A 72,089-nucleotide genomic window follows, 5' to 3' on the forward strand; every position below is an offset into this window, starting at 1 on the left:
ACAACCACTATAAGTGATCTGATATTAGAAGAGCGAGCAGACCTGGCTTGTATAACAGAAACCTGGTTGGACGAGTCGGGTGGGCCTAACCTCACTCAGCTCTGTCCTCCAGGTTACTCTGTTCAGCACCAGCCAAGATCCGGAGGGAGGGGAGGTGGGGTTGCAATAATCTATAGGGATTCTATCCCCGTGACCAGATGCCTCATCCCGCAATCTACCTCATTTGAAAGCGTCCACCTGCGGGTAGGAGACCGGGACAGTATAGGGATATTTGTAGTGTACCGTCCACCCCGCAACACTACAAACTCCCTGACTGAGCTAGCCAGGGTGATCTCGAGCTTGGTGTTGGAGTCTCAGCGGCTTCTTGTGCTGGGAGACTTCAACATACACGCAGAGACCACCCTGTCGGGAGCGGCTCAGGTTTTCATGGATACCATGGCAACCATGGGACTGTCCCAAGTGATTTCTGGCCCTACCCACTGGACTTGGTATTTTGCCAGGGATGGGAGAATGGTGGTGGTGTGGAAGAGCTCTCGTTAGTCATGGACTGACCACCACTTGGTCAAGTTTAGAATTACTGCAACCCCTAACCTCCGCGGGGGTGGTGGACCCATTAAGATGGTCCGCCCCAGGAGGCTTATGGATCCAAATGGATTCCTGATGGCTCTTGGGGATGTTCCCGCCTCCTCGGTAGGTGATTCTGTTGATGCTCTGGTCACTCTCTACAATGGGGAGATGGCCAGGGCAATAGACACGATCACTCCAGAGCGGCCCCTCGCAATGCGCAGAGCTAAACTAGCGCCCTGGTACTCCGGGGAGTTGGCAGCGATGAAGCGCGAGACGAGGCGTCTAGAGCGTGTGTGGCGAAAGTGACGGAGCGAATCAAATTTAGAACGGGTTAAAGCCCAAAGGAAAACATATTGCAAAGCAATGGCTGCTGTAAAAAAAACCTATTATAGTTCTAGAATTGAGGCAGCCAAAAACCGTCCTGCCGAGCTTTTTAGAACTGTCAGAGGGCTGCTTAACAACACCCCTCAAACTGCGCCCACAGATGATGTGGCAGAGAAATGTGAAGCTTTTTCCCAGTTCTTTTCAAAGAAAATCGCTTTGATTCGTTCCGAGCTTGACGCCACAGTTGATGCAATCTCCGAAGATGTAGCAAGAGCACCTGCTTGTCCTATTTTGATGGATTCATTTCAATCTGTGCAACCCGAGGATGTGGACAAGGTCCTTGGAGAAGCGAGAGCGACCACATGCATCCTAGACCCCTGCCCATCCTGGCTGGTTAAAGAAGCCAGAGGGGGGTTGGTCGAGTGGGTAAGAGTGGTGGTGAACGCCTCCCTCCGGGAAGGCAGACTTCCAGCCGGCCTCAAACAAGCCGTAATAAAACCGCTGTTGAAGCCATCACTTGACCCCACTAATTGGAATAACTTTCGGCCTGTTTCCAATCTCCCCTTTTTGGGCAAGGTCGTGGAACGTGTGGTTGCCTCGCAACTCCAGGGATTCTTGGAAGCAACTGATTATCTGGATCCGGCACAGTCTGGCTTCAGACCGGGGCATGGAACTGAGACGGCCTTGGTCTCCTTGGTGGATGATCTCCGCAGAGAGCTCGACAGGGGGAGTGTGTCCCTGCTGGTTCTCCTGGATCTCTCAGCAGCCTTCGATACCGTAGACCACGGTATCCTTCTGGGTCGCCTCGTGGGAATGGGCCTTGGGGGTACTGCATTGCAGTGGCTCCAGTCCTTCCTTGAGGACCGTACCCAGAAGGTGTTGATAGGGGACAGCTGTTCGGCTCCACAACCGTTGTCTTGTGGAGTCCCACAGGGTTCAGTACTGTCCCCTTTGTTGTTTAACATCTACATGAAGCCGCTGGGTGAGATCATCCGGAGTTTTGGAGTTCGGTGTCATCTGTACGCAGATGATGTCCAACTCTATCACTCCTTTTCTCCAGCTTCCAAGGAGGCCGTCCAGATCCTGAACCGGTGCCTGGCTGCTGTGTCGGACTGGATGAGGGAGAACAAATTGAAGTTGAATCCAGACAAGACAGAGGCCCTCCTGGTCAGTCGTAAGGCCGAACAGGGTATAGGGTTACAGCCTGTGCTGGATGGGGTCGCACTCCCCCTGAAGGCGCAGGTTCGCAGTTTGGGTGTCCTCCTGGACTCATCGCTGAGCCTGGAACCCCAGGTTTCGGCGGTGGCCAGGGGGGCCTTCGCACAACTCAAACTTGTGCGCCAACTGCGCCCATACCTTGGGAAGCCTGACATGGCCACGGTGGTCCACGCTCTGGTTACATCTCGTTTGGACTATTGCAATGCGCTCTACGTGGGGTTGCCTTCAAAGACTGTTCGGAAGCTGGAACTAGTCCAACGTTCTGCAGCCAGGTTATTAACTGGAGCGCCGTACAGGGAGCATACAACTCCTCTGTTGAAGCAGCTCCACTGGCTGCCTGTTAGCTTCCGGGCACAATTTAAAGTGCTGGCTTTGGCCTACAAAACCTTAAACGGCTCTGGTCCAACTTACCTCTCCGAACGTATCTCCCCCTATGAGCCGCCCCGCAGATTAAGATCTTCCAGTGAGGCCCTGCTCTCGGTCCCGTCGCCATCACAGGTGCATTTGGCTGGAACGAGGGACAGGGCTTTTTCGGTGGTGGCTGTGGAACTCCTTGCCAAGGGAGATTAGGGAAGCCCCCTCACTCATGTCTTTTAGGAAGCAGCTGAAGACCTGGATGTGGGACCAAGCTTTTGGCCCATCCTAAGATACGGTCGATATAATCTGATGTATTCGCTGGATTAATGTGTAATTGAATACAGACTGGCTCTGACTTTTGGCCCAATGCTACTGGCCCTGTTGTAATGGTCACACAGTGCTTTACTGTTTTAAATGGGGTATAATATTGGTTTTTAAGTGTGTTTTTACGATCGTTTGTTTTACTATATTTTGTATTATATGGGGCATTAATCTTGCCATTATGTAAGACCGCTCTGGGTCCCCCTGGGGGAGAAGAGCGGTATATAAATTAAATAAATAAATAAATAAATAAATAAAGGACTAAAGCAGAATTCAGGTGGAACGTGCAAAATATATTAAAAACAATCTCTGAATAGTTCAAGATGAATGCTTTTCTGCAAAATAGTACCTTAGCAACATGGTTTTGACAACTGCCTCCTGCCTAAAATATGTTTACTCAAGTCAAAAGGATTACATTTCTTATTGTGGTGAGAGTTTAGATAGTGTGGTTTACCATTTATGGGAAGAGTAAAAAAAATGATGCTGTGCTAAAGACAACATAAAAAGAGGTTTTCTTCTTTTAAGGCATTTATCATCTGTGTTTACAGTGATTAAACTGCAAGGATTAATAATCAACAACACACAAAAATTGCCAGAAGGCAACACCTGAGTTAGATGTTTGTGTTTAACAGCCGTAAAAACTTCTTAGGTTACTCCTCTTTCTCTCATCTGTGGAAGAGGCTTAGTTCACTGTGTCCTTTTCATCTGGTGTTCCTCTGAAATGGAAGATTTCCTCACCTGTAGCATGGGAACCCTTTTGGACTTTGTTCTATTGTTTATATATCAGTTCTTTGATAATGGGTTACGGTATACTGTGAGTTTTTAAAGGCATGGTTAGCTGCTTCTTTTATACCCATAGCTATGCCAGCATTTTCAGTAAAAAGACCTTTCTATGGCTAACTTTAGAACAGGAACCAGGGTAAAATTTTCACTTCTTCTGTTCTTGAAAGATGAAAACAAACATATAACATTTTTGGTATTCTGTTCAAAACTTTTAAGACTGCTGCTAATAATAGAAGACAGCACTAACTGTCTTGCTCTTCTCAGGGGTGAAAACGTTGTGGCACTCAACATTTCCAATTCCCAAATTATTATCCACTTCTCTACTTCCCTTTTGCAGAGCTATCCAGAAATCTATGTGTCGAACCTGCCCCAATGCTGCCAGACTACATAACCCTGCAATAGGTATTTTTACAAAGTGCTATTCTAACATTTGTCCAGGACATTGCTTATATATGTTTGATCACTCAACAATGTCAGTCAACAGGAATATCATAAGCCATATGGGACTGTGACTCAGAATAGAAAGGAGCTGTGTTCTGACGTATCCGAAACTTGTAAGGGCTGATCCTGTTGAAAAACAGATCATTTTTGGCTGGCTTACAGACTTTTTCAGTGGCATGTAAACCTTGCAGAAGTAATAAATGATTTATTGAAATTTTGTTAATAACTATTTCAATCAGAGTAAAGAATATGGCAACTTTGGACATTCCACCTAACTGCACCCACAGGAAAAAAACCAACTGTATATTGATAAACAGCAGTTCCATCTACCTCTTGATGGGATCAATATGATTGAAGAGATAAGATGATACCTGACACGTAAGACTACTATTAAGGGTGTTAGACTAGGATGAATGTTCAAGCATTGCCTATAGGTAGAACACTAAGCTTTAGCAGAAATGTAAAAACATGGGTGCAAATATGAATATTATATGGAAAGTACAGTAGTCCAAGAATCTAGCCTAGCTCTTTTGTGTAACACAGAGGTAGGCAAAGCCTGAGGCTAAACAAATCCACCCATACTGTTTCTGTGACTGCCACATTCCCTTGGACTCCCTCTTATTGGCAAAAGAAAAAAAAAAGGTGGAATGACTCTCTTGGGAGTTTTCAGTAGGAGGACACTTTCTTGTATTGTTTAACATGAAAACAACCAGTTTTTCAGACAAAAATGGACATCCAGTTGCTTCTGTTTCATTTATTTTCTATTGTACCCTCTTAGAATCAGCCAAATTTGTAAGTCAGTTTCTGCACTATTCTGGAGATACTACAACAGCTGTGAAACTTCCAAGTATATGTGACTCGATTGTTCTAAAGTTGAAGACACCTGGAAGGTGTGTGTGTGTGTGTGTGTGTGTGTGTGTGTGTGTGTGTGTGTGTATATATATATATATATATATATATATATATATAAATATCCGTGTAGTCCCTGTAGAGAAAACATTTTTTTAAAAATAAAACTTTTGCATCCTAACAGACCGTCATCACGTATCATGGCTGGCTGGTGCCTGATCAGTCCAGGCTGGGAGCCTTTTATGATCTCTACCTATTGATTAAATTATTGAACATGTAGGGTTTGTGAATACACATTGGTTACAAATGTGTAACTCTAGATTGCATATTTGTAACTACAATCATGAATCCCAACCTATATTTATTTCCAAATTTCAACAGGGTTCATTATGGCCGCTGAGGAAGGCTGAATGAATAAATGTAGCACTTCCAAAATATAAAAGTAAGGTGGATATCATGATTGTGTATCATGGAAGGACTTCATGAGAACCATCACTCCTCTTGATGTTCCCCCAGCAACAGCAAGGGTGTCCCTCTGGGCAGCTAAACCAGGCAATCCATGAGGGTCTTCTTCCAGGGGCAAACCAAGAATGGGCAACTTGGAAGTCCCTGAACAGACTCAGAAGCAGAGTGGGCAGATCAAAAGACAACTTGTCAAGGTGGCACTACCTGGAGGAACCCTCCACCTTGTGTGACTGTGGAGCAGAACAAACAACTCTGCATATGTCTGCTTGCCCACAATGCCCTGCCTCATGCACGGAGGAGGAGTTGTTCAAAGCCACGGACAATGCGGTCACTGTTGCCCACTTTTGGTCTAAAACTATTTAGCTGCTTGTGATTTCCTTTATCACTTTTAAACTTATTTATTATGCAATGCTTTTGACATGAAATATAAAGAAAATAATGATTGTGTATGTATATATAGAAAGTAAATATTTTTGTATTCCAGTGGGTTACTTAGCAATTCTCTGCTAATCATAAGCCCATCCCATTTGATTGTCAATAGATATTCCACAAATCCTGGAAAAAGGAATTGGAAACTAAGAAAAGAATTTTAATGAACAAGAATATATAGTATTAGACAAAAGTTCTTCATCACTGATTTGGGAGGTAGTCTTGTTGAACTAAATTGGATATGCTTGTAAGCAGACCTAAAATGGATTTGTCAACACTTTATCTGAGGATCTCATCAGATGGTCCTTTGTAAAACGGGGACAGCGAAGGAAATCGTGGGGCAGTGTAGGAAACCGTCTCATTGTGTTTCCTACCACCAGGGTCCATGTCATCCCTTTCCACAACATTTTTCTGCTTTCCTTCATTCATCTTTGGCTCCTGCCACTTTTTTCTATGAGGAGTTGGGTGTATACCTGTCTCCTCTGGGCTCTGCTGCTACAACACTGCTGGCACGAAGTTCCATGGAGCCCTGCTGGAAGTAGCTCTGCATTATGTGATGGGCTCCAGGGGGCTCTGTACTGGCAAAGGAGGGAAGCAATTATAAGATGCTTCTCTCCCTGCATGTGATGAAGTGGTGTGTGTATTGTATTCAGGCCTGTAGCCGGGGGGGGGGGAGGTTTAGGGGTTCAACCCCCCCCCCCCCAAATTTCAAGTTTTAAAAAAACTTGGTTTACTCGTGAATTTTAACTGGTTAACCAAATCCCCATGCTAAGTCTATGAGACACAAAAAATTAAGAGTCCCTCCAGGCACTATCTCAAGCAGATATTGACAGTCCTGAATCCAGGGGGCGGGTGGGTCAGGGGATCAACCCCCCCCCCCAAATTTTCAAAACCCCTCCCGAAATTTTTTTCTGGCTACGGTCCTGATTGTATTACAAAACTATCATACAGCCAAATGTAGACATTTGCCTTTTGGATATATATTGCACAAATCCTTCTTGAACTTCTGCTGAAAGTTCAAGAAAATTAAAAAAAACTGAATCTATGTAATGTTAAGTTCAATTGAAATCAAGCCCCTGAATTTTGCTCTCCCAATCATAAAAATGCAATTTTCATTTACTTCACTTTGTTATTGTTCTTATGGAAGTTTCTTTCATCCCTTCTCTGCCCCACTCCACAATATAAATAAGGGTCTGGGAGTAACGGGTGAATTCCATAAGTTATAGGCAGGCACAATGTCTGCTTCTTTTCCACCTTCTGAATATTTTGACCTCCAGATAATAATAAAAAAAGCCTTTTCAATTACTTCTGTTTCACAACTGTCATCAGGTTGTAGCTTTCCTTCCTGCCAAATGAGTGGGCAAGGTGAAATTACAGAGCTGCCATTTTGAAAAATTACATGTTTGGCTTTTACAGAGTAAGGGATGCATGTAACAATTCTTTCAAACATCCCTCTTTTACCATACTCTCTCATCTGCCCTGGGCCCATTCCAGCTTGTTCACAAATCAAAAGAAACTGACAGAAAACAATGGGGAATTGCATAAATCACCTACTAATGGGAAAGGAAAGGGAATGGGGGAGAAGATGTGTTATACACCGCAGAAAATAATCCAGAAGCACCTCATCGGTGCATGAACTGAAAGTCAGGAGAGAGCTTTCACTACTTTGTACCGATAAAACATACAATAATTCACACAATATTATTTTACACCATTCATGCATTGACTTCATTTTCATGTTTTCCGGGGATATAATTATTTCGCAGTGCACTAGGCTTGGTTCTTCATAATTTCAGTTAGTTATGAAATGTTGGGTTGATTGCTCTGTCAAATATCAGTGTGCATAATGTCCATCCACAGCACAGAAATAGAAAAGCAGGTGCACTAATAATCAGACTTGACTTCATTAACTGTATTTACTGCTAGAAGAAAAATTCTCCTCGAAAATGTCATAAAAATTATATTTTGTGGACTGTAATATCAAGTTTTTTTTTGGAGGTATTTCTGCTGTAGAGGAGAATGCAGAAGCAAGATGTATTCTTGATTGTACATTGTTATTAAATGTTAGCTATGAGGATGTTTTGATATATAATAAACATTAACTAGGTTTGATACACATGATACTTGTTTTTGATATGTGATTTTTAAGAAGTAATAAGACACTGACAGTACTGGTAGATGATGTAAAACGTGTTGCTGTTGACCTAATTGACCTTTAAAGCAGTTCTCCAGTATCTTGACTTCAGATCTCATTATACATGAATTTATGAAGACAACAACTAGTGGTGTAACAGATCTTTCTTCCATTTGTTTACTTTTTATTTATTTACTTTTCATTCTGACATATGGAAAGTATTGACATATAAAAAGTAGTGTGCTTTTGTATGGAATTGCTGCTCATTTTGTGGAGTTACATTCATTTTGTCTCATTTTTGTATTTGTTCCCGCTGACGAAAATGGGGCGCCTATACAAACAGAATTTTTGTCTGGCTTATGAAAAAAACGTAAATTTATGGACCATTGACTACAATGGGAGGGCTTCCGAGGCTCACCTACCCGCTCAGTTTTTGGGATACAGGGGTGAAAATCACCACACACAGAGGGCATTTTTACTCTTTAAAGTTCACCAACTTTTAAAAACATTTGGGTCTTTCCCAGAGTACTATTGTTATTATTAATATTATTATTATTAACACCCATTGGCACATATCGGAAATAATGGGAAAGCATCCCTCTGTCAGTACCTGCTTATTGTTACGGGGCCGAAAAGAAAGGAAAATGAAAGCAAGCACGATGACTGTGCAGCTTCCAATGAAAATGTCGTCATTCGTTTTGTGTAGATCAACGGTCCAAATGAAATGACAGCACGAAGGAAATGAAGAATTTTTTTTTTACTCACATCTTTAATAGAAAGTACCTATTATATCTGCCATGGAAGTCATGACACATTATAGTGATAATAGAACTATGTGCCCATTCTATTGTACACTCTTAGTTTAAACAGAATAGTATTGGGTTTTACTGTCACTCTGTTTGGTTCACATTCTTCTATGGTTATGCACTGGGGAGGATGTTCCTATTAGGGAGGATGTTCCCTAATAGTGGAGAAACATAGGTATCACTTTTTCTAGAATACTTGAAAAAAAAATCATGAAAAGGTGTCTTGATAAGACATCTAACTAGAGAAATTGTCCATCATTATGAAATTGTTCATCTTGGTGTAACAGCAAAACAATAAGAGCCTTTTAATCAGCAGCAACTATATGAAAAACCATTTATATCATAGTTTTCAACCCCTAAATAATTTCTTTTTGGCAAAAAAGAAGGTTTGTACCCAAAATTAGTTTTTGTACACATGGTACAAAATATTTTTTTAGGGGGAAAGCTCCTCAAATACAATGAATCATCCAAAATTCTTCAAAAACTCTCACAATCTTGCAAGGATAAAATAAGAAAATATGGACATCTCTGTTAATCTCACTGAAATTCCACAGGCCATTTTTGAAATAGCCTAGAGCAGAATAGTTATAATGGTGGGTAATGTAGCGCAGAGGATACCTTAACTGTAGTATACTGCTATATTACATTTGGCAGTATTTATTTATTTATTATTTATTTACATCACTTTTACCCCACCTTTCTTCCCGAGCAGACTCAAGGCGGCTTACAATAAATGGGCAAAAGTTCAATGCCTAAATACTGAGGTAAGGCATATAATGATGGAATAATAATGATGGAAGCATAAAGGAGTAGTCTCAAAACAGCCCCATGAGAACTGAGCCACTAGCTGTGGAATGCAGACTGACCCAGAAAACTGGGTGGACCCTCTTAAAGAAAGGATGGCTGACCATCTGGAACAATGAAAAAGAACAAACAGGTTTCATTGCAGATCATGAATAGAACTATGCAAGATACATTCACTGAGATTTTATTAAATGCATGCTATCGAGAATTCCCTTATTTTCCCATTCCAAACTTGAGGAATATGCAGCATTTAAAAGCTTTTACTCACAGCAGAGTTAGCTCAATCTTAATGTGTTGCACTTTATCCCAAGGAGAGAGTTCTGAGAGCCTGTTGATGTTATTTCCTCTTATCAGTCGTTTCCTCTTCTCCACATTTCATATTGAGCAGTGATTCATCAGTGATATGTAATACCACCAAGGGCTTTCTTTTCGGTCAGCCTGACTTCTACTACATTTTCTGTCTTGCAAGAATCTTGGCAGGTTTACACATGACACTCCATTGCCCTGGAAAGTGGAAAGTCTGTAATTAGACACTATGTAATCAGCTGCCTTGCACTGGCAACCAGTCTGCCTTAAATCTGCCATCACAATTAATCAAGAAATCCCCTCCAGGGAAGTCCCTGCCTCCACAAACCACTAACCTGTCAATTATGGGATTTACTTTAACACTTGCAGCTACCAGCTCTATAAAAATAACATTTGCTGACATGTAAGTGGCCAGAAGAATATCAGCCATCTAAGATGCGGATTTTAGGTACTACCTGGCAAACTACTAATAATGGCCCCTTGTTTTTTTTTAACATTTCATCTATAAATGGTTACGTACATTATGATTTCTAAATCTAATCATTTTGTAGCAAAACTGACATACACAAAATTAAAATCTAAGACTCAAATCTAATAAATTAGTCAAGACTGATTATAAACCTCCACTCCTATTGCTGATACGTTTATCAGCTTACATTTTAATATTTATTTCTTTGCTCCCAGGAGCCCTCAGTGGCGCAGCGGGTTAAACCACTGAGCTGCTGAACTTGCTGACTGAAAGGTTTGCAGTTGGAATCTGGGGAGGGGAGTGAGCTCCTGCTATTAGCACCAGCTTCTGCCAACCCAGCAGTTCGAAAACATGCAAATGTGGGTAGATCAATAGTTACTGCTTCTGTGGGAAGGTAATGGCGCTCCATGCAGTCACGCCGGCCACGTGACCTTGGAGGTGTCTACAGACAACGCTGGCTCTTTGGCTTAGAAATGGAGATGACCACCAACTCCCAGAGTCTGACACAACTAGACTTAATGTCAGGGGAAACCTTTACCTTCTTCACTCCCAATACAGCTGCCTACTGGTTTAGGAGCTATAAATCTGTATGCTTTGGGTCCATACTATCTTGAAGACTGCATTGTTCTCTGTATAAGTGGTCTGGCTTTGAGATTTGCAGGGGAGACCCATCTCCTAATTCCATAACTTTCAGAGGCACATCTGGTTGAGACTCAAGGCTTTTTGATGGCTTTTTGCCAGAAGATGAAACACGTTCCAAAGGAGGTTAGGTTAACCTTTCACCAGTCGGTAAAAGCCCTATTATTGAGGCACACCACCTGTAACTAACTGTTAAGCCCAGAAGCATGATGATAAAAATGGTTTTCGTCGTTTTCATTATTTGGTGAATAGGTTTCATTACTTTCATTTGTATTTCAATACAAATTTACTGTGTTGTAATTGGAAGTTTTAATTGCCCTGAAAGCCACCTTGTAGACCAAGCCTGGAGATGATAATGATTGAGGATGATGTATTTGTATATTGCTTCCCACCTCCCACCCCTTGGAGACCCAAGGCAGCTCATAACAGTTAAAGCAAACATAGTTAAAATCCACCGCACACAAAAGTCAAAGATGTAGTTGAACTATCAAAAAGCAAGATAAAACTATACATCATGAAAATAAAACAACAAATAGACAACCCAGAACATTTTTGATAGGAAAATATGGGAAATTTTGGTAATGTATTACGTTATGGGAAATAAAATGAACGAATAACTTTATATAGAGCCAATAAACTCCATTCATAACATTATAGACAGTAAAATAGCTATTTGAAAGATCACATTTATCAATAGAACAGAACTGCCTGGGCTTTGTAATTTGCAAGAGTCACTCTACTCCTGGTCCTGACATGAGGATAAAAGAAAGGATCTTCTCGATGGCTGTTTTCATACCCTGGAAGTCCTGAAACTGCCTCACACAAGCATTCCACGATGCTTCAGAGTTTCCATAATCATTTTATGTCTGGATGAGGGAGTGGGTTACTAGACATTTCTTTGATCCTACCTGATCATTTTGAAGCATGGGATGCCTGTTGGAGGTGACTTTGGGGTTTTAAAGTAGGTCAAATCCAATCAAGGAATACAAATAGTCAATGGCACCTGGCAACTCTACTTCAGTGGAGCAGTAAATCCAGTCTAAGTTTTGCTTGAACTATGGCCCCTTCCACACAGCTGTATAAAATCCACATTGAACTGGATTATATGGCAATGTGAACTCATATAACCCAGTTCAAACAGATATTGTGAATAATAATAATAATAATAATAATAATAATAATAATAATAATAATACACTTTATTTATATTCCACTTTATCTTCCTGGAGGGACTTGGAGCGGATTACAGTACACACATATAAAGAAAACATTCAATGCCTGAGGGACCGCCTCACCCCCTACAAACCCCAGAGATCCCTCCGTTCTGAGGACCAAGACCTATTGGAAATTCCCAGTTTTAAAACCTTGTGTCTAACAACAACTAGATGCAGAGCCTTTTCAGCAGTGGTGCCATCTCTCTGGAACACTCTGCCACCTGAAGTTCGTGCCTTAGGGGACTTATCAGCCTTCCGCAGGGCATGTAAGACACACCTGTTTCGGCAGGCTTTTGATTTCTGTTACTGATGTTTTTAAAAGATGTTTTAAAGATGTTTTTAAATTGTTAGATTTTAGCCTGTTCTTGTAAACCACCCTGAGCCCTAGGGGAGTGGCGGCAAATAAGTTTGAACAATAAATAAATAATAAATAAATACACAGTGAACAACAACAATATACAATACATAGACAAAGGTATAGGCCTTCCCTTTTTCATCCCTGACATCTGGAAGAGACTCAACTTTGGCCATGAAAAGGTGCTCTTGTTCTATTTTTCTATGCCGAGGAGCCTGTTATCCCTAGACATCGCTGATCATGTTGCTGGCATGTCTGCATGTTTGCATGGGGCACTCTTTTACCTTCCCGCTGAGGTGGTCTCTATTGAGCTACTCACAATGCATGCTTTTGAACTGTTAGGTTGGCAGAAGCTAGGGCTATGAGTTGGGAACTCACCCTGACTCACGGCTTTGAACTACCAACCCTTTGGTCAGCAGATTTCCTGTCTTGATTATCTGCCTTGATATTCTGGGTTATATGGCTGTGTAGAAGGGCCCTATAAAGGGACTATCAAAGATGCTGAATATACCTGGTGAATAGGCTATTGTTATGGTGAAGGCAGGTGGGAAACTCCAGAAACTCCTTTGTCATTTAGAGGCAGAAACATATGTGATATGAGTGGATGTCCCATTTTTACTGTAAGCTTTTGCTCCCCCTCCCCTTTTAAATAACTACCGCGTTTCCCCAAAAAGAAGACAGTGTCTTATATTAATTTTTGCTCCCAAAGATGCGCTAGGTCTTATTTTCAGGGGATGTCTTATTTTTCCATGAAGAAGAATTCATATTTATTGTTGAACAAAAATGAACATTTATTATATACTGTACAGTAGTTGTCATCACAAACCAACATAACCAGACAAACTGTGAATCCTATCAAGAATGTCTTGTTACTACCATTATTTCCATGTACAACAATCTATGGTACGTACATTTACCAATCCTGCATGCTCTGGTGTTCTATTCAGCAAGCATGCTTCCAAACAAAAACTTTGCTAGGTCTTACTTTCAGGGGAGGCCAAATATTTAGCAATTCAGCAAAATGTCTACTATGTCTTATTTTCAGGGAAACAGGGTAAGTGAAATTTCAGTTTTGACGGGAAGAGATAAGGTGGTGGTATCCCAAATGTCGCTGATAGCAGGTGAGGGATTTTAAGCTATGGAAATGATGTGGCAAAGCACTAAAACACTACTGCATGCTTTGCAAGTGTTCTTCTCTATAAGAATGAATTATGATATTTTTCAAAGCAAGAAACTATGACTGAAATGTTTCTGGGGAGTTGTGTCTTCATGGGTGGATAGGTACGTGAGAATTTGACTTGGGCAGTTCTGTAACATCCACATCCAGCAGAGGACTGCTGTTATGTTACTACATGGCAGAGCCAGCAAAGTCACCACTGCACAATGGGAATGGTGCACAGTGAGACTGATGCAGAATGGATAGTACCAGTCCTGATGTGTGTTGCATCAGTCTTCATGTGCATTGTGTGTCAATGAACATCAAGCATTCATATAGGTATCCTGATATGCATCTTCACAATTCACCAACAGAGCTTCTTGGCATCTCTGCTGTATTGTATGCTGCTGTATTGTATGTTACATAGTATGCATTCTTTAAAGCGGGCACGGGCAAACTTCAACCCTCCGGATGTTTTGGAGTCAACTCCCAGAAATTCGAGGCAGTTTACCAGCTGTTAGGAATTGTGTGAGTTGAAGTCCAAAACACCCGGAAGGCTGAAGTTTGCCCATGCATGCTTTAAACAAAGGGCTTCTGTAAAACTGGGTAGAAACATCAACCTGAACCTACCTACCTTCAGTGGTTTGATAGGCTTGATTTGTTGTATGTCTCAGAAAAGATGAGCCTATGTGCCTTCAAGTTACAGGTTGATTTTATGAATTTCATAGCTTTTTCTTGGTTTTTGGCTAATGGCTAAATATAATTGCTAAAGCCTACAACCCCTCTGGAAATGCTAAAAACAGTACTTCTCTGCCATCTAGTGGAGTAATGATTCTAAGGTATCACTGTTTTGAATATTTTCTTCTTTCATAATTGCAACTACAATTATATGAACTCCATTTCTAAAAAAATATTGATCTGGGCTTCAGAGAAACAGTTTGATTGCCAAATTCAACAACTTTTTCCAGATTTATGATTTTATTTCCAATAAATTAACAAAGGAATCTTTACATAAGGTAGATGAGAATCCCTTCACACAATTAGCAATTGCTTGAACAGCTTTTGAAAAGGAAAGGGCAGAGAGAATTCCCTACCCAGACCCAGGATGAATAATGAACATGTTCCAGTTAGGATCTAAAGACACTGAGGGTGCAAATGGGAACTTTGGATAGTGGTTTCCTTCATCTGCAATCTGCCTTGCCCACAGCAGACCTTCCCTGACTACTTCCCCACATCTAAAAGTAACTGAATTATTTTGTCCACAAAAGTTTGTTTTTATTAGGGGGAGGCATGGATGTCCCTTAAGCCTTGAAGGAGGCATGTGGCTGAAAAACCACATTTTCCCCATTACTGCTCTATGCCTTCCTCATCAACTTAGCTTGATATGATTTTCTGCAATTCTGTTCCATTTTTTGTTTTGAGGCCCAGGTTTGGACCACTGACTGAATCGTATGTCATATCTTCTCTCTTTAATAATTTGATTTTTATTTGTTGTACTTTTTTTACCTCAATCTTTTATAATAGTGTACCTTGCATTTAAACATCTCCCTCTCTTGTTTGCTCCTTCCGTGTGTGTGTGTGTGTGTGTGTATGTGTGTGTGTGTGTGTGTGAGAGAGAGAGAGAATTTCAAGCCATAAATATTTCAGGGCAATAATGCAGGTGAAACCAAAGTTGTTATTCAGCAGGTTTCAACTTGTTGCGTTAACCTCTGACATAAATGTGGATTTCTATTCATGTGTACTCCAAGACCTTCCACAAGTTCCAGTGTTTGCATGTGCATATATAGGAACAATATGCAAAGACATCTTATAACAAACAAGGATCCAGATAGTCTGAAAGGTGCTTCAAGATTCATTTGCATACTGATCCACACTCACTTGCCTATGCCTTTGAATATCTTGGAGCAGAAACTGTACAGCTATAAACAGAGAGAAGAGAAGGATATGAAATAATTGGCATAAACTAAATATTTAGACTTTATTTGTAAGGTAATTTTTGAATATTTGACATTTATGTGCAGCTTTCAATTGCCTTCAGCAATTGACTTCTCGCAAAAAGAAGGAAGTTTTCTACCACTAGATGGCACTTATGTTTCCCTTTTCACAACACAGTATGAAACTTGTCTTTTCTCCACAATGCCCTGCCTGCAATTTTCATTCACTGTTTAAACAATTAGGCTTCCCTTTTTCTTTTATGGGTTTCCTCTTTACTATCCAAATAAGCAGTAACTAGAAACGAGTGGCAAGGAGGTTTGTATACAGTCTACTCACCCATACAACCTCACTTTTCTTACTTCATTGTTGCTAATTGTTGTCAAGCTGATTTTGATTTATGGTGACCCTTTGAATGTAAATCTCCAAGTGACCTTATCATCAAGTTCTGCTGAGGTTTTTCAGAGTTAGAGCCATGGCTTCCATGACTGAGGCTGGATCAGAGCCGGTCCAACAATGAGGCAAATTAAGTTGTCGCTTCGGGCGCAAAACATATGGGAGCGCAGTCGAGACTGCTTTTTCTGTTGATTTGTTGTAAAACATGTTTTGGTGCTTCATTTGTAAACTATTAATGTAATTTGATGTTTAATAGGCTTTTCCTTAATCCCTCCTTATTATCCAACATTTTCGCTTATCCAACGCTTTTATTTTTCAGTGATTGGTTTGGGGGAGGGGCACCAAAATTCTGTTCACCTACACTTGAAAAATACCTAGGGCCGGCTCTGGGCTGGATCTATGATCCCAGATTGTATGATTACCTCAGATTATCTGGCAATGTAGACTCATATAATCCAGTTCAAAGCAGATAATCTGGAATCAGTTCCTGGGATATGGGGCAGTGTAGATCCAGCCTATCCATAATGTGATTTTTCTCTTTTCCCATTGTCTCCTACCTTACAAAACATTATCTTTTCTGGGGAACATCTACACTGACTACTCAATGTGCAGGGCACCTAAAACAGCTCCATGGTGGCCAAATGCCATATGATACTGATCTGGAATAAAGAGGGGCATCTTTGGGCTGTAGTAATAATAATAATAATAATAATAATAATAATAATAATAATAATAATAAAGCTGATAAGGAGAAGACCTGGCTATGGCTCATGAATGGGACACTGAAGGAGGAGACAGAAGGCCTGATCCTTGCAGCCCAGGAGCAAGCCATCAGAACAAATGCAATTAAGGCCAAGATCGAAAAATCAGCTGATGACCCAAAATGCAGACTGTGCAAGGAAACCATTGATCATATCCTCAGCTGCTGTAAGAAAATCGCACAGACAGACTACAAACAGAGGCACAACTATGTGGCCCAAATGATTTATTGGAACTTATGCCTCAAGTACCACCTCCCAGCAGCAAAGAACTGGTGGGATCACAAACCTGCAAAAGTATTGGAAAATGAGCATGCAAAGATACTGTGGGACTTCCGAATCCGGACTGACAAAGTTCTGGAACACAACACACCAGACATCACAGTTGTGGAAAGGAAAAAGGTTTGGATCATTGATGTCGCCATCCCAGGTGACAGTCGCATTGACGAAAAACAACAGGAAAACTCAGCTGCTATCAGGACCTCAAGATTGAACTTCAAAGACTCTGGCAGAAACCAGTGCAGGTGGTCCCGGTGGTGACTGGCACATTGGGTGCCGTGCCAAAAGATCTCAGCCGGCATTTGGAAACAATAGGCATTGACAAAATTATGATCTGCTAACTGCAAAAGGCCACCCTACTGGGATCTGCGCGCATCATCCGAAAATAGATCACAGAGTCCTAGACACTTGGGAAGTGTTCGACTTGTGATTTTGTGATATGAAATCCAGCATATCTATTTTGTTTGCTGTGTCATATAATAATCTTTATTTATATCCCATTTTACCTCCCTGAGGGGACGCAGGTACATATATGGCAAAAATTCAATGTCATTATACAATGGACACATACAGACAGTACATTAAACAGAGGCAAGGTTTCCCTCTTTTCATCTCAAGCATCCAGCTGTGCTTGACTCGGCCATGGGGAGGTTCTGTTGTTTCATTTTCCATGCCGAGGAGCCTGTTGTCCATGGATGCCTTTCCTGGTTGGATTTTTGTTGGCATGTTTTTCAGGGTGCCTTTTACCTTCCTGCCAAAGTGGTACCTATTTATCTACTCACATTGTTGTTTTCAAACTGCTAGTTGAGCAGAAGCTGGGCTGATGGTGGGAGCTCACCCTGCCCCAGTCCTGAACTGTCAACCTTTCAGTCGGCAGGATGTTCTATAGCTGATGGTTTAACCCGCTGTGCTATAACCCGGAACTTTGAATTCTGGAATAGAATTTGGAGCAACCCACAACTTTGGGTCCATGTACCAGCTGCAACTGTTTACACTGCCATTCCATGTTTCCTAAGTTCAGCTAACCCAGGAATACAGGATGACACTTATCATCCTTTCCATGTTCTCCATATTGCAGTGATATCCAGTAGGCTTGATCGATCCATGAAAAATTTGATTCTAAACTCGTTTCAAAACTAGAGGGGGCATTTTTTCGTTTTTGTTGCTAATAACGAATTTGGCCCCCAAAATTTTTCAAAATTAACGAAAATTCGTTATTTTCGAAATTAATTCGTTAATGGCGGACGCGCATGCGCGGTGGCCCAAAAACAGCCCGAAGGGGGGGGGACTTAGGGGGCTCTCCCGCCCTCATTTTTTGAGTGATCTTCTTCAAACTTGGTACAGTGGTAGAACACATTTAACACTGATAGCTCACCAAAATGTGGAACGTTTCCCTTATCCTCTGATTTTTGGCAAATTTTCATAGCTTTTATAATAAACCATTTTTTAATAATTGCAGAAATCTGTTCCTGGTTTGAAAGTCTTATTTCCTGTTAAATTGGGTTGTCTTTACTGTGAAAGTCATTGCTCTACTTCAGAAACTTTGTTTTTGTGGCTGAAACTTTGTTAAATTGGTGTAGTCCCCGGCTGAGACACAAGCAGCCCCGCTTGTGTTTGAGAGCGGTGAAGGGACAAAGGCACCCCCTTCTTTCCCCAAAAGGAGTTGTATTTTGTACAGGGAAGTATGGGATATGCAACTCTTTCCCAAACTTGGCTTAGGATTATCAGGAAGCGTCCCTGGCTCGGATCCCTTGTTTCCAAAAACACTTTTGCGTGGAAAAAAGAAAGGAGAAAGCCCACCCCGCCCGCAAGGAAAAAAACACCCACAGGACAGCCCTTTGCAAAAACAAAAGAAAAAGAAAGACCCAACTAACACACACCACCCAAACTCAGCCAGCCACCCCACCTTTTCTCCCGGTCTTCACACAGCCATGCTGTGACGCAGCAATCTTTCCTGCCTGCCAGTGCCTGCACCAAAATCTCCCTTCCACCCTCTCCAAAATTCCCAGTGCGACTGAGCCACGAGGCGTGTGCACGCTCAGGACGTCCTACCAGCCCCTCCCCCTGGTTAAACGTGCTCTCTGATTGGCTACAAGGTGCAAACAACATGCTAGATTGCCCCAGTGGACTTAAACAAGTTTGGATGATTTGCCAAAGCATTTTTTAAAAACGAAAAAAAGGCGCCATAACGGAAAACGGCCAATCGCGGTTCGAAACCGCGATATCCAGGCGTGTGGACAACCAAGGTTCGATATTGCTTCAAAACAAACGAAAATAACGAATCAATAACGGTAAACGGGGAAAACGAATTATTTGAGCAAGCCTAATATCCAGCTATGGCATGGGTCCTGCCAGTTAGTAGGGCAACAGAGTCACCAGAGAAGGGAGGGGAAGAGAAGGGGGCAATTGCTAATCTCCTCTCCTCTCCCCCTCCCCTCATTGCACCATCTTCTTGGGTTTGGTGCCACTGGAAGGTCAGGGCTGGATAGCAGTTGTGTAAACCATCCTGATCAATAGGCTAGGCTAGGCTAGGCTGGGATGGGTCAGTGAATCATGTCTTATCATAATATGCCCAATATATGGAAACCTCAAATAGTCATCTTGGCTTCTAGGAGCAGTTCAGGCTTGATTTGCTATAGGACACATTTATTGGTCTTTTTAGCAGCCAGGGTGAACTCTTCTCCAGCACATTTTTTTTGGTCATTTGCTGTTTCTCTGCATTGATTAATATAGCAGTTCACCTTGTTCCTTTTTTTCCTTGATATTGCTTGTTGCAATATGGGGAATTTATATTTTCACCACTAACTGGGCGGTAGTTGCTTAACTACTACTGAAAAGCTCACTGAGAGATAGTGTCAGAACTCTGACACAGCACAAATTTTAGGGTTTCATTTAGAATTTGGTCCACTATCTATCAACATATTTTGTAGTTATGTTATGGCAGACAGTGAAGCACTCCTTCTTCTTGATTTTAGAGTCAATTCTGCTATGCATGCTTCCTTTGCTAAGAACCAAGGGGAAGCGGCACATTTAACAATATAAGGTTTCAATTACTCCCTGAATTAGACACACATTTCTCTGACTTTCTGGAGAGCCAGTCATGTATCTGCCAAGATCAGAAACAGCCATTAGGGGAAATGTACTGTAGTGAGAGACCAGCTACCATCCTTTGTAAACAACAATGAACCAGAATAATTGTATTTCTCATCGATTTCACTCAAAGTCATGACTTGGTTTGGGATTAAATTAGTTTTCATTCCAGAATTTATGAAATTCCGACCAAAGTGAGTTTCACACAGTTTCATATGTGGCTCCAATTAACTCCTACAGTTCTAGTTATATAAGGAAGGGCAAGCCACATGTTGCAATGAAATGTTTCATGATTTTTCAAAGCAATAAGCATATTACTTAAAAATGGAATTACAGTAAAGTTCACTCTTTGAAAAGAACTCTAAAACCCTTGCCAATGTTTATGTAATGCTCCAAGGCAATTCCTTCCAGTGCATATAAACAAGCACGTGGAACAGCTGCAGTTCCACATGTTTATTTATTGAACATGCAGAAAGTTAGGAACTGCCTATTAATTTTTATCCTGAAAGTTTGTATTAACTAATTTCCCTGGGATTAAAGCCACATTTCAACCACAGATGAAAATGTTTGAATTGTAACTGCTGTGAAATGAAAATGTATATGTTTAATGTGTTTATTTTGAAGCAATCACATTGATTTCATTCAGGATACTCTAGGGGACAATGCTGAAACAGAATTTTTAAAATGGCATAAATCAGCTGTGAATAGCATTATGTGGCCTATTGATAGCAAGAGAAAAGTGAAGTCAGGTTCTTAAAGTAATAGCCAATCTGAATAGTTTCCAAGCCACAACTTTCTCATCTGCTATCTCAAAATAAGAAGAAGCCATCTTCTTCAGATATATACCAGTACATCCATCCACTCTTAAACTCACCTTCCATATATCACCAGAGCTCAGAGCAGCATATTAAAAGAATAAATGAAAAACAGTTGAAATATAAAACAATGATGATATCGAGCCACTGTAACCCCTCCAATTATTTATAGTTTACCAAGGACTAACAAATAAATATATGATTTTTCCTTTTATTAAAAACCTTTTCCAGGGGTCTGGAGTTGTGCGAGTTCAAGGCTTCAGAAGATTGAGAACAGACCCAGCAGCAGTTGTACCCCCACAAACTATGTGGTATCTAACCCTTCAATAAATTGTATCCACTTTATTATTTCTGTGTAACTTATATTTTTCAGCTGTGTAGTATTTCTTATATAAAATGTATCTAAACTACTTTAGGGAAATGTCTCAAAATGTAGTCCACTTCTCTGTGACCCTGCTGAAATAATCCCCTGAGAATAGGAAGCTTGGGCAAATCCTTCTGGCTATTTCCCAAGACAGATAACCATCAGGTTCATTGTGTATATGTACGGATAAGTGATTTCCCTTGTCAGCCAGATAAGCAAAATGTTTATATAATTCACCTGAGGCTGAGAGTCTGATGCTCCCTTGTGGAAACATGAGCTTATGTGCATTTGTTAACTCTTTTATTGACAGCCAAGCCCTTGATTGCCCAGGATTGGCACCTTTGTCCTCTGAGTCTCACATCTTTCTTTAGCATGCACCTGGACACCACTTAAATAAAAACCTGTGCAACAAGGTCTCACACACAAGACTTGCACAATATCTTTCCTCAGTAGACTGATCCAATGCAGTGTGGGAAGAAGTACTAATGTGCAAATCATTTCAATAGATTGCCATGTCTACAGTCATTCTATACAAAGGAATAGTATCACAAATCATCTTGCAATGAGCATAGAAGGTGGCATTTAGAAGGCTGTATCCACACCACAGAATTATAGGAGCTTGGCACCACATGTCATGGTTCAAGGTTACAGGATACTGGGCTTTGTGATATATTTACATTTTTCTGTCAGAGAGCTCTGGTGAAACACCAAACGACAAGCCTAGGATTCCATAGGATGGAGCTATAAAAGTCAAGGGATGCTATAATTCTGCAGTGTGGATGGGAGGCCAGCCACTACTACTTCTCTAGTTGCACAGTGAGAGTTGGATGCCTCCCATGTTCAGATCTGCTCCAGCCACTAATTGGCTGCCAGCTGCATCTAGGAACTCAGACTCTCTTGCTTCTATTGGACAACTGGAGAAGTAGCAGCAGTAGCCTTCATCCCATGAATAAAGACAAAAGCTGAGCCTTCTCTTTTGATTGCATTGCCATAGTCAAGGAATATCCACATGAAGAACCTTAGCCTGGAGCTATTCGACTGCCATTGTGCAACCAGAACAAAAACACTGCATAAGGAGGTACTGGATATCTCTTTGCGCCACACCCCAAAATGTGATTATATTGATATAACAGGAGATCATGTTAGTATAATTTATCAACAGAATGCTTGCTCTCGGACTTCATTTTATACCTTTCTAACGTCTCCAACTGCCTTTTATACCACCTAACTTGAAGAGTTCTGGAAAACCTGGACCTGAGAACACCATCTTTTCTAATATTTAGACTGGTCTTAATAGATTGGGTTTGTTAGTTGCTTTAGGTTGGTGTTTTATATTAAGAAAAATGTGTTTATTTTATTTTTGTAATGGATATGATCCTTTTGTTTTGTGAAATCTGCCTTTCTGTATATGTCTTTGTTTGTTTGTAGATTTGAAGAAAAAGGTTATAAAAATAAATAAATAACTATCCCAGTTGTTTATCCTATACCACAGGATATCACTGTGCAGGATATCACTGATGTCAGCACAGTTAGTATCTCTTGCCTGAACCTTCCTTTTTTGCCTGTTCTTTTTCCTACAACCAATATTTATTCTTTCCAACAGGAAGAAACATTTTTTCTAACAAAAAATATAAAGCAACGGTATGCTGTACACAATACAGCATACCGTGAAGATTTTCCAAGATCTCATTGCTGCTTATGTATGAAATAAACACTGCACTCTGTTCAATTATTTGAAATTATTTGCAATGATTTGTACATTAAAGAACAGCTTCAAATCCTCAGAGGTTTCATGCGAGCATCTGCTATGAATTTTGGATGTCATATCTTCCTTGCCTTTTGTAAGACCTTAGTTCTGGATATTCCCTGTACTCGCAACCACATCCCAAAGTAAATAAACATTCACCAGCTTCTTGTAAGAAATTCAATTCATTATTTCACTTCAGCCTGATCAAGAACAGATTGGTCCATATAGTATCCAGTGAACTGGTATCTGCAGTTCCATTTATGCAAATCTAACAAAATATTTCCTCTTTGGGCATTTTCTAGGTCTTCCATCACAATTCCATTGTATTATTGGGCTAGAAATTCTTCATTTCAATAGAATTGACTATTACCTGTGGTTTTGCATGTCCACACAAAGCCTAGGAATGTACTATCCACAGACATGGGAATTGTGTTATATAGAAGGGGGAAACAGCTGTTGGCGTTCATATGCTTTGTACTTCAGTAACCATATTCTTTCAATACTGGAAATGCTTACTAGGATTGCTCAGAGTTGTGGGCTCCATAGATCTGCAGATGATTGCATTGATTAAAAAGTGTGACCGAGGTGTTTCGGGCTATATTTCTCTATAGCCCATATGATATAACAACCCACCTGGAAATAAGTGCTATATGTATACAAATGGCTCACCATATCCATGGAGTCAACCATTCATGGCTTGACAATATATTAAAAAATTAAAAAGCAATATTTGATGCTTCCATTTTATATAAGGGACAGCATATTACTGGGCCACTGTATATAATGGAACTTCAGCATCCATGGATGTTGGTATCCAAGGGGTGGAAGCTGATTCTCCCACCTAATACCTTTTGCTGGTCCAGAACTAGAATCAATAAGTGGAAATGATTAAAGGAAGGCACATCATAGTTAAATACTAGAATAAGCCTGTTCAACAGTAGAAGACATTGCTCTGACACATTATGGGTGCTTTCTCATAAAAAGTAATTAAGCAGATACTGAATATTAGTATCTTGTGAGAAATGTAATTGCATCATTCATTGCAGATCTTGCATTGATCAGGGATGATTACTTAGACTGGTAGATCATAGTCTGTGGTCCTCCAGATGTTTTGGTTGTGAGTTCCATGAAGTCCCACCCAGGATGGTCACTAGTTAAGAGATTCTTGCTGTTAAAGTCCAAAATATCTGGAAGGCCCAATATTGATAGCCACTAGAGTGAATGGACTAGATTTTCTTCTTCAGCTTCATGATTTGATAATATCAATGGCTTCAATAAAAATTAATAAAATTAAATCAAAATAATTGTTCTGTTCAGTAGGCTGTCAGTAGGTAACAGCTATATAGCAATATAAGTTTTGCACTTTCAAAGAAATGGCACTTAAATTATATGAGCTCTGGATTTATTTCATTCTGATTAAGTGTTAAATATACTCTCCTGGCTCCAATTTAAACCTCATTTGATCAAATTGGCTCGTTTCCTAGTGCTTGATAGAGAAAGCTGTAATACGATTATGCTGATTGGGCTTAAATTGAGATAAATGAAGAATGTTTTAAAAATTGCGTAGAATTTGATAAGGCCAGAAATAGCATCTGCCAAAACAGAAAGTACCAAGAATACCCTGGACATTAAATATGTATGAAACTGTATTATTTTTCCCTGCTCAAAAATCCGTATCTTGTCAGAATGTTCAACAAAGCATTTAGGGGAACAAATATATTCATCATATCAGAGCAAATAATGTCAGTAATAACAAGATTTGTAAAATCCTATTTTTATTATTTCATTAATATTTAATGTTTTATTATATGGCCTAATAATACCATATTTCAGCCCATTTAAAGGTAATAAAAATAAGATTTTTGAATGTTTATCAGGCAAAAACAACACAGTTTTGCAGTACCTTAAAGACTAACACATCTTATTTGGTATAGGTCTCCATGGACTATGGCATGCTTAATGCTTGTCTTAACTAATGTCAATATAAAAACTATTTCTCTAGGAGAGAAATATCCTGAATATCCTGATGCCAGGAAATGTATGCCTTTAAATTATTAAAACCAATATTATGAATCATATCTCAAAAATAAGTGAAACTAATAAGTACCTTTGTCACAGATGGTTCTCCATCACCGATGACACATTTAGTAGGGTTTTAAAAATGCATATATTTAGATTGTAAGACATTTGTTCTGTATTATTTGTATTGTGTAATGTTTGTTGTTAGTCACCTCAAGGCCTGATATCAGGAGAAAGGTGGGATAATCAGCATCAAAATGCATGGTTTAGAATGTTGGGAGTTGCAGTCAAAAACATTAGGAAATTAATGTATAAGCTAGCAACCTAATGTAAGAAGTTGTAACACTAGATTGTATATAATCACAGGCTGAATGTCGTGTTATCTATAGGTTTCGATCTAGACAGCCCACAAAAATGACCAGCAATTTCATAGATTGGTCCTGCGCGATTTGTCCTTACTGAATGCTAGAATTTCAGTTTATAAAAATAGCTGTATCCTAGTTTCTATTTTAGTTCAAATGACACAAGTTTTAAAAAATCTTTAAAGTTTAACTATACCTATTAACTCTCAATCAGAACTAGCTTCACTTGCAAGATAATTTAGAGGCTGCTGAGGTGGCAGGAATGAGAATGTCTTTAGCGGTCACCTCCATACAAAATGTATTTGGAGTGCTAGACAGAGGAGAGGGGAGTGGGAAATCATTCAAATCTGAAAATAAAGTGGACTTTTTCTTGAAAACAATGGAAAGCCCTGCTGGTTGAGCAATGTCTGTGATGATTTAGGACAGAGGGTGACAACTTTGATGGGCCAACCCCACACAAGATCTGCAGGTACTCCAATATTTTTTTTAATTTAAAAAAGGGGACATTTGTTTCAACTAACAATAACTTCCCCACTACCTTAAGGCTGTATTTCATCTGAGGGCACTTCCAAACGGTAGAAAATGATCAGGAAACTGGAGTTTAAACCTCCAATTCCCTGTACATTTGGTGCCTCCACAGGGAGCCAAAACCTCACCTTTTCGAGGAGAAGGTGGCGACATTCCCACCCATGACGATTTGCCACCATAATGGGGAGTTGCAGGTGGGTATGGCCACCAGCCCTTTGCAGTCCCTTGCCCCCTTTTAGCCTTAAAAGATTTAAAAATAGTCTCATTTGCTCTGTAGCACCTGTAAATGATGACACTGAGATTTTGAGTGGGGAGGAGAGAATTCCTCCTTGAAAGCTCTGTGCATCTTTTACAGGCACAAAGGAAACCCTCCACCCTCTGTAGGGAGGTTATTTTTAAACTCTTTAAGCCCGTAAGGTAAGGATAGCATTGCCATCCCTCCTCTATGGGTGCTTGAGTCTGCAGAAGCAGAATCACTATGTGGACTGCTCCTAGGATTACAGATGATGATCCTGTGGGCAGCATCCACACACCACACACCTGGAAAGATCTGGACCTTACTGAAAGGTATGGATCTTTGCAGGGTTTTTTTTTAAACTGGAATAAACATGAACAGATTTATTCCTGGTTAATGTACATTATCATGTAGCATCATTTGGATGCCTCATGATAATGTGGTAACTACACTGCATTAGTGTAGATGGTGCCTTAGAGGAGCACCTCACTATGAAGATTGTGTGTTGATCAGCTGTGCACTGACCTCCACACATTAAAAAAAACTCTCACACAGGCATCTTACAAGAAAAATAAAACCAAACCAAAAAGTCCCACGGCAATCAGCGAGTGGCAACGGGGGCAGGACTGTGAAATCTGGAAGCCCCTAGTCACAGACTGGTACGTGGGTGGTGGATATGGATTCAATCATTCTATCTCCAAGGTGGTTGAATAGTCTGGCAGCTGTATCCATGACTGAGCAGCCCTTTTTATGATCCACTTTGCTCAACCCACATGGGGAAGGGGCTAGAAAAGGTGCCTTAAACATAGTCTGCCTCTCTTATCCATGGCTGGACTGCCACATCCAGACAGGTCACCATCCTGCAGCCAAAAAAGAAAAATGAACTTTGGAACATGGAACGTACAGTCAGTCTTGGACAACTCAGACAATGGACACCTTGAACACAGGACTGCTATGATTGCAAGGGAGCTGGGAAGCTTTAACATTGACATAGGAGCACCTCAGGAGACCCGGAGAGGAGAAATTGCTGATTTTGGAGACTTTTTAAGATTGCCAGTTCTGTTAAACAATTTTTTTCTTTTTTCTGGAAGCTTTCAGTTGCCTGATCCACCGATAGTTAGGGGAAGATTATAGTTGGCGTACTGCAGCAATCTGAGTTCTCGACTAGGATGTTGGGAAACCAGGTTTGGCCATGGAAACTCACTGGGTAATCCTCTGCATGTCACACTAGCTGAGCTTCAGAGGAAGGCAAGGGCAAATTTTCCTACCAGATCTTACCAAGAAAAACCTGTGATAAGTTTGTTTTACTGTCACCATAAGTTGGAAAAGACTTGTGGCACACAACAACAGCAAGACTGTGAGAATGTCTGTAAGTATTTGGGGACCAAAACACACTGCAAAGAATGCTTTGTATAGCACAATGAATAACTTGTATCTTTATTCAAAAGTTATAATGACAGGGTGAAGCTTCAATGAGTGCTCCCATCTATCCCAAAGCAGTTGCCTCATTGTTCTTTTTGCCAACCAAGGTAACAGAAAAGTAGAGCTACTTCTATCCCACACCTCTTCTCATCTCTCCCATTTGAGACTAAATCTGGAGCAAACTGTCAATAAAATCCAAATGCTCACATTATCGCTCAAATTCATTTTCACAGGACTGATTCAAGACCTTGATACAAGGTCACTAGAAATGATCCTGATTGAATATTTAATGTCAAATGTTGTATGACTGGCTGTGAAAAGATAATAAAATATAATGGTTTTGCTGTACAGGCTTGTCAATATTTTGCTACTCAGGATTATTTAGAGTAATAGGCTCAACCTGTGGGTCCCCAGATGTGTCACAATGCCAGGGCTGTGTCAGTATGCAGGCAGAGGTGAACCAAAACAAACACCCAGCTTAGGTCAAACTGTTTAATTAAAGCAGCACTTACTGCCTGGCTGTTTTCAAAGTCCCAATGTAAAACAAAGATTGCACTCAGCCACAGAATCAAAACAAAACTGATAGCAAACACCAATACAGGTCCAAAAAGACACCATAGTTAAAAAAAGGTCCAGTCCAATAGTCAAACACTGAGAGTTCAATGAGTAAAGTCCAAGGATCAAGAGTCTATAGCATAGTCAATGGCCAGTCCAGAGGTTCCAGGTTCAGAAGACAGGTCAAGAAATCAAAAATCCACAGACCTAGGGGAAAACAGAGCAGCACCCACAACCAAAGTAAGACAAATACTTTTTCCCCAAAGATCATTCTCCAGGCTAGCTCCTTATATACCCAGCTGCAACCTATCTCTTGCATGCCTCACCTTTACTTGCTTTCACCTGTAGCTCCAACTTACAGATTACTCAGCTCTGTAGAACTAAGACTTATATTAACCCCTTCCATCACCAACTGCTAGGACTGACATCCCCAACCACCATCAACTGCGGAACATGATACATGACAAGATGTTTTGGCCTTCAACTTCCAGAAATTCTAACAGCTGATAAACCGGCTGGGATTTCTGGGAGTTGTAGGCCAAAACACCTGGGGAGCCACAGGTTGAGAATCACTTATTTAGAGGCCAGGGATATAACACTGAGTTTTTAGGTACAGAGAAGCATAAAACCCAGTCTACTTTGCCCATTCCTCAGAGGGTTTTCCCCTGTTCTTTGTACTTGGAAGCATATAGGGTGCAAAGGCTGGGAAATTCCTGTCACAGACATAAATCAGTCTTGGGGGTCCAATTTTCTCACATTACCAGTGCTTTGTGATTCTTATAAAATCAGAACGCCTTCATCTATGGAGAACAAGATGCACCATATTTATCAAATCAAGCAGAACTATATTTTCTAGATTAGAAAAAGACACTGTATATTTATCAGTTAATACATTTCCTAGCAGGGTACCTACATAATTGGTTCTATCCAACAAGTCTGTGATATAAATTAGGCAGAGAAACAATGATTGGACTGTCCAATCATCTCTGTGGTTGAGTGAGGTTTTGAACCTAGATCCCAGTGGCCCAATTGTCACCTCTAGATGGTATGAATGCTATTTCACTGCAGTTTTAATCCTCCCCAGTCTGACTACCCTTTTTGGTTTCAGGACCCTCCACGTAGATCCAAAACAGGTGACAAGGATAGCAAATGTGGTGAAGGCTAACCATCCACTGAGAGCTGACCTTTTATTGACAAAATTGGGATATGTGGGATTGGAGGTATGGAGAAAAGCCTCTAAGGTCTCATTAGTGTTTGTCACCACAGGACTTCTGGATCCAAGCTAGTGACTTGACCCTAATAAACACTTATTTTGCTGTCACATTACAATAGTTCCTACCCTCTGGAGGACTTCTCTATATTTTATGAGCCTATGTATATTTTATGCTCTGGCACTTTGAATCTGTCCCTTCCTGTAGTATTAATACTTTTATGAGCCTTTAAAAATACGTTGAGTAAAATTTATGAGCAGTTGCCAATAGTTTAGCAGGTCCTGAAAAATGACCAGAACCAGTTCTTATTAAAACAATTAATCAGAGCCTTAGGCATATAATTCCCCTCTGTATACAGAGTTTTTGAGAATTACACATAAAACAAGCCCTTGAAATCCATGCAACGTCTATAGGTACATGCAAGAAATCACTATAATTCTTTCTTGCTCACTCTTAGACTACATGCAATGCTATCTGCTGAACATCATTTGGTGAAAAGGAAAAATATAAAATTAGGAAATCAAATAATTGTTTTAGATTTTTTATAGTCAAATGAAAGACTATTAGTCAGCATAATTATATTGTATTTGCGAATTACCAGATTTCACATGGGACTCATAATGGCATCAGGACAGCTGCTTTCAACCATTATCAGATATGGATAATGTATATGAGTATGTGATCTATATAGGTAAAATCCTGTATGTGGACTATTCGTTACCACTTTGTTTTTAACTCTATTGGAGGGTGTGTGTTTTTTTTGCATTATATCTGAATTATTTCTTTTAAAATTGTATTGTATGTTTGCATTTTGTTATTCTTCCTTACATCCCTCTTTGTGTGTATGCAGTGCACATATATTTTAGATGGTACGCCTTTGCCAGAAATCACTATTTTTGATTGTTTTACTGTAAAAGATGATGTTCATTTGATAGCGTTATATAAATAAACAATTATACTAAATTATAATAATAATGATAATGTGCTATATCTTTTCTTTCTATTTAAAACTGTGCTGTGTTTGCTCATATTATTACTTTTTTCAAAGTTAAAATACGGGCTATCTCAGGGGTTTATTTCCTTGCTGAAAGAGCAGTGGGACAAAGAAACAGGACAGAGCCTCCTCCAGCACCTCTCATATTCACATGTATGCAGAGCCCTTGCAAGTGAGGGGTCCTTCTCAGACCATCCTTTAGAGCAGTGGGTCTCAGCCTGGGGTCCCCAGATGTTTTTGGCCTTCAACTCCCAGAAATCCTAACAGCTGGTATACTGGCTGGGATTTCTGGGAGTTGTAGGCCAAAAACATCTGGGGACCCCAGGTTGAGAACCACTGCTTTAGAAAACATTATGGTTGAAATCAAAAGCAGGGCTATTGAATAAATTGAACTGACATAAGTGTGGGCTTATATGGCTTTACTTATCTTGGCATTAGCACTTGGAGTCAGAGCCAATGAATATTAACTTTTGTGGAAATTACAAATACATTATGGAAATACAGCTTAAGAACTAGATGCACAAATGCATGGATACATACAAGCTTTTAAAAAGCCCTGTTATCATTATAAAAAGAAATATCTTGTGTGCATATTTTCCCTTTCCACCTTGTACTTGGGGGAGAATTTACAGAAGGGAAGAATGAAAGTTACTTTGAAGACTATTTTGCTTTTTCTTTGTGTCAGGAGTGACTTGAGAAACTGCAAGTCAATTCTGGTGTTTTGCTAACTGTAGTTTCTAATTTGACCTGGTATATGGAGATGTGATCATGAGTTCCTGGGTAGAATCATAGAATAATAGAGTTGGAAGAGACCTCATGGGCCATCCAGTCCAACCCCCTGTCAAGAAGCAGGAAATCGCATTTGCAGGTATTATTAAATATTTAAATACATAATGCCATCCTTTATATAGTTATGGTTTCCAAATGTAGTGTTATGGATCCATAACTATTCCATATTTCAGTAAAGCTAGATATCAATGGTAGCAACACTATTGTCATGATCCTAAATGCCCCCAAATCTACTTTAAGAGCCAGGAGCTATAGCAATCAATGGAAGAAAGAGAAATGGGATATAACCACTAACCACTCTGAGTCCTGCTTGAGGGAGAGGATGGTATATAAATAAAGGTTTATTATTGTTTTATTTTTTATAAATAAATATGATGAAGTCTGTCCCTCTGCTAATTTGATAATGTTGTCATTATCAAATTTTGTCAAGATTTTGCTTGACAAAAGATTTTTGTTAAGCAAAATCTTTTGCTTGACAACACAAGCAAAAGATTTTGAAACAGTTGAAAACCAACTCACTAATGCCTTGAAAGATCTCTCCAGCTACTACAAAGAGAACCACATGAAGCCTAACCCTGCCAAGACACAAGTGTGTGCTTTCCACCTATGCAACCGTGAAGCCAACAGGAAACAAAGTTACTTGGGAAGGCCAAGAGCTCGAACACTGTTTCCATCCTAAATATCTTGGTGTCACCTTAGATCGAACACTAACATATAGGAAACACTGCATGAACACCAAGCACAAAGTAGCTGCATGCAACAACATCCTGCGGAAACTGACTGGCAGCGCATGGGGTGCAGACCCACAAGTAATAAGAACATCAGCCCTGGTCTTGTCTTTCTCAACTGCTGAGTACGCCTGTCCTGTCTGGCACAAGTCTGCACATGCGAAGCAGGTGGACATAGCACTAAACGAAACATGCAGAATAATCACAAGATGCCTTAAACCTACACCTGTTGATAAACTCTACAAGTTAGCTGGCATTGCCCCTCCTGACGTGCGACGGGAAGTTGCTGCTAACTGCGAGAGAAATAAGGTCGAACATTGTAAAAGCCATCCACTGCATGACTATCAGCCTCCTCCCAGTAGACTCAAATCAAGGAGGAGCTTCATGAGAACCACCATTCCTCTTGATGTTCCTCCAGCAACAGCAAGGGTGTCCCTCTGGGCAGCTAAACCTGGCAATTCCAACTGGATGACCCCCCACGAGGATCTTCCTCCTGGGGCAAACCAAGAATGGGCAACTTGGAAGTCCCTGAACAGACTGACAAGCAGATTGGGCAGCTCAAAAGACAACCCGGCAAGGTGGCACTACCTGGAGGAATCCTCCACCTTGTGTGACTGTGGAGCAGAACAAACAACTCTGCGTATGTATGCTTGCCTACAATGTCCTGCCTCATGTACAGAGGAGGAGTTGTTTAAAGCTACGGACAATGCGGTTGCTGTTGCCCTCTTTTGGTCTAAAACTATTTAGTTGATTGTGATTTCCTTTTCCCCCTCATCATTTTAAAATGTATTTGTTATGCAATGCTTATGACACAAAATAAATAAATTTGATAATGTGAGAAATGATGTTCAAAACCCTCTCTTATCAGAAATGGATACTCTAGCAATCAGTAGTAGGATCTCTGTTGCTATTTCTCATTGTAGCCTCACTCATTGGCAGGAGAAGTTTGAAAACATCATCCTGCAGTGCTCCAATTGCCAGCTTCACAAATCTCCATTACTTAATGCAGCTGTTGGCTTTTAAGGTAGGTTGGACACATTAGATCTTGAGACATTACTTAATTATGTATTTGTAATTAAGGAGACAGTGGAGGATATCAGCAACTGTCTTTACAGGATGGAATCTTAAGGACAGAATATTGATGACTTTCTGAATATGATGTCCGCCAGATTTGTTGAACTGCATATCTCCATCTTCCGCATCCAGAATAGAAAATTGTCTTTGACCCTTACAGTTCTCTATGGGCCTTCCCAACTTTGTTAAGAAAGGAATCATGTGCCAGAGCAGATGTGTCCTCCAGCCTCCAAAGTCTTCAACACTGGCAAAAACTACTCTGTCAAATGTCCAACTTTTAATGACATCATCACTCCTGCTATGGAAAACAGTCCCACAGCAGTACTTCCTTGCATTCCTTCTCCACTACACTATTGATGTGCATGTGTGGCTGTACAAATGGGAAAATTGAGTTTCAGAATGGTTCATGCTCCATAGTACTAGACAGCAGTTCTGTGTCCAGAACTGCTTCTGAGGTTGAGTTTTTTTGTTGTTGTTGTAACAAAGCTTGGCCCATTTACAGTATGTTTTTCCAGCGTAAAGGCTTAATTGGCTAAAAATCCTAAATTGAACCATTAATTATTGTTGTGGATAGTTGTCATGGTTACAGGTGATGACTGCATGCATGCAGTTCAATCCAACTGACTTCATAGTATGTTCTGAGTGCCAGATAGGAGTTCTAAATATTCAGGTTGGCTTGAAGCTAAAATTTGACTCCTTAACCATCTTATCCCTTCCCTGTGTCAACTCATTTATATCCAGACACTTCACATTATTCATTTTATGACTATACACTTCTCATACATACAATTATCAAATGTAAAGTCAATATGAGTTCAAAAAGTTCTACAAATAGATTTGTGGTAGCAGAGATCAATTTCTTGCCAACAGGAAAAAGGTTTACTTTTTGAATTATTTGTGGCTGTTGGTGCCTTTATGGGAAAACAACACCAGAATTAGGTTTTAATGCTTTTTCAGATGGAACAAATGTTTCAGGAGGAAAAAAAAATCATATTTGAAATACAGAGCCACCTCAGAAAAACTTGCTCCTCATAGTTCAAATCCAATAATTTGACGCAAACAGAATGGAACCTGCAGACACTACAAAATCAACCAAGATCCAAGTGGAAATATTGAGAGAATTCAAATGTCTCCAAACCAATTTGGAATAGCCCAGTATTGATATAAAAAAGGCATAACTCACTATTTATACATCTATCTGTCCTAGGTTCAGTCTTGAAGCATTCCACATAAAGGAACTCTAAGGAAGAGTCTAGATTGCTAGAGATTAATTGACAAGAAGAAATAGGCATAGATGGACAAACATCTTTGTTTCTTTCAAAACTGAGAAATTAAATAAATGCAATCCTCTTTCTAATGTTAGGGTACATCTACACTGTAGAATGAATGCAGTTTTACACTACTGCTATGGATCTATGCTATAGAATCATTGGATTCCATTGTAGTTTGGTGAAACACCAGCACTCTTTGGCAGAGAAGGCAAAAGATCTTGTAAAACTTCAAATCCCATGAACCCCATAGCATTGAGCCATGGCAGATAAAGTAGTTCCAAACTGCATTCATTCTAAAGTGTAGATGCACTCTTAGTCGCATGTTGCAAGGAGGCAATTGGAAATGGTTTTTTTGCCTAACACAACCAATAAAGTTATTAACTGCAGAGTTAATGTGAATTTTAGCCATGGTCCTAGTCCAGTGGTATTTCTACACAATTTTGCATAATTATGTAGTTTTCATTTGCATAATTGCAAATGGGAACTTACAGAAGCCTTCACTCCCCTTTCAACTAGGTTTCAAGAGTGATGGGAGGGGATCTATTTCTGGATAGTGAAATATATAGCAAGGAGTAGGACAGACAGAAGCCAGCAGCTGCAAACATCTGGATGCAATTGACCAAACTAAGAACTACACCCACGCCCATGTTCAAGCACACATACAAATTAATTTGTCCCCCAAATCTGTCTGGCTTATACTACTAGAAAGCAGCTTTGTGAAAGAATGATAGGACAGGAAACTATCCTGATAACTGAATAGCATATTTATTCATAGGGTTGGAGTGTCAAAACAGAGCCACCAGGGGGCAGTTTGAATCTGCGAAATTCCATATCGACAAGAAAAAGGATGTCATAGTGTTGATCCATAATGATACGCTGTTGGGATTTCTGACCTGACAGAATTCTTATTCTAAATGCAAAACTAGGTCAGAAAACTTTGCAAGAAACACACCCATTTGGTCAACATCAAGGAATATGAAACAAAGCAGTAATATCTAAGAGGACAAGAGCTTTCTCCCTTCCGTATGGGCATAGATTGTTATTGGCGACTGGCTGCATGGACTATACAACCACTTGCTAGAACATTTTCCCTGGCTGTCAGTCTGTTACCAGCACCGTTCAAAATGATGTTATTGAGCTATAAAGACTGACATTGTTTAAGCCAAGGCTGCCTGATGCAGTATATATTCACATAAGAAATTGTCGAGGCTCTGAGATCCTTGAGAGAGACCCTTCCTCCTAGTCTCCTCATTTTCACAGGTACAGCTGGGGAGATTTGGGATATGGGTTTCTTGGGGGCTGCCTCACAGACCCTGGGACTCCTTTTCTAGTGAGGCTAAAATGTAAAGAAACAGTTTTTAAAAAGGCAGTGTATTGCTTGATTTTAATTTTTATGTTTAAATTGTAAACTATCAAGTCTTATTGCTGTTAAAGCTTACAGATGGCCTGGCATATACACAGATTCAGTATCAATGGGTTTAGTGATCCACGGGCTGAAAATATTTCTTAAAAATCCAAAAAGCAAACTTTGATTTTGTTTTTTTACATAAGGGGAATCATTTTACTTTGCCATTTAATATAATATAATATAATGTGACTTGAGTATCCATGGATTTTGTTATCCCTTGGTGTTCTTGAAACCAAGGTAAGTAAAGGTTTCCCCTGACGTTAAGTCCAGTCGTGATCGACTCTGGGGGTTGGTGCTCATCTCCATTTCTAAGCCGAAGAGCTGGCGTTGTCCATAGACACCTCCAGGTCATGTGGCCGGCCTGACTGCATGGAGCACCGTTACCTTTCTGCCGGAGTGGTCCCTATTAATCTACTCATGTTTGCATGTTTTCGAACTGCTAGGGTGGCAGGAAACCAAACACCAGCTGATATCAAGGATCCACTGTATTTTAATTCAATTATTTGATAGCTGTGACTGTATTGCATTTGTTTTAATTTAGAAGCTATTGGGTCTCAGTTTTGTGGAAACAGTACAGCACAGATAAAGAATGTTATTGTCATAATCATCATCACAATATTTTAAAACCTTTCCCTTATTTTTGTCTGAGTTAGATTTCCCTAGAAACTGCCACATTAGTGATCCAAACTCCTTTTTTTCAACCACAGCTATGTCTGGCATATTATACAGCTCACCACAGCCGCTCCTGAATGTCAGCTCACCACAGCCGCTCCTGAATGAACACACGAGACTCTCTGTGATATCACCAGAAACTTTACTGCAGGAAACATAAACATCCGAAAAGCCAAGAATGGGAGACTCCGGCCAACCATCCTTTATATACCCTCCCCCTCATTTGAAAAGTCTCTTCCCGCTCAGTAAAACCCCGCGCAAATTCCCCGCCAAGTCCAGCAGCCGTTTCTTCTCCGAGTCCTGAGACGCAGGTGTCTTATCAATGTCAGTGACCCTGAAACTCAGAGCCACATTCAGGCTCTAGTAGCAGGGTTCTGACATGGCGTCCTCCTCCCCTTCGTCCTGGAAGGAAAAGATTAAACACAACTATTGTTCTCCGCTGTCCAGAGTTCCTTTATACTTTTTTAACAGGCTGCAATGGAATACCGGGTGTACCTTCCCTAGGTCCTTGGGTAGCTTCAGCTCATAGGTCACTTCGTTTATTCTTTTCGCTACCCTGAACGGCCCTATATAGCGTGGAGCCAATTTCTTAGATGGGAATCCCAATTTCAGGTTTTTTGTGCTCAGCCAAACCAGATCTCCTTCGCCCAATTTGTCCCCCTCTCGGCGCCTACGATCTGCAAAGAGCTTGTACTTCTTTTGTGTTTCCCTCAATGCCTCCACCACGGTCTGCCACCCTTGTTTAATTTTGGCCGGCCATTCCTTGTCGGTCTGGCCCTCTCCTTCCTTCCACTCGGGTAGCCTGGGGAAAGGTGCCACCTCCTGTCCGTATACTATTTCGAATGGGGCACGACCTGTGGCCGAATGTACGGCCCCGTTAAAAGCCATCTCAGCAAACGGAAGAAGGTCCGCCCAATCGTCCTGTCTATAATTGGTGTACATCCTCAAGAATTGGCACAGTGTCTGTTGGGTACGTTCGACCCCCCCGTTGGTCGCGGGATGAAAAGCCGAGCTCAGATTCCTTTCCGCTCCTAACAGCTGTAAGAATTTTCCCCAAAATTTTGCAGTGAATTGGACTCCTCGGTCGCTAATTATTTTGTCGGGGCACCCATGTAGGCGATATACATGCTTCACATACAAATCAGCGAGCTTTTCAGCCGAGGGGAGTTTTGGCAGGGCCACAAAGTGTGCCTGTTTTGAGAATAGGTCCAATATTGTCCAAATGTATCTGTGGCCTCTGCTGGGGGGTAGTTCGCCTACAAAATCCATTGCCACGCATTCCCATGGCCTCATGGGCTCCACCACCTTCTGCAATAGCCCCTGGGGCTTCCCAGGTGGTGTCTTGCCCTCTGCACATAATTCACACTGCGTGACGTACCCCCTGGCGTCTTTCCTCATTCCGGGCCACCAGCATTGTTTGGCCAACAGTTTAATAGTCCTGGTGGGGCCTAGATGACCTGCACCCTTGTTATCGTGGCATTTCCTTAACATTTCTTGTCTTAAACATTCAGGAATATACAATTTCTTATTAACAAACACCAAATCCCCACACAGTTCTCCCTGTTCTTTGTTCGTTTGTAACCATTTGTCCATTCCATATGCTCGCTTCAACTCTTCCTCCCATATTTCTCCTCCCCCCGTGGAAATGGCAGTGCGTTTGTTTTCTTTGGCTGCTTGTGCTCGAGTCAGTACTGCCAGGCCCCATTGCTTATCTAGGAAAAGGCTCCCCTCAGATTCCTGAATTCCTCCCCCGTGCTGAGGCATCTGAGAGAGAGCGTCAGCGAGTATGTTGTGTTTCCCCTGGAAGAACTTGAGTCTGAAATCAAAACGGCTGAAATATTGGGCCCATCTAATCTGCTTCGCTGATAGTTTACGAGGGGATCTCAGATACTGTAAATTTCTATGATCAGTCCACACCTCAAACGGTGTTCCACTTCCTTCCAGGAAGTGTCTCCAGCACTCTAGTGCTTTCAGAATCGCTAAGGCTTCTCTCTCCCAAATCGGCCAGTTTTTTTCTGTATCGCTAAATTTTTTCGACAGATAGCCACATGGCTTCAGGTTCCCCCCCTCGTCTTTCTGCAGCAGAACTGCCCCATATGCCCGGTCTGACGCATCGCAATGTAGTACAAAGGCCTTAGACATATCAGGGTGCTGTAGGACAGGCTCCTCGGTAAAACGCTTTTTTAGGGCTTCGAAAGCTTCCTGGCATTCTATTGTCCAGGTCAGTTTGGCCCCTGGGGCCTTCACTTTGGCTGTTTCTCCCCTGCCTTTAGTCTTTAACAAATCCGTTAATGGCAAAGTGAGGCGCGCAAAGTCCTTGATAAATGTTCTATAGAAGTTTGCGAACCCCAGGAAGGATTGCAGCTGCTTCCGTGTTCTGGGGGCTTCCCACCCCCTTACGTCTTCCACCTTCGCAGGGTCCATCGCCACTCCCTGGGAGGAAATCCTATACCCCAGAAAGTCTATCTGGTCTTTATTGAACTCGCACTTGGCAAGCTTCGCATACAGCTTCGCTTCCCTCAACTTTTGTAGGACTTCCCTGACTAGTTCTACGTGTTGCTCCTTGGTCCGAGACATTATCAATATGTCATCTAAAAAAATAAAGACTCCCTTGTACAATAATGGATGCAACACTTCGTTGATTAATTGCATGAACGCGGCCCCTCCCCCGCATAAACCGAATGGGAGCACACAATAATTGAATAATCCGAAGGCGCAGGAGAAGGCCGTCTTCCACCTGTCCTCTGGTTTGATCTGCAATTTATGGTAAGCCTCAATTAAATCCAATTTAGTGAATATCTGTCCCTCCGATAACTGGGCGATCAAGTCCTTCACTAAGGGTAGAGGGTATTTATTTACAGTACTGATTGCATTCAGGCCCCTGTAGTCAATGCAGAGCCTCAGCGTTTGGTCCTTTTTCCTCCTAAACAACACAGGGGCCCCTAAAGGGGAGTTCGAAGGTTCTATGAAACCTCTCGCTAGGTTTTTATCAATGTACTTTCTCAGTTCCTCCTTTTCCCTAGCCGACATCGGGTATATCTTTGCCTTGGGAAGCTCTGCTCCTGGGACTAGCTCTATTTTTACTTCAACTCTCCGCTTCGGTGGGAAATTGTCTGCTTCCTTCTCGTCAAACACGTCCACAAAATCCCGATACTCTGGGGGTAATTTATCTGCCAGTTCTGCTATTCTGATAGAGTCTTCCTCCCCCCTTTTCCCCGGCTCCCTCTCAACTTCCTGGCTCCCTTCTTCCAAACTCATCCCGAAAATCATGCTCTTATCCTCCCAGTTGATTTGCGGGTTGGCCTGCCCCAGCCACGGCATGCCTAGTATAACATTATAGCTGGCTATTTGTGATATCACAAATGACACCTTTCCTTCCCAACCCCCTATCTTACACTTTACATCTTCGGCACTGTACCTAGCTAACGATCCTGATGCTGTGGATCCGTCCAACTGCGAAAATGCTGTTGGGGATTCTAGGTTCGTCCTTTCGCATCCTAATCCCTCGGCTAATTCAGGGGAAATGATGTTCCTGGAACATCCACAATCCACAAACGCTTTGCAGGTTGCTTGTTTGCTGCCATTTTCAAGCTGAATGGGGACCACTATCATAGCTTTGTCCTGACTTACCAACCCCCCCGAATGGTGCCTCATCGGTGTTTCTTCCTCGGCGCGTTTTCCTGCCATGGCTCTTGGTTTGGGCTGGCCTCCGCTTTCCCCTTTTCTCTGCCAGCACTCGGCAGCTCTGTGGCCCAACCGGCCGCACACAAAGCAGCCACTCCTGCTGGCGCTCACGTTCCCTGTCGGCTCCGCTCTCCTCCCGGCTGGGGCTGATCCCTCCTTCCGGCTCCCCTCTTTCATCTGCGGCCGTTGCTGTAGCGCTCCTCGGTGCCTCCTCGCCTGGGCCAGCGATGTCTCGACGCGCCCCGCCAGCTGAATCCATCCGCGCAGTGTGTCAGGCTCATCACGATGCACCGCCCAGGAGAGGATCTCCCGCCTGAGCCCCTCTTTGAAGAGTTCCATCTTTGTCACTGCAGACCATTCCGGCACCTTTTCGGCGAGGCATTGGAATTCCTCCGCATACTCAGACACCGACCTCTGCCCCTGGGAGACGGTCTTCAACTTCTCCCTCGCCCGGATCTGCTCCAATGGATCTCGGAAACGGGTCTCCAGGGCCCCCATAAAGCGTCGGACTGACCCCAGACATGGGTCGCGCCGCGCGTGCAGCTGAACGTACCAGCTAGCCGCTCCCCTCTTCAACACTGCGCCAATAGCCCGGATCCGGCTGGATTCCGTTCTAAAAGTGTGAGCATTGTCCTCCATATAGCCCCTCACCGTGGTAAGGAAAAAATCCAGTTCAGAGGACTCTCCCCCAAACTCGATCCTTAGTTCCTCTCGTCTCGGTAGGGGTCCCTGTGGTGGCAATCCCCAATTCTCCGCCCGTCGCAAGCCCCCTTGCGGACCAGTGGGCCCCGCTGCTGTTTCTCTTGGCCCTGTGCCACGCCCGGCATTCGCCAGGGGCACTAGGGTCTCAGCTGGGAGCGTAGCCGAGATTCTCGGAGGCTTTTCCCCTTCGTCGTCACTCTCCTCCACCCGCGTCAGGCTTGGTTGGGTCTTGGGCCGGGCGCCGGGCTCCTTTCGCATTTCCCTTCCCTTCGGTGCTGGGAGGTCTGCAAAGCCCTGGCTGCTTCCCACGCTCACGTCCCACATTGAGCCAGCCCGAAGTTCCCTTCCTCTCTCTGGCTCCGCCAAAAACGCCAGGCGCTCCATCGCCCTCGACATCACTGCCAGGGTGGTCTCCATCGCCGACATCCTCTCCTCCAGAAACACCATCCTTTGTGGGCCTGGGGAAGGTGAACCTTCCTCTCCTCCGGTGCTGTCTCCCCGCACCACTCCACGCCTCTGGGTTACCCCATTTGGCTGGGCATAAGCGGTGGATGACGCCAGGGCCGCCAGCTGGTGGAACTCAGCGTCCGGCTCGGGAGTGGCCCTTCCCGACCTTCCTCCTCCTGCGCCCAAGAGTTCTTCATCCTCCACTTGCATGTTACACCTCACCGCTACGGCGGGATGGTGTCTATATTCTTGGCTTAGTGTCAGCTCACCACAGCCGCTCCTGAATGAACACACGAGACTCTCTGTGATATCACCAGAAACTTTACTGCAGGAAACATAAACATCCGAAAAGCCAAGAATGGGAGACTCCGGCCAACCATCCTTTATATACCCTCCCCCTCATTTGAAAAGTCTCTTCCCGCTCAGTAAAACCCCGCGCAAATTCCCCGCCAAGTCCAGCAGCCGTTTCTTCTCCGAGTCCTGAGACGCAGGTGTCTTATCAATGTCAGTGACCCTGAAACTCAGAGCCACATTCAGGCTCTAGTAGCAGGGTTCTGACACTCTAATGGTTATCAATTGAATCTTAATGTCCCATAATATCATTACATCACCTTTTCCAGACATATTTCAGCCTTATGTTCCCATAGGCATCTTTTAGGCTTATATTTTTCTTTACAGATAGTAAATTATCCCTTTTCCATGGATTCCAATGTACTACTGCAGCAATTTTATCATGGCATTTCTTATATTCAGAATGCACAGACTTGTTGGATGAACTAATGAGGTTGTCAACCATTTCATATTTTCCTTGATGCAGTTGGCATTTACTATCCTACCCCCCCCCCCAAATATTAGTCTTAATGCTAGTTGTCTGAATGTGTCACATTAATCTAACACCTCATTGATTCCTGGATTCTTGGACTGAAATTAAATCCTGATCCAAATCTCAGCAGCACCTTGTTGACTGTAAAACTTATAATAACAATAATGGGGATAAAGTGTGCAAATGTCAAGTATCCAACCATTAATTGACTGACAAATATGGTAGTTCCATAACCATACCACCCAAAGAGCCCCTAAATGCAGGCAGTTGTGTTGTTCTGCATTAACACACCACATCTACCAACTTTCATCTCTGCCAGAAACAGAGATGGTGTTTAATAACCATTGCCCCTACTAACCAGTCCCAGTGTCTTATACTTAGTTGTATAGTGCAATGCTTTTATCCATGGGGAATACATTCCAGGACTTCCTGCAGATATGTGAAACTCCAGAAAATAGCAAATGCTATGTTTTTGTGGTTCGAGTGGGAATAGAGTGTTTGCTATTACTCTTGCCCTGGGAAGGGGAGAGAAGTTGAACTTCCTTTGCTTCTTCGGCCAGGAGAGGTAGGACTGAATTCTCTCTGCTCCCATGAAAATGTTCCTCTGCTTCTTTGGTTAGTTCAAGAATGGGTAACTTCTTTCTTCTCCCCATTAGTAAAGCACTTCCTGTGTGCACATATTCAGACAACAGTTTTAGACTTCAGGTGGGGGAGTGACTGTATAAAGAAATATGCTCTTATACTCTTTTTCTCTTTTCAATCACATACAGTTCTGCATTTTCATTTCATTACAGCCTTGTTTCTTGGCAGGGAGTTTTTTTTATTGTGTCAGAAGCAACTTGAGAAGGGAATGGAAAAGGAAAAAGTATGGTAACTATGGTTATGTATATAAAATAAGAAGAAGAAGAAGAAGAAGAAGAAGAAGAAGAAGAAGAAGAAGAAGAAGAAGAAGAAGAAGAAGAAGAGACTTGATAACATACTGCAAGTTGTTTCTGGTGTGAGAGAATTGGCTGTCTACAGAGGTGTTGCCCAGGGTATGTCCAGATGTGTTAGCTTGGAAGCTTCTCTCATGACCCTGCAAGCTAGAGCTGACAGATGGGAGCTCATCCTGTCTTGTGGATTTGAATCAGCAACATTCAGGTCAGCATGAATGTTACTGCCCATATGTTCAATTGATTTGATAGTTGAAGGCACCCATAGGTTGCTCTTTGAAGGATGTTTAGCCTTGGGATTCTGTATATGCTAGCTGCTACAGGGAATTTGGAAGATATGCATCTGAAAACTTTTTACCCAATAGGTCTCAAAATAAATAAATGAGTCCCTTATACTCCTTTGTCTTGACACAGACTTCTGCTTCGCAACAAAAAATGATACTAGCAGAAGTGGAGGAAATCTCTTTTTTTTGTTTTTAGTCATGTACAGGTCTAAATTGTCATTCATTACCCTCTGCATGAGCCTTGCAAATCCTGCACATACCAGGCATTTCATGCGAAGCAGCATTTTGGCAGTCACTCCATCACCTGGATATTTCAGAGACTGGCAGGATTCCAGATGTCTCTTGCCAGTTATAGTTGGAGACTCCCTGAAGCATTAGCTTAAGGTTTAAGCCAGATTCCTCTAGATGACCTTTGATTTTATTTATTTAAAATGTTTATCCTCTAAATAAATGATCATCCTTTTCATCAAAACAGTGGTGACAGAAGCTGAATGAGTGGGGGAAAGTAAGTCAAGGTTAATAATGTACCTTGTTCAGTTCTTTCCCATCTCTCTTTCTTTGTTGTACTGTTGTGAATCATATGATTGTATCATGCAAGTTGAATCAGTAAATTCTAGAAGATCATTGCATTAATCGTAGACAGTTACTTGACCAATGGGGTTCTGTGTTTTTATAGGACTATTGTTAGATCATGGAGGCCAATCAAGTTGAAGCAGCTGTAGCATATGACCTTGCATTTAGTTGTCCACTTAACAGTCAGCTGCATTGGGAACCGTGCCCTGCCCCAATGATGGCTAAAAATTGTGAACTTGTTTGAGTCTTAAAATCCTTGGGAGAGCTTTCTCTTGATCCTGTCATTGTCACCAACTGTCTAGGGACATGGGAGAGGGCCTTCTGGGTAGCTGCTCCTAAGCTGTAAAATTCCCTTCTCAAGGGAAATTAGATTAGCCTTGTCTCTGCTTTCCTTCTCCTGGTAAACGAAGAAACTTTTATTTAATCAGGCATTGGGCAATTAGTTGATCATGCAGAATTTTTTTAAAATGGAAATTGTAGGGAATTTATCACATGAAGCCATTATTTCATAGCAGTTGCATGATCATAGATATTGGATATATGTTGGGATGTATTTTCTGAGCACCATTGTCATTTCTGTTATATTTTGTTACTTTTCACAAAGACCTAAAAGCGTGGATATTCCAGTGTGCCTTCGATTAAGTAGTGTCACTAGATACTCGGCCGCCAATTATAACTCACCATCAGCTACTGCACTTTATCACTGTCCCTTGTCCTATAGGTTTAGTGTTTTAACTGACACTGCCCTGACAGCAGGGGCGGATCAAGCTATACGCGAACTACGCACTTGCGGAAGGCGCAGTCCTCTAGAGGGCATAGTTGAGACACCTCCGAGAGCGCGATTAGCCCACCTGGCTGCAAGCCAGCCTGCTTGCCTCCACTTCCCTCTCTGCGAGGCTCCCTCCCCCTTCCAGGAGCAGCCGCCCCCACGCCACAAGGCTGTGGTATGGGAAAACAACAGAAGCGGCTGCGGCTTCCTCGCCCTCCCACCGCCCCTCCAAAGCCAGGATGGGGGGGGGGAGAGTGAAGAAGCACCCATCTCAGTGGCACGGGAAAACAACAGAAGCAGCTGCGGCTCCCTCACCCCCGCAGCCATTTCTGTTGTTTTCCCGCGCCTCGGGGATGGGTGTGCCTTCACTCTTTCCCCCCCACCCAGTTTAGGCAAAAAGTTGAATATGCATAAAATGACATAAAATGAAATAGAAGTGAAAAATGTAAGCTATTTCCCCTCAAAGTAGGACTGTCTGTCTCAATTAGATGGTAGGTTTTGATGTTTATCTCTCTGGCCTTCATTGTCTTTGAGCCTCTATCCACACTGGTCTGCTATTCTATTAGTGACATGTTCTAGTGTAAATTGCACTATGCATAAGGGATGCTGTACAAGTGATCATACATTAAAGTACACAAAGTAGTGTGCAAATGTACATTATGCATTGCTCTTGTGCATTGTACATTTCAACTGTGAAACAGTTTCAGCCACCTTATTGATAACTGATTCACATACATTGGTATTCAGTACTGGAGTTGTGTAATGTAACTTGACTGATAGATATTTATGCTATGGTGAAGTAATGTACAATCCTGGACATGGATTGTATTCAACTATTTGTCTTTTAAGTGGGAGAGCTGGTTGCAGAGAAGCAGATAATCATTTCATCCAGGAAAAGAAAAACACTATATTAGTCAATACATGTACAGTACATTCATTACTATTCAAACAAACTTGCCCCCGCCCTAAAGCTGGAATCCCAAGGAAACAGACCTGGGAATGAGCAAAATGGACATAATGGGACTTACCTTGGAGTAAGCATCCAGAAAATTGATGGGAATCCTTGGAGGCATTTACTTGTGAAACTTGGGATTGCATGGGTATGTGCCCTTTTTTGCATGTTGTAGAAGGAGATGTTTGATTACCCCCCCCCCTTGAGCAAACCCCCTTTGCTGTAGAAACACAGCTTTCAAGGGCTAGAGGGTACAACTATAGCTGTTTATGAGTCAAGTGAAATGGAGTTTGAAGATGTCTGGGCATCATCTAGTACTGTAGTACTGTAGATGGAAGGAGAGAGAGAACTTGCTTGAGGTCCAAGAGGTTGACATCCGTTTCCTGGGCATCTGTCTAGCTAGCTGTCCTCTAGAATAGAATAACTTTATTGTCATTGAATATCATACAAATTAAATGTCATCCCCAGTCACGTTATATAATATGTACAAATTACAAAGCAAGCACCCACATTCTAATCACTATTGCACAACCTCTAATGCCACACCAGTGTGAAACCACAGAGTTCAAAATAGTCACAACTTTAGGACAAAAGCTATCTCTCAGCCTATTTGTCCTTTTTTATCATCCTATACCATCTGCCAGATGATAACAATTAAAAAATATCCAGGGTGGGATTGATCCTTAAGAATATTCTGAGTTTTCTTAAGGTAGCGGGAATCATACAGTTCTTCCAGAGCGGGGAGAGGGCAACATATAATTCTCTGGGCAGTCGTGATAACCTTCGTAGAGTGCCATCCTATCTGCCACTGTGCAATTAGCCAACCATATAGAGATGCCATTAGAACACTCTCTATAGCACAGCAGTAGAAAGTCACCAGCAGTTTTGCATTTGATTGTTGGTTCCTTAAAAGTCTCAGATAATGTAATGGGCCCTCTTAACCAACACTGCAGAATGAACTCCCAAGGCCAGGTCTTTCTTAACAGTAACACCCAGGATCTTAAAATTGGCCACCCACTCCACTTGATCTTCATTTATAACCAAAGGCTGAATTTCTGATCTATTCTTTCTGTAATCTACCATCAGCTCCTTGATCTTATTGGTGTTAAGACCCAAATTATTGTCCCAAGAGCAGCTGACCCACCTCATCCCGGTAGGCAGACTCATGTCCTTCAGAGATAAGCCCCACCAATAGCTCATTCTGATATCAAGCAGTTTAGAGTAGTGTGCTCTCCAAGTGGCCTAATTAAGTTATCTTTTCTGAACTATTAACCAGCCATAACCACAGAAGACAAGGGAAAACACACCGTGCCTCCATGTGCTTGCCAAAACATATAGCCTAATTCAATTTATGAGATGAGTGGAACTGGAGACCTAATTTCCCCCTTTATAGGCTCACTGTACCATTTATGAAGCTTGGCATTCTCTTCTGAAAATAAGTGTCTTTGGGACCTACTGGAAAATGCCAATTTGTTCATGTCCTACAAATGCACTAATGTCTAGGAATAATAAGCTCATTAGCCATAAAATCTACAGCCCACTATAACAACAAATTAGATAATTGTAGATCTTTCAGACAATTTGCAGTTCCTTCAGGTCTGCTTGGAGATAAGAATGTTGCATACTTTGGCTGGAATCCTTTGTGTCACTTATGTTTATGATATATGTTTGGACACCTCTGTTGCACAAGATATTCTTTAGTATGTCTATTACAAGAGTTTCTGTCCAGCTATGTAACTGTAGCCAAGGGATACTTTGATTGTGCTTTTCCTGCATGGCACGGGATTGGACTATATGGCCCATGGGGTCTCTTCCAACTCTATTATTCTATGATTCTATATGGCTGCCAGACACATCAAGTTGCAGTCCAAACAGCTGTAGATTAGTTGCAAGTGGTGGCAGAAAGGTACTTCCATGCTCACCATTTATAGAAGCTTGCCAATTACTATTCTAAAAGTTAGGAAGATTTTGACTCTTGACTATGCCTAGTTTTCAGGGATGAGCAAGAGCAATTGATAAGTCTGTATAAGTCTGTATGTACAATCTTTGTACATGAAGGTAGTATTTGAGGATAGGTTCCATTTTCATGTTCATTCTGTGCTAAAAGCATATCTCCAATATGATATTGTATCCACATGCACATGAGACAACAGGACACTCCTTATCCAAGATGTCAACAAGGGAGAGAGGATGCTCCTAACAAGCACAGCAATGACTATTCACATGTATTTGTATGCATGAATGTGCTACATGGATGTCCTTTCAAAGCAAAGATATTTTGGGGCAGAGAGCTGACCATCATGGTCATCTTGTCTACCACAAGACTGGTGCAGCAGAAGGAAAGGGAATCTTCAACCTTGCAGATGTTGATAAAGTACTATGTGTAATGGATTCGCCTACCTTGCTGGGTTGGTGTATAGGGCAGTTTAGGGCCTTGCTTGGAAGGGCTGAACCAAGAAAGGGGAGGAGTCATCAGACAGCTTCATGTGAGGAAGTGCAGCCTGATTGATTGGTAAAATTGGAGGGAGTTGCTTAGCAACCGGAGGTGGGCGGAGCCAGAGGAACAGTTGGAGCTATTCAGCCAGAGAGCTAGTGGGAGATAGGTTTTGGTGTTTGTAGAGACAGGAAGTGAATTTTAAAGAGGAATAAAGGAAGGTTTTGGGAACTGTTTGAGAAAACCCTCTTTGAGGGAAAAGTAATTCAGGGAGAAGGGCTAAGAACTGTAGTGGGCCTCTAAAGGGTTTAGAGTTCTTGAGTTTGGAGCCTCTGGGAAGAGGCTTCTAAGGTTTGAAAAGCCTGTTAATATTCCTTTGTGAGAGAACAATATTTTTCAAGAAACTCCAGTTTAAGAACCATTCAATGTTAAAGCAAAGCCTGTTATTTTTATTGAAACCAATTGAAATTTTATTGAAACATTTCTGTTCAAGTACAAATAAACAGCATAATTCTGTTTTACTTCACTCCAAGTGTTCATGTGTCTTCCTAAGAAACATTATAAAGAGGTGGCCAGTATGCTTATTTATATTTAACAATCGCTCTATAAGTCAGAATTTCCCTCCAGCTTTGGGTCTCTCTGCGTGCTGCCAGTGGAGAGCGGTGGCACATATATGTATTAAATGGTGGCAGCAAAAGTAAGTAATTATTAATTGGTGGCAGCAAAGAAATAAATAATATAATTTGGTGGCAGCAAATGGCAGCACTATGCTTATTACATCTCACCTTTGACCAAACTAACTATCACTGGTAGGAACTAGAGTCCTATAATGCTGGGATAGCCAGAGGTTTCCAAGTGCCTGCTTTGGGTGGAGTAGGGTGGTTATCTAAATTTGTTAATTTTGGGTGCTATAAAAGGACAATTATTATTGTATTTTTAATGCCAGTGAGGTAAAAGGTGGCTTGTAGAATTTATTGCCTCAAGACCTCATCATACTAGAGAATAGATCCACATTAAATCCGGTTTTTGCCTCCTGCAGAATTCTGGGCTTGTAGTTTAGGGAGGGCAGGTCCTGGGCCTCACTAAACTACAAACCTCAGAATTCTGCAGGAGGCAGAAACCGGATTTAAAGTGGATCCATGCTCTAATGTAATGAGGCAGTCAGGCACCATATAATGATCTTCCTCATATATGATTTGACTTCAATGTATAGTTCTCTAGTAGTATCTCTTTGTTGCTCTGAGTCCAACTGATCTGCCTCCTGCAGAAGAGACTATTATTCCACAGAGCAATTGCATTTTTTCTTTTCAGGAAAATGGAGGCATTCTTGACTTGTGACTGTTTCACAGATAACCAAGGGTTGGTGGTAGGAGAGAACAGAAACAAGCCTATAAACGCTCTAACTAGCCTGGATGAAAACAAAAAGCAGCATTCAGCATAAGTTAAATTTGGTGCTTAAATTATCACTGACACTGGTGCAGCGGTGACCTTTGAAAATTTTCATGAAAAGAAAGGGTAAAGAAAGACTGCTTTATATTACCATTCTCTGCAATATAAACTTTGGTTCAAAATGAGCCCAGCCCACGAAGCCGGGCTTCTTGGCATCCTCCCTGCATTCCCACGGGTCCCGGACAGGGTTCTCATGAAAGACCCATGGGAATTAAGAGACAGTTCTTGGTGAATTGCCTCTACAGTCCATGCTATCTTTGTTTCACACATTTAAATCTTCACTTGTGATGCTGGGAGCGGAAAATTCGTGGAAGCTCATTTTGTCAACCTCCCCCCGCCCCAGGGATTGACTCAGAAGTCAAACCTCCTGATCTAGTCAGTATTTTTGAATCTCCACTTTCAGAACAAATACACTGTTCTGAAGGCACGTCACCAGTTCATCCATTTCAAAAATCGTATTAGTTAACACAGCTTGCAGCGGAGAGTCCTAGGCAATATGAAGAAGTTCCAGTTTCTCATAATCTGAAACAAAGATAAGCCCTTTTCATAGTGCTTGACCTATCATTAGGAAGTGTTAGCAGCCATATCAGAAAGCGGACGTCACAAAAGTACAGCAAACTTTTTAATTGATTATTTTTAGTTATTACTTTATTTAATATTATTATATTTTTACAATCTGAAATGAAAATATGGAATTTTCATCCTAAGATGTTACAACAGCTTAACTGGCCTTGTTAGCTTGACTTGTGTGGAAGGGAAAGGGCACCATTTGCTACTTTTACTCAGGCAGCAAAATGGCATGGGCTGGCCTTGACTATATATTACATTTCTGTATGGAACAACCACAACTACAGAATTCTGAAACAGGAGTGCATCTATACTGTAGAATTAATACATTTTGACACCACTTTAACTGCCATGACTCAATACTACGGAATCATGTGAGTTCTAGTTTTACAAAATCTTTAACATTCCCTGGCAAAGAAAGCTGGTGCCTCACCAAACTACAGTGCCCAGGATTCCATAACATGGAGCTGTATCAGTGCAAGACCTGAGCAAAGTTGTTGATAATAGGGTGACTTGGAGATCTGTCATTCACAGGATCACCATATGTCAAAGTCAATGTAAAGGCATTTAAAAACAAGAGCCATAGATGCCTGTTTTGAACCATATCATATGGATGTTGGTTAATATATTTGGAGTAGTTATTAGTGTGTATCAAGCTTACACTGCTTATTTCAAGTCATATTTTCTTGCTCTCTTATTTCTCAGTGTTTTCTTTGATTTCCTAATTGACAAAAAGCTTGCTAGCAAATATTTATGTTTTCTTTTTAAGCTGGAAGGTCCCCAAACATCTGCCAGATTGCTTTCTATTTGTGTCCTAGCCTGACCTTCTCATAAGTAGTGGCTGATAACAGGTTTATCTCAGTTTGTTCCTGACAGCTTCTTTCTCAGCTTTGGATTCCAGAAGGATTTTGTTCTGATTTAACCTTTTGAACAGAACTCTTCAAGACTAATGCTTCAGGGATCTAGTTCCCTAATTTATAATTCTGTGTTCTAGCAGAAGCCATCTGAAAGCATATATGAGTTAAAGAAATGCAATTAACACCTAGCATTCACTAAGCAGAAAGCTATTACAAAATTTATTCCAGATGGTATTTGGCATGATGGAGGTTTAAACATTTTTCTCCAATGTGTTGCCCGCTTTTGAATATTGTGGTCACACTAAGGCAGCTATCATATAAATATATGGCGAGATTGCTCTACAACATAGCTGCTTTAGCTTCAAAGGTTTTCTGAAAACAAGGACTTAATAGGAGTTCAAATTGCAAAGCTGAAGAAATATGCTATTAGTGGATAAAAGTACAGTCACTTTTGCACAAGCAACTGTAAGAACAGTGGGCACCCTGTAGATCCCTAAGTACAAAACATAATCTCAAATTCAAAAGCTACAATACCTTTCTTAGGATCAACTACAATTTTACTACAGGCTTCTTCAGAATATCTCATCAGAGAAAAAATCAAGTTTTGAAAGTCAAATGGAATGTATAGTTTTTTAAAGGTAACTTCCAAGCTCTTATCTGTACATTTCAAAGAGAGGGGATGACAATCCCTCCCTGTGCCTTTAGAGGGCAAAGTGTGGCTTGTGGGCCACATGCAGGTTTGTTTTTGTAAGTTCCTGAATTCAAATATTTTTGTTCCAGAATGCCACCAAATTAATTCTGGCATGTGTGGATAGCATTTCACCACATTTGAGGTCCCCCTGAGTTCACAGGCATCACAAAACTTTGGGGATTTTTAAAAACTCCTCTATGGGGTAGGTGGGATTTTTTGGAATCTCCTTGAATCATTATACTCTTTTTTTTCGATAAAGGAAGTGAACAAGATGTGACCTCTGATCACTTTCAGTTGTTTTTAAAAGACTTATTCTAAACCTAGAATAGTCCAGGAAAGCTGAAAAGCATGCTGAAAATGCCCCATACCCTCTAGATGATATTTGGGGACAAAAACTTGATTTGGTTTTGGTTTTGGTTTTTTTCTTTGTGTGTGTGTGTGTGTGTGTGTGTGTGTGTGTGTGTGTGTGTGTTTTTCCAGGCTGGGTATCGCCTCCTCCAAGGTCTCCTAGGGGACCAATACAGGACCCTAGCCTTGCACAGTTGCCCATTCCTGCTTCGTAACAAGGATTGACCAGTTATGGTTAGTAGATGTTAATGGATTACAACTTCCACCAGCCATAGTCTGTATAGCCAGTGGTGATGTTATCAAACACGACCATCCCCACCCCTAATAAAAAGAGAAACATCGTTATGATGCCAAGAGAATCATAGTTTCATAGAATCATAGTGTTGGAAGAGACCCCCTGCCAAGAAGCAGGAAATTGTATTCAAAGCACCCCCGACAGATGGCCATCCAGTCTCTGCTTAAAAGCCTCCAAAGAGGGAGCCTCCACCACACTCAAAAAATAATGTTCTTCAGATCCTGTTATTTGCAAGGGCTTCAACAACAATTCACGCCAGTCTTTCTTTAACCGTATTCTGCACTAGGAAAAAAGCATGCACTCACCAACTTTCCAGATTTTCTGTGCTTTGAGATCCAAGGTCAGAACCTTGAAAACCAGAGTTTTATGAGATGTATTGGCCTGTGCTTGTAGAATAATCCAAGAATCCTGTTCACCAGGTTGTCCTCTGGGTCCCTGAGAGCATAGATATAAAAATGATTTACAGAAGCAGCTGCTGAGTGGCCTTAATAATAATCGAGATGCATTCGGTCATATTTCCTCAGGCAGGTTAATAGCATGAGGCTTTATATACCTTTTGCCCCATAGAAAATGACCAATCAAGGAGGATAATGGGTACTTGGTGACTAAAGCATAGACCCACTGCTTGCTGAGTCTGAGACTATACAAGAAGATTGTTAAATGCACTAGTTTTGCTAGATGCCCTCTGAACACATCAACTGGTCAATAATTGAAAAGACAGCTCACCATTCTTACTGTCTAGTCAATCTGTAGGCTCGCAATTTTGAACAAACTAGAAATTCCTTCTCCTTCACTGTCACAGTAGCATTCAATCTCTTTTTTCCCCCAGATAGGACATAGCTATAATTGATTATGGAACAATTTTCTTGTCCAGCTTTAGCCCATTCAGATGCAGACAGCTACATGCTTCTTTTTTTGTTTCTCTAGTAAAAGAAAGGAAACCACAGCTTTCAGGAAATCTTTGCCACTGGAGAAAGGAAGATAAGGAATGTTTATATTTTCCATAATATCCCTTCCTCAACAGAGATTGTCTATATAGCTAAAATAGGCAGGCTAATCTCTCTTTTTTTTCAGAACTCCATAACATGCTTTTAAACTTCTTTGAGAAAGACCCGTATAGCAAATATGTTAGATACATTAGGTTATGGTTGTGCTGAACTACACTAGACAGAATGAAGAACCTCAGGGGAAAACAGTGGACTTCATAAGAAAATAGGAGGATGTTACTTATCTGTTTTGCTGTAATTGTAGTATTACTGCCAGTTGAAATAAGCTAGCTGGCTTTGAAAACAATGCATCTTGGGTGGAATGTATATGTCTGAGTGTGACCATTTGTTGCTACATCTCTAGATCAAACCAGATATGAAAGGAAGCACCTATTCTCTATAACGAGTCCATTTCACCTCCCATAATTGAATTTCCTCAGAAATATGAAGGTAATAATCAGATTCGCAAACTAATGTCCCATTTACCATCCAAAGCAAAGTAAGTTGATGTATGTATATGAGGACAACTGCATATTGTAAAATGCATTCACATTTGGAGATGCTTTTCTGTTTATACTAGCCAGTAAATGAATCATTTAGTTGACCCCTAGGTAATAAAATTACTTGTATTATCCCAAATTAGTCCCCTCCCATATTTTCTTGTTCAATGGACATTTCTAGGAAAGATTTTGAAGAGTAATTTGAACTTTGAGGGTGAAATGAGATGCCATTTTATATAGTCTAACACACCTTTTCTGTACTAATTCATCTTTTTCCCCAAGTAGTTCAAGATGGTATGCATGGGCCTCCCTTCCCCATTTAATGTGCACAATGATCAGATTAAAATAATGTAGTATGTTTAATTACAAAACAAGTTTTTAAGATCAAGCCTGAATCCAACATTCTAACTAGTGTAGAGAAATCTACAACTCATGCGCTCAATTTCACCTACAGATATACGGATGATACAATGACTGTTTTTGAAGCCTTAAGAACTTTATAATAAAGGGATTTTAGCAGTTGTTGTTTACATATAACCAGATAACAAATAACACATGTTGAAATTCCCTCTTTCCATAACCATTAAAGGTTCAAAGCATTCTCCAGTTTTAAGTCTGGAAACCCTATCCACAGATGGTGCACACTGTGCTCATCAGATGTTTCATACCCAGCTTGTGTCCTTTTGTAAAGCCAAACCTGCTCTGTGTATGTATAAAGGGACACACACAGAGTACTGGTCTTAAATGTAAGTAGTAAAGAGGGGAGCATTACAGATACATCAGTGGTTCTCAACTTTCAACGGATGTTTTATCCTTCAACACCCAAAAATCTTAACAGCTGGTAAACTGGCTGGGATTTCTGGGAGTTGTAGGCCAAAATATCTGGGGACCCATAGGTTGAGAACCACAGAGTTACATGGACACAGAAGATCTCTTTAAGAGAACATACAGAATAACTGTGAATGATCCAGCTACCTTAAGGCTACCTTTTTCATATATTGTATTGTAATAGCAGGATCATTTAACTACTGCTGCAGGGTTTCTTAGATCAAAAACTGGTGATACCTCTAAACTGATCCCATTTCATCAATCATGTCTCATTGCTTGCTACATTATTGTGTTGCATATATTGGTGAAAGGAGAAATTAAGGTTCCCATTCAGGTCTTGGTTGTCTGAAAGGTACACCTTCTGATTTTAATTCAGCTATCCTGTCTTCAAAATAAACTATGCAATTTCCCCTTTTAAGATTTCTTTTTAAACGCCACTAATGTAGGAATGCAGTCTAGGGTTTGCATCCATTCAAATGCATAATACCCCAGAGATGCTGTTTCCAGTGTTAAATAGCGCATTTCCTAAAGAGGAAGGAAAACACTGGTAGTTTATTGGACAACATATCAGGAACCGTAAAACTTTAGAGCTACAAACTAAATCAGCTTCACAAGGAATCCTTGATCATTTTGCTGTAAACTACAGCAATAATTTTAGAGCAGTGTAACTTAACACTTGTAAGTTACAAACCAAGGGCAACTATTCTTGCTGGTAAGAGGTGCTCTGGGGTTTAAGGGCCAAGGAAAATTGATGGATTAGCAGTTTACAGAAACATTTGCTCTCCCTATCAGACATAGGAGAGGAGGAGGAGAAGCAATGGGACTTGATATGCCTTCGAAATGGGAACCGAGGCAGAACATGAGCTTTTTTAAACCAAGGATAAAGGATTCACAGAACAAATTCAATCAGATTTCTGTACTAAGCATTTTCTTCCACATTGGTTACACCATGTGTGTTCCAGATTTAATTATTGCTTTGCAATTTTTCTTTCTGTTTCTGATAAACCCAGTGTGAAGTGAATGAGTGTTATTATTTGGAACATCTGAAATGAAAAAGGGATTGCCTTGACAAGGGATTCTTTTTCATTTTTTTTGTCATGTCACTGCCCCACCATCCCAAGTTCTCCAAACTGGCAATAAAAATCAGGTGTTCCAACTTTTTAAGGTAAAGGTAAAGGTAAAGGTTTCCCCTGACGTTACGTCCAGTTGTGTCCGACTCTGGGGGTTGGTGCTCATCTCCATTTCTAAGCCGAAGAGCCGGCATTGTCCGTAGACACCTCCAAGGTCATGTGGCCGCCATGACTGCATGGAATGCCATTACCTTCCCACCAGAGCGGTACCTATTGATCTACTCACATGTGCATGTTTTTTGAACTGCTAGGTTGGCAGAAGCTGGAGTTAATAGCGGGCACTCACTCTGCTCCCCAGATTTGAACCTGGGACCTTTCGGTCTGCGAGTTCAGCAGCTCAGTGCTTTAACACACTGAGCCACCGGAGGCTTTTAAAGCCCTCTATTTCAGTGGTTGTGACTCCCAGGAAGCAATACTTCTATTGAGTACTTTCATACCATTACAGCAGTGGAAGGGGTGTGTATCAAACAAAAAGTTTATTCTGGAGATAAGATTAGAAAGAATCTAGGAATGTAGGTAACTCCTATAATTTTTTATTATTGAGTGCACTGTAGTTAATGGGATTTGTAATCCAAACATCTTGTAGAGTCCTGTGTTACATCTGAATCAAAGCCATTCACCTAAATTTCCCTGACCCATGAGACCATCCTATACAATTCACAGTACTATGTTTCAGAAACAAAGAGCATCTTTGTTTCCAAATGGACCCTGAATAAATCATTGCAGAGATTACTTGAGAAGTCAATCTCTAACAGTTTAAAAAATACAATACAAAAATTAGAAAGCAACAATTAAATAATACAGTGTGGATTAAACAGATTAAAATATAATAAATACCCTTAAAATTGCCTTCAAAATCACTATCCCCAACTCCCCAGAATCCCAACCACACTTTCCCAGAAGCATCCTCATTCTTTCTCCAAATGCCTGTATTATAAAGTTGTGTTATAAAGTAGAGAAGGAGAACCTCAGGCCCAAGGACTGAATCTTGTTCTCCTTGAATCTCAATCAGGTGATATTGCTTCCCTATGACATTATTGTTTGGTGGTTTCTCAGATTTTGTACAGCCTTTTCTGCACTCTAAAAGACTTTGTTATTGGCAGTTTAGAGCTTTAAGTTAAAAGATGCTGTAATATTGTTCCCAATCTTTTGCCTTTGCACTCATGACAGCAATGTGGTCTTTGGGGATTGGAACTCAATTTAGAGATTACAAAAGAGATTCCCCTTTATCGTTCTAATGCAGGGATGGAAATGATGCAGCTCACCAAATGGTGTTGGACGCCAACTAATAGCATTCCTTGCCATTCACTATGTTGGCTAAGCCAACTGGTATTTGTAGTACATACCAGGGACTACACATTATTTTCTCTTTTCCTAAGGGTATGTTTTGTGGTTGTTAATTGCTGTCAATTTGTCTTTGATGTATGGCCACCCCATGAATAAAAAATATCCAAGAACCTTGGTTATTAACAGCTCTTCTCAGATCTTGAAGGCTCAAAGTCATAGTTTCCTTTATTGAGGCAAAGGGTGGGGATCTCCATGAGGGCCAACAGCCACCCCCGCAGGCCTCTCTACAGGCAACACTTCACAACAAATTTATATACTTTACATGTTTTCCTCTGCAATTCTCTCAAAATAGTGACAAGAAGTGATGTCACTCCAGTCACCATTTTGAGAAAGACTGCAGAGTTCAAAATAGCATGGGATTATGGGGTACTTGTCAGAATGTTATATTTTCAGGTATTTGGGGAGTGTCTGCATGATTTGGGAGAAAGCATTGCCCCAAAATCTCACTTAATTTTTCTTTTAAAAATGGAGCCCTGAATGGACTTCAGGGGCATAAAAATGGGGTTATAGGGGTTGTACTATAAGTTTTCAAGTTCAGTCAGTTCTGGTCAATAGTGTTCCTTTGGTGAAGGGTTTTCATGTGGCTTTAAAACACAAACATTGAACAATTCTTCAACCAGTGAAAACAACATGAACAACCATTAAATTTACAGTTCTGTGTGGAAACAGTACTTGCCAAAGGAAGACTTTATATGGCCCAGGGGTTCGCATAACTACTTCTCGACAGTTTTTGATTCAACAGTTTGGATGCAGTACTCTTAAATTGTTTGATTCATGTCAGCCTTGGGAATTAATCCCCGATTGGTTGGCTTTTTAGGGTAATGTATAGGAGTCAGTCTTCCTGTCTATTTGTATCATTTCTGTATTTGTTTGTATAAGTAATAAGTTCCACCCCAAGCCCTGTAAGTATTTGCCAGGCTATGGAAATATGCTGTTGCATTATGCAGAGTTCGTCATAAACCCTTAGGACAGTGGGAATTTAGTGGAGCAGCACAAAATATAAACAGCTGGAATCAGAGAATCTGGCCAGATCCTCATCGTATGGGATAAAAGGCAGCTGTTCCCACCCTGGGGAAATTGCTGGATAATTTCTTCACATGGTCTCACTTCCGAAATCCTGGGAATGACAGAGAGATGAAGAATTAGAGGCTAATCAGGGATTTGAGAGAGGGTGTGTGGGGGAATATTGGAGGGAGTTTTACAGAAACATCTGCCACTTAAATCCAGCTGTGAAGGATATTGATGTGCATGGGGGTGGTGGGGGACTGCAGAAAATAAGGCAGAGAATGAATGCCTTCTCTGAACCAAGAGTCGACTGCTGCATCTGACTGGGACAATAATAAAATTAGCTAAACCAACAGTCCTCCTGTATGTCATTTCAAAAGACATGCAGTAGACTCCACAAAGAGAATGCATGCTCCCCTCTATTGACCAATTTCTCTTTGTTCATATTTTGTGAATAAAAGACTAGGCCATGTGTGTTTAAAAGATAGAAATCAAAGGTACATGAACCAGAAAAACGTATTTCTATTTAGATTGTCCTCACCTGGGACAGTGGTTCCTAACCTGTGGGTCCCCAGATGTTTTGACCTTTAACTCCCAGAAATCTTAACAGCTGGTAAATTGACTGGGATTTCTAGGAGTTGTAGGCCAAAACACATGGGGACCCACAGGGCGAGAACCATTGACTTAGGAAAAGTGATTGGCCAAATGTAACACAACAGTTTTGCTGTGCCTGTGATAACCAGTATCACACACCTCCAAGAGTGCCTCTAAGTTAAAAGTATGGAACAAGATCCTACATTTGGGTTATGCAGTATATGTGACCACCTTATTTGTGTCATGTTGAATGGCAATGTTGTACAATTGGGTCAAGACACTAAACGTGTGTAGTCAAGTACAATGCATAATATGCATCCATGTGTAATGCCCATCTTCTGCATATATTTATACCATACCTGCAACTCTTCTTCTATATCCTTGTACTGAATGTGGGCATTTCACATCAAACAAAAATGTCCAGCCACTTCCATAGGGGGAAATACTTGCATATAAAGCATTAATAGGATTCTGGTCATTCCTACACTTGAGACTTGCTTTTTGTCTACTGGCTGTGAGAACTGTAGCCGTCCTCCTGCTGCTGCCTTAGATAATATTGTGTAAACATTTGTATCATAGAATGCACAGAGAGAAGTTTTATATTTCAGTTCATGGTTTTCTAAACATGCAGGAAGAGTAGAAGCCAGAAAATGGGATTTCTGGTTGTTACTGATTGTCATGAAGAAAAAAGAAATGAGAAAAAAGGAGATAGCTTCAGTTTTTTAAGGTTAAAAAGTTCAATTTAAATTGGCTTTTACTTTCCTGTAGACAGCATCCCAGTTTCAAACAGTAATTTATCTACAGGAGGACAGACAACAGGTACAAGACCTTGCCATAAATCAAGATGCCAATGCCATACACACATATATTATTATTATTATTATTATTATTATTATTATTATTATTATTATTATTAAACTTTATTTGTATCCCGCTAGCATCTCCTGAAGGACTCGATGCGGCTTACAAAGGCCAAGGCCTCAACACACAATGTAGCAATACAAACAAAGGCAAATTAGAACAATTAAAACAGTATAAACCACAAGCAATAACAATACGCTAGAACACAATAGAACTGGGCCGGGCCAGAGTAATGGGTACAAGATTAAAAGTGCTGGTGTGACAGGTGATATATAAGGCTTATAGGGCAAGTGCAGAGTGCGATATGCGATCTTAGTTCTAATAAAGTGCTTATGGGACTTGGTATTGGAGATTTCCTATTAATCTGGGAAGGCACATTGGAACAGCCAGGTCTTCAAATTCTTTCTGAAGACTGCCAATGTAGGGGCCTGTCTGAGATCCTTGGGGAGGGTGTTCTAGAGTTGGGGGGGCCACCACAGAGAAGGCCCTGTCTCGTGTCCCCACCAACCACGCTTGCGACGCAGGCGGGATCACGAGCAGGGTCTCTCCAGATGACCGAAGTGAACGCGTGGGTTTGTAGACAAAGATGCGGTCACGGAGGTAGGATGGTCAGGAAATGTCTTTAGTGGATCTAATCATATCACCCACAATATTAGAGATGTTCACTTTCACTTGCTCATCATCAAATGTGATATATGCTATCTTCTATCAACAATATCCTTCAGCACTCACATTGGGCAAAGAGGCCAGTCTCTGTGCCAGAGGATAGTAAGGTAAAGGTAAAGGTTTCCCCTGATGTTAAGTCCAGTCGTGACCGACTGTGGGGGTTGGTGCTCATCTCCATTTCTAAGCCGAAGAGCCAGCATTGTCCATAGACACCTCCAAGGTCATGTGGCCGGTATGACTGCATGGAGCGCCGTTACCTTCCCGTCAGAGCAGTACCTATTAATCTACTCACATTTGCATGTTTTCCAACTGCTAGGTTGGCAGAAGCTGGAGCTAACAGCGGGCGCTCACTCTGCTCCTGGGATTTGAACCTGAGACCTTTTGGTCTGCAAGTTCAGCAGCTCAGTGCTTTAACACACTGAGCCACCAGAGGCTCCGGAGGTGCCAGAGGATAGGTAAAGGTAAAAATCTAGTCGGGTCCAACTCTGGGTGGTGGTGCTAATCTCCATTTCTAAGCTGAAGACTCAGCGTTGCCCGTAGGCGCCTCTTAGGTTATGTAGCCAGCATGACTGCATGGAGTGCTGTTATCTTCCCACTGAAGCAGTACTTATTGATCTACAGTGTTCCCTCGCTACTTTGCGGTTCACTTTTTGCTCCCTTGCTGTTTTGTGCTCTTTTTTGTGGTCCAAGGCACTCTCAGAATGCCTTGGATCTTAATGCTATCCAATCAAAAGCGGTATCTATCTATCAAACTAGCCAATTAAGCAATACAAAGCAACTCAAGGAGGACTAGGCCATGGCGGTGCCTGCCTTTCGCACATGCGCTGTCAATTCATTGACAGTGGGTTGAATAGAAAGAACGGTTTCCTGGCACACTTCGTGCATTAAGCACTAACTGCTGCTTCATGAAGGCTCTTTTGGCCAGTTTATCACAGTTCCTTTCTGGGTTTCAGCCAACATCACAGTACATTCTAATAATTCTTTTTGTCATTCATATGGTTATCTCTGCTCACCTTGGCTTTAGGCAACATCTTCCTTCCTGCTTTTCCCTCCCAACAAGCATTGTTAAAACAACTTGTCACTTCATCATCAAGCCCACAAGTTTTGCATTTCTGCTGCAATTCACACATACAGCCTAAAGGTCTGTTCCTGGGCACTTCATAAATTTGATGAAGTACACTTAGGTGTGTGAAATTTTCTCTTACCAATTTCTTTCTCTCAGTCTCAAAGGTGCCAGAAGATCCCTTTACATATTTATATATTCCTGTTAGGTATGGGCTTTCTTCTGATAGATTATAAAATGAAAAAATGCATTCTGTATTTCTGTGAATGTGCTGACAATGTGATAGTTAGACTTATCTCTATTATCTGAGCATAGTGTGATGTGAAGCTAGGAAGGTTAGAGCTTTAATATTTTACCTTTTGTCCTTCACGGTATCTTAACTACCTGTCAGAGAAGATCTCTGATTACAAGCTTACAGGCTTATTTCCTACATGGGCTAAAAACAATAAATCTCACGCCGAGTTTGAGCATGAACAATTTCTGATTTGTTCGGTTTATACTCAACTTACCTTCTTCATTACCAACCTGCACTTAACAATTCATCCGTTGAGTCCTAAGATAACCTCATTCTCAAATATTATTAAATATCTATAACAACACTCCTTATATTGTAGGACTGTTTGCAATTAATTTGAAAGCACAAGCTTTACTGGCGATAAGACATTTCTTAGAAAGATTCCTGAAAGGAAACATGTTTCTCAAAGCTCCATTACGTTTTGAGACCTCAATATGGGAAGGACATTTTGGAATAAAGAAGTGATGGTTAATGAAAGAGTCACTGCTCTCTGGTATACCTATGTTTAGGAAACTGAATAATTTCCTTATTTTGGAAAAATATCTAATTTACATCCTAACTCCATTGAATCCTATCATATTCTATATGTTATTGAGAGTGAAACTGGCCAACTCCTTCCTTGTACTTCTAAACTTTTTCCAGATTTCTATCCATTCTGCCCTTCTCCTCCACATTCTCTCCAAACTGAGAGACTGGAGTTATAGAAGCAAACCATTTGCTACACAAATATAGGACTCTGGTTTCACTTTAACTCGCATAGTTTCATCCTTTTTCCAAAAAGGATTTACTTCACAGGCATGCCTAAGTTTCCATTGTTAGCCTGTTCATTCTATATATTTACTAGCTTGGGTACCTGGCGATGCCTGGGTTATTTGAAAAGGCCTTGTTTGTTTTAGGATGTTAGGTAATATCAGTTTGGTCATATAAACTCAGGTTTTGATTTTGTTTTGTTTTTTCTAATGCTGCCATTAGAAAATGCATGAGGGTGTGGGTGAACTACAATTCCCAAAAAACTTGGGTCAATCCTCGCAAAACTCCCCCTGTATTCACAGTTGGCCATGTTGGATCTGTGTGCCAAGTTTGGTTGGGTTCAGTCTTTTATGAATATGGGTGAACTGTAACTCCCGAATGCCAAATTCCATTACCCCCAAACCCCACTAGTATACAAAGTTGACCATGTTGGGTTGTTGTGGCAAGTTTGGTCTAGATCTGTTGTCAGCTGGGTTCAGTGCTTTCTGGATAAGAGTGAACTACAACTCTCAGATTTCCAGGGCAATCTTCCTGAAACACCTGCCAGGATTCACAGTAGGCCATATTGAGTCTGTGTGGCAAGTTTGGTTGAGATCCATCATCTGCTGGATTCAGTATTCTCTGAATAAGGGTGAACTGTAACTCTCTGATGCCAAGGTCAATCACCCGCAAAGTTTGCCAGTATTCACAGTAGGCCATGTTGGGTCTGTGTGCCAAGTTAGTTCCAGGTCCATCATTGGTGCAGTTCAGAGTGCTCTTAGATTGCAGGTGAACTATGCATCCCAGTCACTACAACTCCTATAAATCAAGGTGAATTCTCCCCAAACCTCTCTAGTATGTTCAGTTGCTGAGCAATTCCTCTGTTTGCTGTGTGCCATAGGAAGGGATAGGAAAAAGTTAAGGAAGAGGCAGTGGATGAGGTCATGTAAATGGAAAGAGAAAGGAACACTGGGATGTGCTTGCTGTAACCTGCAATGTCCTTGGAGAGAGTGATTTGGTGGCTCCTGAGCACTGGGAACTATAGCCTGTTTGTGGAGGCCAGAGGACACCCGAGCCACATATACATATACAAATTTTCACTTTTATTATGTGTATAGATAGATATACTTACTTTTTTTAAAAATTGCACATATCTTACACTTTTCTTTCTTTTTGTAAATATAAGGCACATTAAAATCACAAAATCTACCTATTTATAGCAGGATGACAAAAACCACCTTGAAAGCCAAACCTACATGAGAAACAGGATTTATTTGCCCATTTAATTCTGGCTGTCACATTGAAAATATGGATCTAACCCACTTGGCAATTGTTGTTTTTTTGTCCCCAGAGAATTAGAGTAATAGCAATCAGTCTCTTTAAGGATAATCAGTCCAATTTATGCTTCAAGTGTGAAATGCCCAGAACCAAGACAGCAGGATGCCTTTCATCATTTCAAATCTTGAGCAACTAATTAGGAGAAGGAGTGAAAAGCTTTTGGATTTTATTTGATCCACCTTAACCTGATGGGAAGATGACTCCAGATCATTAAATGGTAGAGGCACATTAGTGAAGCACAATGACTATTTGATTCAGTTAGATTTAACATTGCCTCAGGGGCAGCTAAAACAGCAGGATCTACTTTGGCTTTGTTGCTAAGTTCAGACGATAGTTGGACAACAGAGGTTTACAATGCTCATCAAAGAACATGGGAAAATGGCCTCCTAAGTGATGGGCTCTTGCTATTGTGCATTAATTGCTGTGGTATTCAACAGCAGGTAGTTATCTGACTGGCTGGAATCCTATGTAGATTTTCCTCCGAGCAAGCCCCCCTGAATCCAATAGGACTGACTTCTGAGTAAACATGGAGTGCTCTCCATGCTGGTCTGCTACTCACATTATGCATTCATACATGTCCATTACTTAGCAGGGATGGAGGGGGATGTTTTCAAAATACTTTGCTTTATGATATCTTGTTGTTTATTATACCTTGATCAATATTCATGATTGGTAATTGAATTTGATTTTAGTGTTAATCCTTGGGAAATATTAATTATACCGTGTTTGTTTTCATTTCTGAGCTTTTTGAATCTTTATGGAACAATAATGATGATGACAATGACAATAGATCTTGATAAATGATTTAAAAGCACACATTCAAATACATTTAAATTGCACTGAAATGAATACATGTTGGAATTCAACCTCCTTCCACTTTCTCCCCCAGAAGTATCAACAATCAAACATAAATAGCAAAAGCAACCCAAAGGAAATTTATACCATGTGTAGAAACATCTTGTGATCCTACCTAGGGATAGTAGCATATATTTGACTAATCATTTTTTTAAAATTAAAAGTCTTATGGAGTTATAAGTCCAGGAGAATGAAACCAAGCTATTTTATACTTAAAAACTTCCAATGGCTCTTTTTTCATCTGCTTACCCTCTGTTTGGATGTTGAATGCATAAACAATTTGGTGTTAGATGTATTGATAGTATCTGTGCCATTAAAACCAAGAATGCATAGGTAATTATGCATAGGTTTACAGTGGTAACAGTTAGGGGTTGTGCCCAATGCAAAAAACTGCTTCGTTTGTTTGAACAAAATTCGTGCAACTCCTGTTTTGATTCTGTTTTGAACATTTCGTAAGGGGTCCATGTCATATCTGTTACAGAGTTCCAAAAAAGTAGTTAGTTTTTTGTTAAGTAATTTGCCCATTTGTACCAATGAAAACACTAACAAGGCTCCTCCCTCAGTTTTATAACCTTGCCATAAGGATGACACTTGCTACATTTGTAGCACACGTTTACCACTCTAAGCCTCCCAAGTTTGAGAATGTTTTGCTCATCTACTGATTTTAGATATATTTTTGAAGTTTTTACAAACAACATTTAAAAAACCACACAAGCTATCTTCTCGAATGTCTTTACAACGACACAACATAACCAGGGCATCCTTCCCCCCAAGTTTCAGAAAGATTTGCACATCCACTAATTTTTTGAGGAATTTTTAAAGTTTTGCCCATTAAAAAAAACAAAAGAGGTCCCCCTGGAATTTCTCCTCAGTGACAGAAGAGGAGCAGAGCATCATTCCTGCCATCTTTCAGAAAGGTTTACCCATCTACTAATTTTTAGGAATTTAAAAAAGCTTTTACAAATAAAAACAACATCAACAACAATAAAACAATTGTTGTTTTATTGTTGTTGGAAAATCCCTAAATGAATATGAGACAGACCCCCCCCCCCCCCATGCACACACACACACATGCAAAGAAAATGAATTCTAAGCCCGGCTGTGGCAATCTTAAAAAGAATATCTTGCAAGAAAAGCCTTCCTGAACAAACAAATCCAGCTGCTAGTCGCCCTTGTGGCTGCTGTATTGGAAATGCCAGAAGCAACTCCTCCCTTTTCCTCAGCCCTGACAGGCTGAGCATAGCATGTAACCTAACATCTTTGCTGTGCTGCCCGGTAGAGTTTGCTTGCGCGGAAAGAGTAAGCTGTCTCTGAGACTTATGACAGTTATAGAGTTAATATGAAAACTGCCTAACTGTTTTCATTTATTTGTATGTGGGGGGGGGGGGTGGCACTGTGCGAACTTTGTAACATGGGTCATAAGTACAGATCTAATGGCACTCTTAGACTTTTGACCCTCTTATGATTTTTGCACAGCTCTAGTAACAATATAAATTACAAACCCTTTCATACCAAGTAAATACATTTTAATATTTGTGATCAGAATGGTTAAAACACAGAATTCTGTTCACTCTGCCATGCCATGGTTATATGAAAGCTAAAAATACTCCTGTTCCAAATATAAATATAGAGAATTGTAATAGAATGACTTCTGTATATGGCTTACTTTTAAATTCAAAGTGCATTTTAAGGTTCTGCTTTAGGCTAATTGCTTTTAGAAATTTTAGAAGATAATAAAATAAGCAACAATTATGATTTTTCACATTGTAAGTTAGTAATTATTCCAGTGGTATTGAACTGAAACAAAGTGGCATGAGTTTATAACAGTGAGACTGGAGCGGCTTAATGTGCTACAGCAAGAATGAGACTTTTGACTATTCATGCAGTCTTTTTGCAGGAACTGCCATTAAATCTTGAGAACTCTAATAAACTGCATATTCCCATTCTCTTTTAATCACAAATAATGGCTACAAACTTTGGAACAAGCCAGGATTTTTAACTACAAAACTGATTTTCTATCCTGACTCATTTCCTGGTGCAGACAGCTATTTTTAATTTAATACTCTTTTGTTTAAATATGTTTGACGCAAAAGGATGAATGAAGGGTCTAAATGCACATTCATATCTTAGCTTAGAATAATAAAAGTAGAAGACTACATCCAACCTTGTGCCATACAGGAATACATAATCAAAGCACATAATAATAATATAATAAACTTTTATTTATACCCCGCCACCATCTCCCATAGGGACTCAGGGTGGCTTACAAAAAGCTCGCAGTTGTGCCACACAACATATAAAATATAGTATATCAACATTAAAACATATAAAATTAGCAAGAGCCATACAGTCAATAATATGGCAAAGTATGGTTTAAAAAATCCATGCACTCAATTTAGCCAGTTGGACATCTAGTCTCTGTTTAAAAACCTCCAAAGAAGGAGACTCCACCATCCTCCAAGGCAGAGGATTCTACTGTTAGATAGCTCTTACTGTCAGGAAGTTTTTTCTAATATTTAGGTAGTTTGAACAATTATAACTGTATTGAACAACAGAAAATTGCCTGAATCAGCTCAATATTGGCACCAGCCAGAATAGACTATGGTGAGGAATGGTGAGAACCTAATACCTTCTGGAAGACTTCACTGGACCTCTGCTCATGTAATCTAAACTTGAAAGAAAAGAACATGTGCTAGCTACAATCCCTCTCTCATTGCTTCTATCACACTCTTCATGTGAAGAGCAATGACCCGAAAAGAAGAACCTCTGTTCTTCATGGAGGCTTTCAACATGTTCTAGGACAGTGAATTTCTAGAAAGAATCCAGAAACCGAGAAGGTTTTTGCTCAATTAATACCACATCCCCATGAACCATTTATCTCATATTTCTGTCATCTATATGTTTTCAGGCCACAGCCTTGAGATCTCTGTAGCAAAAGCATGCTGAGACAATAACCCAGAGACCGATGGAGTTGATCAGGTTTGCTGAAACAGATAAGCATAAAGCAATATCTTTAATTCTTATTTTACATCAATACTTTAGAGTCTCACTTATCCAACACTCGCTTATCCAATGTTCTGGATTATCCAACACATTTTTGTAAATGTTTTCAATACATCACAATATTTTGGTGTTAAATTCGTAAATACAGTAATTACTACATAGCATTAATGAGTATTGAACTACTTTTTCTGTCAAATTTGTTGTATAACATGATGTTTTGGTGCTTAATTTGTAAAATAATAGCCTAATTTGATGTTTAATAGGCTTTTCCTTAATCCCTCCTTATTATCCAACATATTAGCTTATCCAACATTCTGCCGGCCCGTTTATGTTGGATAAGTGAAACTCTACTGTACTTTCACATTAAGAATTGGTACTAAAGCACAACGTGTACTTTCAAAGTTATCAGGACCTTAATTAAAACTAAGAAAATATAAAGAAAGGATGAGATGGCACAATTACATGCAAATGACTACTAATATATAAATGATTACTAATTATAGGAATGCTTCAGGGGAAACAAAGAGGGTTATTGTGTTATTCCCTTACAGTTAATCCTGTTCTGGAATTTGCAGTTTTGCATTATTGTCAAGACCCAGGCTGCAGAGCACCAATAACCATACACAGAGGCCAGAATCTATCTAATATCTTTATTGTAGGAATATATAAAGTTAATAAAAACAAGTGTAGAAAATAGTCCAGAAGTTGACCTTTCAGGAAAGGTCAAAATTAGTCCAAAGAAACAATGTCCAATATGAAATATTAAGGTCCAAAGTTGTAATTCAGTAACCGAAACACTCACTTTGCCAAGCAAAGTGAGGGGAGATGACAAGGTCCTTTAGTCCATGAAACTTAAGCAAGGCTAGGAAGTAAACTTGATTCTTGGAACACTAGGCTTAATTCAAGGCAACAAGAAATGAAGGAGCAAGAACAGGATCCGTGGTAAATTCGTGGCGAGGTCCGGGAAGCAAGGCAAGGTCCGTGGAGCAAGACAAGGTCCTGGGAAGCAAGGCAAGGCTGGAAACGGGAACAAGGGCTAGGATGCGGGAGTAGCGTAGTCCACACACAACCTACTCCCGAAGCTGACGAATTGACTCCGCAAGGTTCCTACGTGGGCAAAACACCTAAATAGGGTCTCGTTTTCCCGCCAAAGAACAATTCTCTGGGGAACCAGAACCGAAAGCCATTCTCTGTGTCCAGATGCATGACTCCCTAAAGTTTCCCATGGGAAGCAGGCTTAATCAGCTGAATGCCTGGCAGCGATCCTAGCGCTCCTGCGAGACGCCTCCTGAGCGCCTTTCTGTTGTTTATAATAATCACAGCGAGAAAATGGGGGAGATTTTGGCTCAAGGCTTGTTTGGCAGACTTCTGGAAGGCAAATCTCCTGCAGGTGCAAGGGCTCCAATTCTGGCTGAAAAAGCTCCAATTCTGGCTGAAACGGTGGGAAACCTAAGTTTTCCTCTTCATCTGTCTCAACAGTGCCGGGAACGGGACTACATGGCCCATGAGTCATCACACTATCCCCCTCCTCAAGGCCCCTCTCCAAAATGGGCCCTCTTCCCAAGGTGCGGGGCCGCGGCTTGGCGGGGTAGTCCTGGTGGAAGCGGCGGACTAAGTCGGGGGCATGGACCGTGGAAGCGTCTTCCCAAGAGCGTTCCTCCGGGCCAAACCCCACCCAGTCAATGAGATACTGAAGGCGGCGGCGGTGGAAGCGAGAATCCAAAATGTCCTGAACCTCGAATTCCTCCTCCCCGTCCACCAAAACAGGAGTGGGGGCCGGCCGGTCTGCATCAGGGCGCACACCTTCCGCCGGAAGGAGCAGGGAGCGATGAAACACTGGATGAATGCGCATGGAGCGCGGAAGTTGAAGTTTGAAAGTCACGGGGTTAAGTTGCGCCACCACTGGATAGGGACCAATGAAACGGGCATCTAGCTTCCGGCAGGGACGGTGGGAGGGCAAAAAGCGAGTGGACAGAAGAACCCGGCCTCCTACCTTGATCTCGAGGCCCGGCTGGCGATGTTTGTCAGCGTGACGTTTATAGTCCTCCTTGGCTTGGTCTAGTTGCTGGAGCAAAAGTTGTTGCACCGCTGTGAGTTCTTGCAGCCAGTCCTCAGCTGCGGGAACTTCTGAGGTTTCAATGACAGGAGGAAAGAAACGTGGATGAAATCCGTAGTTTGCAAAGAACGGGGTTTCTTTAGTTGAAGCCTGGACACCATTGTTGTAGGCAAACTCCGACAGCGGCAACAGGGAAGCCCAATTGTCCTGTTGATAGTTTACATAACAGCGAAGGTATTGTTCCAAGGTGGCATTGGTGCGCTCAGTTTGCCCATCCGTTTGGGGATGGTGAGCTGAAGATAAACGAGAGTCTATGCCCAATAGTTTTTGTAGTGCTTTCCAGAAACGAGAGGTGAATTGAGACCCACGGTCTGTGACCAAACTCTTGGGCAACCCATGTAATCTGAAAACATGCTGAAGGAATAAATCTGCAGTCTCTTTGGCCGTGGGGAGGCCATCGCAGGGAATGAAATGGGCTAACTTGGTAAAAAGGTCCACCACCACTAGGATCGTGGTGAATCCAAGGGAAGGTGGTAGGTCAGTGATGAAATCCGCAGAAATTATTTCCCATCGACGAGATGGAGTAGGAAGGGGATGCAGTAGCCCTGAGGGCTTTTCCCTTCTTGTCTTGGAGCGCTGGCATACCGGGCAGGTATTGACATATTTTTCCACATCCTTGCGGATCTTGGGCCACCAGAAATCTCTTAGGAGCAAATGCATGGTTTTAAATAATCCGAAATGCCCTGCTGGCTTGCAGTCATGACACAGACGAAGTGCCTTTTCTCTGCCCGGTCCTGGAGGGATGTAGACGTGATTTCTATAGCAAAGCAACCCATCCTTAAGCGAGAAGGGAAAATGTAGTCCTTGGCGAAGTTGATCTTGAGCCCAGGCATCCGCCTGTTGACTGGCCCTGATTTCCTGAGCGCAAAGGGGCCCTGGAGTAGAGGAAGTAGATTCAATGGGAGTGGATTTGGTGTTCCCCACTGTAAGCGTGGCAAAGTTCTCGGGCTGCAGTAATTGGGATTCAAAGGTCTCTCTGCGCCCTGCAGCATATTCTGGTTTCCGTGATAGAGCATCTGCTTGCTTGGTCTGAGCTGGGGTTACATAATGGATCTGGAAGTCAAAACGCTCAAAGAATAAAGCCCAGCGCTGCTGCCTCTGATTTAACTTGCGGGCAGTTCTTAGATGTTCTAGATTCCGATGATCAGTATGGACCTCAATGGGAAATTTGGCCCCTTCTAACCAATGTCTCCAAGTTTCGAAGGCTGCCTTTATGGCCAAAAGTTCTTTTTCCCAAATAGTGTAATTTCTCTCTGGGGCTGTTAGTTGACGGGAGTAAAAAGCACAAGGGTGAAGATGATCTCCCACTGGTTGCAAGAGTACAGCCCCAATTGCCACATCGGAGGCGTCAGCCTGCACATCAAAAGGGGTTTTAGGATCTGGGTGCTGAAGGATTGGCTGGGACGTGAATAATTTCTTTAGTTGCTGGAACCCTTTCTCTGCTTGCTCCGTCCAGCGGAAAGGCTGTTTCCCACGGATGCAGCTGGTGATTGGATCAGACCAGCGGGCAAAGTCTGGAATGAACTTGCGGTAATAGTTCGCGAACCCCAAGAAACGCTGCACCTCTTTCTTGTTGGTTGGCGCCCGCCATTCCAGTACTGCTGAAACCTTTGCCAGGTCCATGGAGAGCCCTAGTGGCGAGACACGGTATTCCAGGAAATCTACCTCTTGTAGATCAAAAGCGCATTTTTCCAGCTTGGCATAAAGTCCATGATCCCGCAATCGTTGTAACACCATTCTGACGTGGTTCTCATGTTCTGATTGTGATCTAGAAAACACCAAAAAATCGTCCAAGTAGATTATCAAGAACCGATCTAGATAATCCTGAAAGATATCATTGACAAAATGCTGGAACGTTGCGGGAGCTCCACATAAACCGAAATTCATGACCAGGGACTCGAATAATCCGAATTTAGTCTGGAAGGCGGTTTTCCACTCGTCCCCCTCCCTGATGCGAATTAGATTATAAGCCCCCCGAAGATCCAGCTTGGTGTAAACCTTGGCCCCTCGAAGCCGGTCTAATAGGTCCGAGATCAAAGGCAGGGGATAGCGGTTCCGCTTAGTGATATTGTTCAATGCTCTATAGTCCACCACCAAGCGTAGGTCCCCTGACTTCTTTTTCACAAACATCACTGGGGAAGCGGCTGGGGATTGAGAGGGTCTGATGAACCCCTTGCGGAGGTTTGACTCTATGAACTCCCTGAGAGCTTCTTGCTCTGGTTCAGGGAGTAGAGGTGTCCTCGCGGGATCGGGGCCCCCTCCACCAAGTCAATGGCACAATCATAAGGCCTATGCGGGGGCAGTTTCTCGGCTTCCTTCTCATTGAAAACATCCCAAAAGTCTGAGTATTTCTTGGGCAAGGTGATGATGGATTCAGCGTCTGTGGCATGGCAGACCTTGGCTACAAGACAATGGTTTTGGCAATATTTAGAAGCAAACTGCAGTTCTCTGTTGGTCCAAGAGATGCTGGGGTCGTGGAGTGTCAGCCATGGAATCCCTAGAATCACAGGGAAATGAGGAACCTCGGTAACAAAGAAGGAAATCTCTTCCATATGTTCCCTTATCCACATTCTGGTGGGTTCAGTCCATTGGCTTACTGGACCTGTCTTTAGGGGACGGCCATCTATGGCTTGCACCACCCGGGCGTTCTTGAAATCGTGATATTGTAATCCCAGAGAGT

At 41.4% G+C, this 72,089-nt stretch overlaps 1 long non-coding RNA gene across 1 annotated transcript; it reads right to left on the reverse strand.

Annotated features, from left to right (window-relative positions):
- Positions 1 to 8,042: 8,042 nt before the first annotated feature.
- On the reverse strand, positions 8,043 to 52,968 carry LOC134299768 (uncharacterized). Its single transcript, XR_010007021.1, has 3 exons — positions 52,647 to 52,968; positions 52,399 to 52,528; positions 8,043 to 10,002 (listed from the first exon to the last, which is right to left on the reverse strand). It is a non-coding gene; the product is annotated as an uncharacterized LOC134299768 (long non-coding RNA).
- Positions 52,969 to 72,089: the final 19,121 nt, after the last annotated feature.

This window comes from Anolis carolinensis, chromosome 5 (genome assembly GCF_035594765.1).
Source record: "Anolis carolinensis isolate JA03-04 chromosome 5, rAnoCar3.1.pri, whole genome shotgun sequence".
In the NCBI taxonomy this organism is placed as follows: Eukaryota; Metazoa; Chordata; class Lepidosauria; order Squamata; family Dactyloidae; genus Anolis; species Anolis carolinensis.